The 72,089-nt window shown below is 44.4% G+C and overlaps 1 protein-coding gene across 1 annotated transcript; it reads right to left on the minus strand.

Annotated features, from left to right (window-relative positions):
- Nucleotides 1-1,147: 1,147 nt before the first annotated feature.
- Nucleotides 1,148-34,043, minus strand: FBXO32 (F-box protein 32). Its single transcript, XM_058564896.1, has 9 exons — nucleotides 33,288-34,043; nucleotides 27,377-27,489; nucleotides 26,498-26,547; nucleotides 25,213-25,305; nucleotides 13,521-13,614; nucleotides 12,532-12,716; nucleotides 6,434-6,616; nucleotides 5,309-5,452; nucleotides 1,148-4,925 (listed from the first exon to the last, which is right to left on the minus strand). The coding sequence occupies exons 1-9, from the start codon at nucleotides 33,401-33,403 to the stop codon at nucleotides 4,836-4,838; spliced, it is 1,068 nt and encodes a 355-aa protein (XP_058420879.1). The 5' UTR covers nucleotides 33,404-34,043; the 3' UTR covers nucleotides 1,148-4,835.
- Between the last annotated feature and the right edge of the window lie 38,046 nt (nucleotides 34,044-72,089).

Below are 72,089 nucleotides of genomic sequence, written 5' to 3' on the forward strand. Positions count from 1 at the left end.
ATCCAATTTTGGCCAAATAGAGCAGGGCCTAAGTTTTGAGAGATTTTTTCAGGAAGCTTTGTTTGCTGAGTGAGTTCAAGGACACTGTGAAAAATGTCCAGCAGACAAAGTCACAAATATCGTGGCCCCTTGCTCCTTGCTGCCTCAAGGAAACATCCCCCTTTGCTTAGTGAACATGAGGTTTAGCAGAGGGTGAACTTCCAATGAAACAGAAGCTCACGGGGTCTCACGGCAGGTACCAGAGGATGGGGAGATAGAGGGGATGGATTAAATGTATCTTAGTCTAAGGGGAGAGGAAATACCTGCTTGGATTACCATCAGAACCTCAGTTTCTAGAAAGCAAGCTGGCTGCTCAGCTGTTATCTGTCTTAAGGGCCACCTTTGTAATTAAAATGTAAGTCCTCAGGGAAAAATGAATTTGTAAAAACATGCTGCTTACTTTATGGTGAACAGTTTGTACTCACTAGAATGCTGTATTCAACAGAGTCAGAAGTCTATAAAAACATTAAGTGGCTCCTTGACTTTTCCAGGAAGAATCAGGGACTTAAAATGTTTGGAAAAGTTAACAGCCAAATGCCTAGCACTGGACCGTCATGCTTGCCTTCCACTGCAAAGGTCTTGAGAAGAATTGCGTCGGGGGTCACGTGCCTCCAGCCTCGTCAAAAGGTGCCAGGGTAGGGGACACGAAGTCAAGGCATCAGGAGGCCGCATTTACACTCAGGTCCACCACTGAGTACCAGGTGGGCTGAGGCACGTCTCCTGAATATTCTACACCTGCTTCCTTGTCCTCACAGGCAGAAGGAGTGCCAGACTCCACCATCTCTAACATCCCTTTCAGCTCTAAAATCTGGGGTAGCAGTTTCTTTCCCTTGGAAAACCACGAAGGGTTTACTGTCTTTAACAAAACATAGAAGAAAGCATCTACAGAAAATGTCGAGTTTAAAGGAATTATGATCTTGTTTGTTGAACACATCAGGGACCCAAGACATATCAAAGAGCCATTGTCTCTGCATTTGCCTAGAGGTTCGGAGTGTTTCTGAGGTCTGTTTAAACACTAATAGGATTTTAGGCCAGCATCCAGTCAGAAGGGATGGTTCACAGACTCAGATAGTTGGAAACAGATTAAAAAAAGAGAAAACAACAGATGTCAACATAGAAAATGATGATATAGTTTAGTTAAAAAAAATTCACACATAAAATTACAGTTAAAAAAAATTCACACATAAAATAGAGTGATTGCATAGCAAGACATTATTGCCCTACAGCCTGGCAGAAAAATATAAACTCAGGTGCATATTTTATGATAAACATGGTATTGAAAGCTAAGAATGATACACTGTTGAACATGTCTTGAAATGATCGACCTTCTTATAAATCACACCACTTGCTTAGACAAATAAAATTCCAAGCTCTTTCTCTTCTCCCACATAAAAACAACAGAAACAAGAAGCCTCTGTTAATTACAAGCTCCTCATGAAAAACAATTTTTGAATCCACAAAGATGAGAAATGGGGCAATAATGCAGTACATACCTGTTACCTGACTTCACCATCGCTAAGTAAAGCCCGCTCTTGCGTTGAGTTTCGCAGCGTAAATCCAGCGCATCTAAAATATCTCCTCCACTTCAATATAAAATTGATCATCACCAAACAAATGTCATCTCACAACTGACACCCTGGGGATGTTTCCACTTTGTGGTTTCTGCCACCTGCCCTCCCATACGACTGATCCATTTGCTCAAAGCAACAGCATTGATTAATAACGCAATCTAGTTTAAAATGTCATTGAACTTTTTTCTGGATCTTGCTATAACGTTAGCACTCCTAAACTTCACACATTCTCCTTTCCCCAAATGCTGTGCCTTTCTCACAGGAGACTCTAGGCTCATGGCCCATAAACCTTTGAGTTGGCCCAAATTGTAACATCCCTGTGGATTTGCTCACCCTGCCCTGGACAAAACTCTTTCCTTCTCTGGAAGTCCAAATTACTTCACATTTGATATCAATTTCAAATTCTACGGTGCAGGGTAGGTACAGCAAAGAGAGTAGAACATTCCGTCTCTTCTAGCAATTTCCATGTCATGTCTCTTCTGGCTTTTAGACCAGCCATTCTGAGACAAAGATTCTTTGTTTTTGTGTTTTAGATCAGGTTGTCCAAGGAGGGTTTGCCAATAAAATTCTATAGATAATTAGTGCCCAGGAAACAAGAATTTTCTTTTTTTAACTCACTTTACTCATATATGAGGCTCTAGCCATGCTTCACAGCTACCACATGGTGCCAACACAGATGCTCTGCACCCACTCTGCTCTTCTCCATTGCCCACACACAGACCACAGCATCGGAGACATGCTATTTCTATTCCTTTCCCTCTCCCTCTCCACCTGCCATTTCCCTCATTCTCCTTTTCCAATGAAAGAGACCCACAAATGTTGGTTTCTTCTTTTTTTTTCTTAAAAATCTTCCTCGACTCGGTCACACACCACCTCCAATAATGCCAAAGGAGATGGGGAGAGCCCAGAGACACTATCTAGGTAAACATTTCAGAAAACCGTAACCCTGTCCCTTGTGGTAGGGGTCATCTTACAAGATGCGCCTTGCTGCCTGGGGCATGATGTGCAAGATGAGCATTGTTGACAGTCCAAAGCGGGCAACATTTCTAGGACTGCAAACCTGAAGATGCAGAGGAGTTTCCACCTCCTTGATCAGCACGAAAAGGGTCATGAGTTAGTGGGAAGATGTGGAAGGCCACGAAAGCTTAACATAAAAATATCCGAGTCAAGGGTCCCAGAGCTCTCACAGCAACAACAAACCCAACTCCACCCCATATCCTCAGGGAAGCTAAGACATTTGAGAGAACCTGTCTGAATTATGGAAGAACTAGCTTTTCATTCCACAGTCTAGGCCCTGCATTCTCCATGCGACCTTGACTTGGGGGGAGGGAAATGTAAAAAAAACTCTTAGGTACAACAGTGGTTGGTGGCCCTCCAAAGCTCAAACGTACCCAACAAGATCTTATTCTTTAATATTTAACTTTTTTCATTAGGGAGAATTTAAATTCAATTTAATTTTTTCTTCTTAGGGAGGTGAGAATGAAAATAACCACTGAGGAACCCTGGAGTAGGCACAAACATTGCAAAGCAAGGTGTGTTGACTAGCAGTTGACTTCTCTTCCGAATGCTGGTACTTGGGTTGTGCACTGAGGGAAGGGTGTGAAGGGGTCCTGCTGGGCTGGCTGGTCCCTTGGCTCATTTCTGTCCATGCTTAACCATCTTTCCTCTCTTTACGTCACCCCAAGTTCAACCCTTAAGGATACACTGTTCCCCATGGTGAATATGAACCAAGTTCCTATTTCTGCTTCACTTATTTGCCAAGTGCATGCAGGGTGGCAACTTTATTTGCAAAAAGAAAAAAAACAGCAAAGCAAATACAACTGCTAACTGCAAAAATATGTACACTGTTGTTGAAAAGCAAAGTTCTATAAAAAGTAAAAAACAAAAACATCCCCTCCCCCTTCCCAGGAATATCTGATAATGAACTCATTAAGTCCTGAGATTTCCTTTCTTCCACACAGCTACCTGCTGGTATCTGCCTAGCAAGATGCCTGGGGGATGGCGCAAGTTTAGGATGAACTCACAGTACCTCTGTTCCCTATTTGGCTAGAACTCCAGGCTTTATTTTATCATCCTTGCAAGAAGCCCTAGCTCAGGTTGACTAAATTTTGATGTCGGACTTAAAGAAAAGAAAGCTCCTCAGCTCATCACTCGCCAAGAGGGAAAGCAGCTGGTAAAACGTTTAACTGACATGGAAAACCTGTCTCACAAGACTTTATCAGCACTCTGGCTCCGACCAGTCCACAGAGATATGCTTATCCATGAAGATACTCAGGGAAGCCCAGACAAGCCAAGAAGTTCAACAGGAATAAGAAAGTCTTCACAGCTACTGGGTGACTAATTCTATCTTTTCTGCGGCAGGACTTCCTCTGGGACTGTTTTTAATTGGCCTTACATTGCCCTGAATGAGCTACGACATGCAAGGAAAAAAGGGCATACATGCTTTGGGGTTGTTCTAGAACAGAGGCAACTCCAAAGAGTGCCCCATTCGCCTAAAAAGGAAGTCTGAAACATGATGAGGATTGCCTCCAATATCCCTTCCCATTTTAAATCACTTTTTCTATGATGAAGAAACAAGAACAGACACTGCCTACGGAACAATGCACTTTGTCAAAGAGAGCATTGCATGCTTTCCGAGGTAGACTATTGTGTGATGTGTGGTATCTTTGTCAGATAAGGCCTTATGCCCATGTGGGTTTAAGATGGGTGATGCTTCCTTAGCTTTTTCAAAACAAACCCAAAATCAAACCAAAAGCCCAGGGATTTCTCATATATAGTTTTCTTCTTCTTTTTTTTTTCTTTCTTTTTTTAGACAATTTTTCACATTGTAAACAAAGAAGGTTCTACCTTGTATTCGAGTTTTGCCTTTTTCTTCCACATCTCTAGGGTACTATAAAGGAGTGTCAGTGAACACCAAGAGAATTCTGTTTTCATTGACGAAGTAGAATTCCTGCCCTTATAGTCTTGCTGGCAAATCGTTAGGAAAAAAAGTTTATTTACAGTATCTCTGCTTTTCCATACCAATTCTAATGAGAAGTCCATATTCTTAAATTCCCAGCCAGCGACTGCAGCTTTCCCCTCCAAGGTCCTCTCAATGACTTATCTCAGAAGTTTCGAGCCAATGTTTAAAATGTACACTATTTACAAATGAAGTGTCCAAACTCTGTATTCCCAACCATCCAATCAGCAGGGGAACCCTTCTGAAGTGCTGTCATGTGCTGGGATTCAGAACTTGAACAAGTTGATAAAGTCCTGGGGTGAAAGTGAGACGGAGCAGCTCTCTGGGTTATTGGCTGTGCACGGGTGGTCAGTGCCCTGGAAAGGAACATCGTGGTGAGGTTTGAGTTCTCAGAAGATTCTTGTTGGCTTGTAGTGCTCTAAGGCATTGCCCAACTTCAAAACAACATTCCTCTGTCAAGAATGTCACAAGTTCTGGAAAAACTAAAGAGCTGTGTGTGCGTGTGTGTGTGCACCTGTGCACCAAGAGATGGGAGAATTTGGGGGTGGGTGGCTTGCAGAAAAAATATACATAAGGAGGTAAAGGAAATTAAGGTCTTGGATAGTTGTTCTCCCTGGGGGCTCCTTTACTTTCAGCATGGGGCTGCAATAGTAAAAAGGATTTAGTGCTGCAATGCCGGTGCTATTGGCTCTTAGGGGCTGGGCTGGGGGTCTGTGGCAGCCACCTCCGAGACACATACCTTCCAGGAAAGAATGTGACAGTGTCTGCAAAGCTGAAGGGTGTCTCCATACTGCTCCTTCCGTGGGTAACATCGCACGAGTTTAAAATACATCTTCTTCCAATCCAGTTGTCCTTTGTCTGACAAAATTAATCGCTTGCGGATCTAAACATCAAACAAATAAAAGTAATTGCAGGGCAGTTCATCAAGAAGATGGTTTGTGGTTTTCTGGAAAGTTCTGCTCTGGCCCCTTTGCCGCTCTTTTCATCTACACCCTGCAAAAGCCAGGGAAAAAATAGCCAAGATATAAAGAAGTAACTTCTGAGCTCTACCCAGTTAAGTAGCAGCTTTTAACGAGTCTTTAAAAGAAACAGGTGGCTGGTGACATCTCACCAGTGACCTCTACGAAATTGCATTTGGATAGTCCTTGAAGGTTTAGGTGATCTCGATAAACAACTTCAATCTTTCCTTTGCTATAGACTTGAGTGATTATTTCCAGGGAGAGGCAGTAACCGCCTGGCACAGTGACTCTATTTTATATCTAAATATTAGTGGCTTCATGAACAGAACTTGTTGAACTCACACTTCTATATAAAGAAGTTGGAAAAAAACATCTGAGGCAGTGTGAGGAGGGGAAACAGGCCTAGAGCTGGTGTCAGGAGGCCCAAATTCAAATTCAAGGCTAGTGTCCTCACCTAGAGGAAACCACTTCACTAGTTTGTATATGTCACTCAGCCATTTGTGGTCTTGGTTTCTTTACCTGTTTAAATGGGCATAATGATACCTACGCTTTCCTGGGTCATTAGAATAAAATGAAATAATATCTGTAAAAGTACTTCAGCTGTAATCATAGAAGTATGTTACTTTGTTACAGAAAAGGACTAGTGCCACTTCATGAAATTTTTTTGAGTTGTAAAATGTGAATAGGTTAGAAATGTAATTTTTTTCCCCCATCAAAACCACCTAAAAAAAAAAAACTTCACATGCGTTATTTAGAAACTCCTTGGACTGTTGTTTTCCAGTCAAACCAGGGAGCCCTGGAGGGTGGGCACCCACACCTCCAGCTCGAGAAGGATGCCAAGGAAGCTTGAGGGTGGGGGGCAGAGAGAGGAGAGAAGGAAGGACCGTCTGCTGGGCCCCACCGACCTGCCGCTCGGAGAAGTGGTACTGGCACAGCTTCTTCCACAGCAGCCGGTCCTCGCTGAGCGCGTGCAGGTTGAGGGCCGCCTGGCCCAGGCTGACCAGGTCACGCCCGTCACTCAGCCTCTGCATGATGTTCAGTTGTAAGCACAAAGGCAGGTCAGTGAAGGTGAGGCCTTTGAAGGCAGGCTGCAGGGAAAAGGATGACATTAAGTTGCGGGACAGAGAGCAGCGATTCACCAGATGACACTGTCCAAGGACGCAGCTGTCCCCTCATCCTCCACCCTCCAGCTGGTTTATTGACCAGAGATCTAAAGCAGCAATGCTCCCTGTCCTAAATGCAGAAACGGGACCCATGGCTTGACCCACAAAGAACAGCCTGGAGCGGCTTGAGCTGAATGATGCCAGCAGGATTTTCCTAAACCGCACAAAGCTTTACGCTTTTACTCTTAAAGATTCTCCAAATAGCACAGGCTGGATTCTTGTGCTTCACTCAGTTCACTCAATTACAAGATTTGCTACCTTCCTGAAGGCCTCTCTGCCCAAGACAGAGCAACCCGCCTACCACCCCAGCCTTGTATCTCACTGCCCACCTCGTGACCACTGATCCTGCCAAGCAGGTGCTTTCAAGGGCGCCCAAACACCCTGCCCACAAGGCCCTCATGCTCCCCAGTCCTCTCTGTCCATTATTCTGTCTCAGATCCAGTTCAAACCCACTTCCTCTGAAAGACCTTTTCTGCTTTTGTGACTATATCAGGCCCTACTCACTGCACCTTCTTAGAATTCCTATGATCTCTTTAGAAGCTTTTTGCAACAATCCCCTTTTTGTTATATAACACAACTCTTTTCCAAAAAAAGCTTGAATGGAACATTCCGGCTAGAAGGTATGCTCCCTCTGTGGAGGCAGGAATTTCTATCTGTTTTCATTGCTGGGTCCTCAGTGTCTGGAAGAGAGCCTAGCATATAGTAGGCACTCAATAAATATTTGTGGAATGATGAAACCCAAATAACTAAATAGGTAAAAAAAAAAAAAAAAAAAAAGACAACAACAAAAGGGGCCGGCCCAGGGGCGTAGCAGTTAAGTGCGCGCGCTCCGCTGCGGCAGCCCGGGGTTTGCCGGTTTGGATCCTGGCCGTGCACCAACACATCGCTTGTCAAGCCATGCCATGGCGGCGTCCCATATAAAGTAGAGGAAGATGGGCACAGATGTTAGCCCAGGGCCAATCTTCCTCAGCAAAAAGAGGAGGATTGGCATCGGATGTTAGCTCAGGGCTGATCTTCCTCACAAAAACAAAAACAAAAAAACGACAAAAAACCCTGCACTGGTGTGTGTGTGTGTGTGTGTGTGTGTGTGTGTGCACATGTGGATGTGTATGCATGCCTTGGAAATGGATGGTCCAGAATCTTTTGGCTTAAGCACCACCATCCATTGAGGCATCTCTATTCAAACCTAGGGCTCCATGGAACACCCTGAAATGTTCATCTGTGGCTAACACATTGACAATTCACCGTGAGCTTCTCGTACCGTGTCCCTGAATTTATATTTAAGCCCGTTATTGTTTAAATTTTGATGAGCTCATGTTACCCCACCCAGACCTAGATCCTTGAAGGCAGGGTCTAACTTGGTATCCCTTGAAGACTAGTCCAGCACAAAAAGCCTCTTCTGAGTGACTGTTATGGCCTGGCTCTGGAACTGCTGCAGTGGGCTCATTAGGCTGGCCAGAGACCCAGAAACATAAACAAATAACTACACAACAAGACGTTAAAGGAGACGTTAAGGAGGTCAACACACAGTGCTATGGGGACGACCTGTCCACAGCAGGTCCTCAATGCTATCTGTTGATATGTCTTGAACAGCCGCTGGAGGCTGCCACCTGGTAAGAAGTCAGCACAAATCACCTGAGACTGGGGTTCTTCGTCTTTCCCATGCTAGCCTGGGTGAGCTCTTGATTTTGAACTATAGACATTTTTAGCTCACTGTTCTGTCACCTCTAGGGGTCACAAGAAAAAAAAAATACAGGATGAAGAAATCCTTCCTTAGCTCAGGGGAAAATACCCTGGGAAGGGGTATTGAGTTCCCTCCTCAAACTTTTAGGCAACTAAACTCTGCAGGAGGGACATCAAAGCAAAGACACACAGGATTCCTGGGGGATGAGCAGCCTCAGCAATTCCTTCTTGTGCCTCCGCAAAGGAGGACAGGTAGCAGAGGGGAGGCGGGCCGTGGCAGGGCGCCTTGGGAAGTTGGACTGTGGGGAAGAACGGGAGGTGGCATGGGAGAAACACAGGACGGACAAGCAGCAGATCTGGATCCCAGGTGCCCTTGGGAAGTCTGGGTCTCATTTTCCCTTTGTCCAAAATGACTTGGTTTAGAAGACTCTGAAGATCCCTTCCAGTTCCAACAATCTCAGACTTGGAGTAGCTTCAGCCTCCTAACTCATCAGAAGTGTCTATGACTTGACAACTTATATTGCTCAGGCTGCTGGGCTGAACTTTCAATTGTTTGCAAAATTCAGGACTTCGCCGGACTGCAGAAGGCCCTGGACCTATTTGTCATTTATCATCTGCTGCTGATCATATGAGCCAATAAAACTGCCATGAGATTTTCTTTTTGTTTCCAGCACTTCAAAGCATCTACTTTTTTGGTTAAAACTCCCAGGCCAATTATTACATGAACTCCTATTAAAGTCTGCTTGGCAGTGTTCACTCCGAAATTTTCAAACCTGAACTTTTCCAAAATCCTTGCCCAGACCCCATGCCGAGCCCTTTCTCCTGATAAATGGTTAACTGCTTGCGTGCCTTCTCCTTTTTGAATATAAACATATAAAAGAAAAATAAGTCACTCTTGCACCTCCAGTCAACCATTTGGCTAAAATCCTTTTATAGCCAGTCCCCTGCCTCACAACATGTTTCAAAACACTGCCTTACTCACAGCACACTAATTCTATTTGATTGTTTCCCCACAAGCCGGTTCTCTCAGTTTTTTTTCTTTTTTATATTAATTATCTTTGCCAATAAAAATTGGCTCCATAGAATTAGATATTAAATTTTGAAGGAAAACAAGATTATGTGCTGGGAAGATACTGATAGAACTTTGGCAAATGGAAAGCAATTACTGTAAATGTCACCTTAACATTGTCGTGTAATAACATACTTCTCTTTGGTCCAAACTGTTAAAAAGTAGTTTTAAAATACAGACTGAAGTCATTAAGTCCCTTCTCTGTCTCTCTTGATCTATCTCTCCTCTGGAGAGTTGGGCATTTGTGTGAATGGCAATTCAGGGCTCCGCGGGGTCCCAGCTCTGTGGGGTCCCAGCAGTGCTCTCAGAATACGGGAGCTCAGAGTCAAGGAGGGTGGGGAAGGAGGGCAGGAAGGAGAAGAGTGCAAAGAGTAAAAATACAGCCTCTGCAGACAGACCTGGGTTCAATCCTCGTGCTATGCATCTTACTGGTGGTGAGGCCCTGGCCAGGTTATTCTTAACTATGCAATCTAATTTTTCTCCTTTATAAAATGAGTAAAAGCATATCTTATAGTTTTGCTGGGTGGAGTGCATAAGATAATGCACAGAAGTACTTCGCACAGTGCCCAATAAATATTAGCTATTATAATGACTCCTACCTACAATTATTCATTAGATGAGTTAATTAATACATGTAAAGTACTTAGAACAGCGTCTTCCACAGAAGGAGTCCTTAATAATAATAACAGCTGATGCGTTTACAAAACTTACTACAAGTCAGGCACTGTTCCAAGTGCTTTCTATATATTAACTTATTAAATCTCACCCCAGGGCTGCGAGATAGGCATTACTGCCCCTACTTTTCAAATGAGGAAAGCGAGGCACAGAGAGGTTGAATGACTTGCCCCAAATCCTGCAGTTGGTAAATTTTCATCATCATCCATAACAGTGCAATGTTTTCCAATTGTATTCCTCTGAACATCGAACAAGTACTTGAGGTAGGCGGTGGGAGGAGATTCCCCTTCAAGCATTCATTCATTCAACTAAAATTTACTGACTGTCTCTGTTCCACGTCAGTTACTGGGAATAGAGCAGGGAACAAGACGGTAATGTCCTTTCTTTGTGGAGAGTATAAGGCAGTGGATGGGGACAGAAAAGAGAATGCACATATGAGATAATGTCAGATCTTGATAACTGCCCTGAAGCAGGTGATATGATAGTGGCTTCAATAGATCGGATGGTTAGGGGAGGAGTAAGCTTAAAAGCCCGAGGCAGGACCACGCTTAGAGCGTGCAGAGAATACTTGGCCTGGCGGAGTGCCGCGAGCTGGGGGGGAGGGTGAGATGAACGCCAGTGTTTGATCTGTCCTGTATGGGATTTCATTAGATTTAAAAGGTTTGCACAAAGCTGGATCACTGAATAAATAGTTGGAAGAAAGCTGGAATGAAAAAAGATTTGGAAACCACTGATGTTAAGAAAGCTTCGCCATTTTAGGAATAAGGAATCCAGGGTTCTGGCTTCAGCTCTGGCCCTAATTGCTGTGTAACTCGGGGAAAGTCCCTGGGCTTCTCTGGTCCCCACTCCACCCTCACTCCATGAAGGGTAATAGCAACTACATTGGCTACCTCCCAAGAGGGTTTGTAGGTCAACTAAGGGGGGCTTTGGGGAGGTAAGCCCATGGAAGTGCAAGGAACGTGGGCGGATGTGGTCAAGGGGGGTTCCTGTGAGGCGGAGAGAGGGAACAGAGGCAAGCTCTGGGCAAGGGTGACCATCCAAATGGGTGTTCCAAAGCTGCCGGAGGGAAGATGCCCTTGGGACAAATGGGACTTGCTCAGTTATATCACTGGCTGGGTAATGCTCACCTGGACGTAGAAAAACCAGTAAGTATGAAGTCCAGGCTACAGGGAACACCAGAAATCAGGCAGGAGGTGTAAGTGGGTTTTCTGTGAAAGATAAGCTGGGAATTTGGGTCTCAAATTCACGTTATAAAACTATGCCTACACTTGCGAGATAGGAGTGGGGGTAAATTATTAGAATAAATTAGGTAAATGTTCACAATACAGTTTTAAAATAATCATATAATTGAGATAGCTTTTGAAAGATTATCTGGGCTTGTGCTCTGCTCCACGTGCGTGTGTGTGTGTGTGTGTGTGTGTGTGTTGTAGTGTAAGTGAATCTAAGAAAGGCACATAACTCTGAGGCTTCTAATTATTCCCTTTGTTTCAGAGTTGAAAACTCTAAGGCACAGAGAAGTTATTACGGGTGAAGTCAAGGACACTGTAGTTTGAAGACTTCATATAGTAAAATAATATTTAAAAGAGGTCAAACAAGTTTTTTCATGTTACTTTCTGGAGAGATGGGGCAGACCCAAACTTTATCAGTTTGGGTCCTAGAACCACTTAAAACAGCCGTGGACAGGGATGTGATAAGTAATCCAAGTGCGACGTGAGCTGCCTAAGTGTGTCTGTCCATTAGGGAGCCTTAAGAGATTACACCAGCGTCTTTCTGACATTTTTTGTGTGCCTTGTCCTCCTGCTCACTATTAAGAGGACAAGAGCTGAGGGCCAAGGTATGTTTTAAAAGCCAAAAGAAGCTACTGATCGTAGTTTAGCTGGTAATATAGGGCTTTTTTTTTTTTTTGCTCATGTCTTTTCCTACATGTATGTTCACAGTCTTTAATCAAAGGCTTCCTAAAAACTATTAATAACAAGAATTTTAAAAGGTTGGTACCAGTTCTCCAAGCCACTGCCATCACAGCTCTACTGTATTCAAGGCAGCATCCTAAAGCTGTAAACAACACATTCTTTAAGAGGAAATAGGCAAGAGAAGAGATCTCGAAATCTCAGTAAAGATTTCAGTGGTATAGCCAACATCTCCCGAAAAGCCAAGTTTCTAGTTTTTCCCACCATGTTTCAATTGGCTGTCATCTTTCAGATACTTTGATCCTTTGTCCAATTCTTCCCACCTTTGCTTTATCAAGAAGTTCCCCAGCCCACTCTCAGCACCCAGCATAAAGCATCAGACCAGAACAGTCCAGACTCTTCCATCACCAGAGTGGATTTAAAGTCCTGGCGAGACTGCCCAGCACTCAGCGGGGAAGTGACTGAAGCCTTTCCCGCTAGGAGGAAGCCGGGGCATTCCTGCTTACCCTGGTAATCTGGATGTTGTTCAGCTGCTGCTGCCAGTGGAGAATCGTCTCCATCCGATACACCCACATGTTAATGTTCCCGACCAGCACAGACTTGCCGACTCTTTGGACCAGTGTACATAAGGACGTGTAGAGGGTCTGGAGCAGTTCCCTTATTAGTCTAATGTTTTGCTGGTCTTCAAGGACTTGAGCGGGGAAGGAAAACATAATAACAGTTATGATCCTAGATCACTCTATATTTCATATGTAGGTCTTTCTTCTTTTCTGTTCTGCTCATGTTTATCCCCTTGAGGGATAAGGTTTCAAACTTCTGCACTCGAAGTTACTGGGTAGTTTCTATTATCTAGGTCCCTTTTTGTTCTCTTCTCCCTAGTTTTCTACAAAGATTCTTTCTCCTTTGATTGTTCCACCAGCACCAATGGCTCATTTGATCTGAAAGCAGCTTCTTTTGCCCAGCAGTGACATCCCTTTTAGGTGGTCAGTGGTAGGAGCATGGGTCCAGGGGTGAGGAGCTTGGGTTCTAACTGTCTGGCTGACTCTTTGTGTGATTATGGACAAATCACTCGTTCTCATGGGCCTCAGTTTGCCCGTATGTACAATGAGCCAGTTGAGCCAGAGACCTAACGCTCCCTCTAGCTCAAACAGTCAGTGAATTTATTCGGCCTTGTACACAGCTCAATTTCCTAGGAATTTGGAATCCAGAGGCTTGTTAGCCAAGGTCGGGACACGTATCTACACTGAGAAGCCTGAGGGGCTTATGGCAGAGCAAATGTCCCAATGAAAGGACAGGAGGGTGATGGTCTCACCCTTTGTCGTGAGCGTGAGTGGTACTTTTTGCTGAACTGGAATCTGGTACCTGTATAACGGGAGTTATCCATTTCCATCCATTCACATTCCCTTAAATTGAATGACATGTCCACTCTACTGGAAAATCCATCTGCCCAGCCCCACGCCCATAAAAAGGGGTGAGAGAGTGAGAGAGAGCTCACCTTTCAGTACCACTTTTTCCAAAATGTTCATGAAGTTCTTTTGGGCGATGCCACTCAGGGATGTGAGCTGTGACTTTGCTATCAGTTCCAACAGCTGTGGATAAAAATAGAAGTTGCCAGGCTTAGCATACAGAGATATTTTTCTCCTCTAATCTTCACTTTTGAGTCACATGACACGTAGATACAGACTGACGGGGGAGATAAATGGCAGGCAGGGCCACAATGCAATAAAAAGCAGATGCTCAAAGTGAAAGACAAATGTGGGTAATTCAAACCCCAGGAATCAGGTTGAATATACTTGCTGTTTTTCTTTTAAATATAAAGAGTTTGGCTTCAGCCAGGGCTAATTCATTCTACTTGTCCTACTTCAGCAAGTGAAGCTGATGTACTCTGAAGGGCACAAAACCTCCTGTGACCTGTGAATGTTGGACTTCTGCATAATCACTCCCAGGGGGAGTTCTCCTACCCCTACTTGAACTTCTTCCCCACTGGCACCAAACGCTCTCAAGGCACCTAAAAGCTCATGGTCAACAATGATGTGCACTTTCCCAGGAATTCTTATTCAGGTATCTCCTGCTTATGCAGTGTTCAATAAAAATGTCTATTAATTAGAATCTTTCATTGCACTTAACTTTCTGTAGAAACAGGTCCCTCACAGGAAGAGAACATCTACATCCTCAGGGATGTGGAGTATAGATACATATTTCCACTTAGAGGCTAGGATCCTTGCAGCTCTTAGCCTTACGTTCAAATCTTGATTTGATCGCTTATTAGCTCTGTGACTATGGGCAAGTTACTGAATTTCTTGGTGCCCCAGTTTCTTCATCTGTACTAATAATACTCAGAGGCCCCAAGACTGTTGAGAGCTTCAATGAGGGAACGCACATAAAGGCCTTAGCACAGTGCCCGGCACAAATTAGGTAGAAACTAAAGGTTGGTTGGTTTGTTGAAGGAGTATGTCCTATTCCCACCTCCCCCATTATGGCCAAACAAGAAGAAATAAAGATAACAACTTAAGTTGGTGCATCCTTACCCCAGTCTTTCTTCCCTTCAGAAGAAAAATTCTTTACAGATGTGGCAAGATTAAAAAAAAAAATCAAAGATTTTAGTGTTGAAAAATGAAATTTGGACTGGAACGGGGTCTTAGAGATCATGTAGTTCAACCCACTTAACAGGTGAGCAAAGTGAGGCTCAAGAGACTAAACTTTACCAATTACCCCACAAGCAGCGAGAGGGCTCAGCAGATCCTTCTCAACACACTTCAGGCTTTCACAGAGTTATCAAACAAAAAGGTTGATATAAAGTGAAAATAATTAATTTCAGCAGAACTCACCAGGCCCCCAAGTAAAACTAACTAGCCTTAGATCTAGTAATGTAAACTAGACTTGAGAACCAAGGCCGCTCTCTCATGTTAAAGCTTAAATCTCTGTTCCTAGGAAACTTTCCAAGGAAGTTTCATCTCCTGGCCAGGCCCCAGCCCAACTTCACTTCAGGTCAATAAACACTGAGGGTGACACTGTGCTGGGTGCTGGAATCAAGGCTGAAGGAACTAGCAAAGTGACATTCTAAAAACTGGGCTGCAGAGAACTGAAACTTTTGAATCAAAGCCACAGGCAATTCAAAGAACCTCTGCTTCCAAGGCATTTGTTGAAAAATTTTGTCCCCATGGAGCCCCTGAGGAGCCTGTCAAACCACGTACAGACTTTCAATTTCCTGAACATAATTTTACTTTAGGTTAAAACAAAACAAAACAAAACCCTTCTCCTGCCTGGCTTATGTATCTGTCTCACATGCATGGAGTGATGCTGTCATCTGACTGGGAGAAGGTGGCGAGAAAAGGCTGAGGCTGGTTTGTTAAGATTAGTACTGGTGACCCAAGGTTGCAAGTCAGCAGCTGACCAAGTGCCCATTAAGAGAGGCAAGAAGTCAAAACATCAGTTGAGGCCATGTCCATGGGCAGTGACCACACTGGATGCCCTCTGGCTGTCGATTCAGCTCTGTCACCAACCAGCATATGACAGTCAAGGGAGGAGTGAAAAATGGCACAAAGGGACTGGCCCAACCTTTCATTTCTCTCTCTGACCAACAACAAGACTCAGAAGGCCCAGCCAATGGTCTATTAATACCCTGAGCCTCACATGACCAGCCCAAACCAGGATGAAAGAAAACAAAAGCCTTGAGTCGCTCTCAGAAGGGCAGTCTGTGTACTGTGACTCATCATGGGGTGGGAGGTGGGTCAAGGGGGTGGGAGGAGGGCGGGCAGAGCTCTGTCTGAAATCCATCCAAAGCCCAGATTCCATGTGACTACCAGCTCATAAGTTTTAATCTTGTCTACTAAAAATGCACCAATCACAAGTGCAAGAAAACTCTCAAAGCTATGACTATGCATTTGAGGGAAAACAAAAAGTCCTTTGGTCTGACTGAGATGATCTTTGACTAAGGAGAAGAAATATAGCAGCAAAAATTTGTCAATTGACAGCAGAATGACATGTCAACTATCCTGTGTTTAATCCTATCTCAAGAGAAAAGTCCCTCTTTTCACTGCCAGGCAGCTGTGGGGACAGGGGAAAGAACCCTGGAAGTGGAGGAGACCTGGATTCTCTAGCTGGGTGACCATTACAACTGTCATTCATTTAGCAAGTATTTTCTGAGTGTCCACTCTGTCCTGGCATGGTGGTAGGTGACGCGAATATGACGATAAAGACACATGATCCCTAGACTCATGGAGTTTACTCTCTAGTCTATGGGGTAAGTCATTTAACCTCTCAGAACCCTAGTTTCTTCATTTCCAAAATGGAAATATAAAGACTACCTACTTGACAGGGACCTTATAAGAATTAAATGAGATAAATATGTAAAACCCTACTGTAAATACCAAATACAGGTATTATTATTATAGGGTATTATTTCTTCCCCTTCCAAACCCCAATCTTTTCATGAAGTTTAAAGTTGATATCAAGGATTAACCTTTCTGTAAAACGTTTTCTGTCAAGGACCAGATAGCAAATATTTTAGCTTTCGTGGGCCATACGGTCCCTGTCGCAACTACTCAACTCAGCAGTTGTAGCACAAGAGCAGCTGTAGACAATATGTAAACGGATGGGTGTGGTTGTTTTCCAATAAAACTTTATTTACAAAAACAGGTGGGGGGGGCCAGATTTGGCCTTTGGGCCATAGTTTGCCAACTTCTGATATATATATCACAGAGTTCAAGAGTGAGGGCTTCAGAACCAAACTGCCTGCCTCAGTTTCCCCATCTGTAAAATATGCCTAATAATAGTACCTACTTCAGAGTTGCTGTGAAGATTAAACGTGTTCATAAAGAACTCATAACAGTGCCTGATACCAGAATATACTCAATAAATTATCATCATTAGTTTTTATCATAATACAGAGAATACTACTAGGTAAAATTACTGCCAGGGAGGGCATAGTGAATTTGCAGGGTAATGGGTAAAATAGATAGGGTAAAATTAGCTGGTTTAAAGACCTTTAGAATCCCTGTATTTCAATTTTATGTATTGTCAACCAAATGCTTAAATGCTTTCAAATTTTTATATTCCTGTCATTTTTATTATGTTTATAACATATTTAATAGCTCCAGATCGGTTGATAAAAGTTAATGTTGATACATTTTATGAATTACATATAGTTGCACCTACATGAAATATTTTGTTAACAATAATGGGTGTTTACTACATGACAGTAACTCTGCTAAGCACTTTACGTGTATGATGTTGTTTAACTTTCAATGGCAACCCAGTGAGGTGGGTTCTCCATTTGACAAAAGAGGAGACTGTGGCTCAGAGAAGTTAAGTGACTCCCCTAAAGATATACCAGCAGTAGTAAGCGATGGAGCCAGGACTCGAGCCCAGATGTCTATGAGAGAACACGTATTTTGATAGCTTAAGGACTTCAGTTCACCAAGGCCAAGGAAATTTGCATCTAGGGCCAAACTTTACTCTAAATAGTAGCAGTATCATGTATTGTTACATTCTGGGAAATAGAGTCTGGAAATTTTATATCAATATTACACTGTGACATGTAATCAGCTTTTAACATTAAGGGAGAAATAATACCCAGAAAGTGTTAATAACACTTCTAGGATGAGGCAATTGCTTTGGGTAAACATTTAGGCTGACTTTTCACATCAGCCTAATTCTACAGGCCCAGACCCAGTAGGCAGTCTTGTGTGGAACTAGTGGTCAAGAGAACAGAATTTATTAATTTTATTTATGTGTTAAGAGAGCTGTATGCCTAGGGGAGTAGGACAGTATCTAGCAATTTATTTAGCAAGATGACTTAGCCAATTGGATTCTCTGCCCCTAGCCACAAGAGAAAAAGAAGAAAATGTCTTGTTTGGAAATGGCTGTTTGTTTTGTGCTGGGCAAATTTTAGCCCAGGTGCCAGTAATTTGTGGCTTAAGGAGAAGCAGGAGGGTGAAGGGGGAGGAGGAGGAGGGTTCTCGGCTCCCCCTGAATTCCATGGTATCATTACCGCGTGGGCAGGCTGGGTATCCGGCATGATGTGCAGTGACTCGTTGTGCAGTAACAGGAATGGTTCTGGGCTACTGGAGAAAGGGATGGTGGTCACCATCTGCCGAAACCACATCCTGCCCTTCAGCTTTGGCTCATGCTGGTTTTGGACACGATGAGTACGAGAAAAATCTAGTTGCAAGCAATATCGTATAGCCAGTCTCAGAGTGAATATCAACCACAGTTTGAAGCGGTGTGTGGAAGATGAATGGGCAGAAGGGAGATAATCCCCCCTCTCACTTTACCCAGAGAAAAAGCAGGATTCTTATCTTCTCTTCCCTTCAGTTCATCATAACATTCATAACTTTTAAAAATACCTCTGCTCACGTCACTTCTCTGCTTGAAACCCTCAAATGGTTTCTCTTTGCACTTAGGAAAACATCCAAACTCCTTACCACCACTGGTCCTTGCTTTTCCAGCCTCATTTTGCACAGCGCTTCCCCAACTCATTCTGCTCTAGCCACATGGCCTGCCTTTGGTTCCCTGAACAGGTTCAGCTCATCCCATCTCCTGCCCTTTGCCCTTGCCACATCTTCACATGCTGGCTCCATCCCATCCTTCAGGTCTCAGCTCAAATGTCACCTGCTCAGAGCTCAGAGAGACCTTCCCCGACTATCCTATATGAAAACCTCCCAGTCACCATCTTTATCTTACTATGGTTTCATTGTTCATCATTGTTCCATTTATACCAATCTGAAATGATCTTGTTTACTTACTTGCTGATTGTCTAATTGGGATACGAACCTCAGGATAGCAGGTGTTGTTTTGTTTACCACTCTACCCCAGCCTAGCACAGGGTAGGCGCTCAACAAATATTTGTTGTTTTTTTAATACATTTGTCTTTTAGAATCAAGGAGTGTTATAGCCGAAGGGACCTGGGAAATAGTATACCCAAATTCCTCCTGCTATAGATGAGGAGGCTCATGATGGTCAAATGACACAATCAAGGTCAATGTCGACGGTCTGGACAGTCAGGCTGGTATTCATACAGGGTCTGGTCCCAGACTGATGCCCCAGGACTAAATTACTTATAATGCACACATATCACAAACACTTCCCAAGAGGGCAGCATCTGGGATCTAGAGGGACACTACACAATTGGGGCTTCAGAATCATCAACAAAACAGCAGCTGCCCTGCCTGTTAGTTTGAGACAAAACCACACCGAGGTTAACCATGAGGCTGTTGCTCAAGCATACCGTATCTTGCATAGAATGTTAAGAACATAACTTATCCCTAAATTCCTCCATCTCCTATGACAGTGGGCTCTGCAGTTTCAATTATATATCAGATTGGAAAACATGCCACAGGATTATGAAAGGTAGGAAAGAAGCCTCGAGAAGCTTCAAGAAACCCCTGCCATTTCTCAAGAGCTCAATACCCACGCTGGGTGCCCATAGGAAGATTATGTCTTTTGCAATAAACTCTTGGTTATATCAGGCAGTGCCTCTGCCTGTACGGAGTGCCACGTACTTCCAAGACTCGTATTTATTCAATGGATAACACAGATTAAAAACCTGGAAAGTTTTGTCCTGACTTTGAGCTTGAACACTGACAGGTTGGAAGAGGGAAAGTTTCAGCTACATTAATAATCTTCAGGCACGTCAAGATTGGGTAAATATTATTTGCAAGTGAAACATCTCTCTAACTGAAGGCGTTAAAATCCTAAGAAGGAGGGCCAAGTTTATACAAATTAATTGTATTCTCAGCCGAGAGAAACTTGCCTCTCTGTCTTCCATCCATCCCCGATTTTTCTGAACTTGCAATGGCGTCTTACTCCCTGTTGCATCAGTCTGTTTGACTCAAGGATCCTGCTTAAATTGGGTTCCAGTACTCCTCATCTCTACCCTACGATTCTATGAGGTTAGATGTCACGTTGCCCTTGGCCCTTGCTTCCATTCTCTTCCCATCACTCCCCTTCGCTTTCATTCTTCCCCATCTCCAGGTTTCTGCTCACGCCCTTTGTCCCTGCAAAGCCTTCCATCTGCCTCTCCACCTCACCAAATCCTCACCTCTTTCAAGAAAGGAGAATCACAGGTTCTACCCTCTTCCAAGAAGCTGTCTCCAGCACTCCTTCCTCCATTCTCCCGGACACGACCAAACTCAATTTGCTGCTTCAGTAGTGGTACCTTGTCCCCCAGAATAGCTCAGAAGCTCCTAACAAGCAGGGACCAGGTCTTACACGATTCTCAAGTGGCTATGGCAATGCTAGGTATATGGTATGGACTGAATACAGAAGTACTGGTTTCGGGATTTGAAAGCATTCACCTGAAGCAATTAGTGATGTATGGAGACCTAGCAGAGGATGCTGTCAACTTCATGCCATTGGAGAGATCCTCCTTTGGTGGAATCGAAGAGTCTTCAGATCCTAGCTCACAAATATTTAAAATAAACCTCTGTCCCATCCTCAACCAGAGCAACTCAGGGCTTACCAGGTACCAGGCACTGTTCAAAAGCATTTCATCTGTTTAAATTCAGTTTAATTCTCACAGCAACAGGGTGGGGTAGATACCATTATTAGTACCTTTTATAGGTATATGATTTACAAATGAATTTATGAATATACATAAATCAAGAGTCTATGCTGCAATTATTTATTTACTGTTAGGAGTTCACGGTCAAAAACCCCCTGGTTCTGGCCTCTCAGCCATCCCCGTTTCCTCAGGTGCCCCCACTTCTGTGGGAAGCCTCCTCTTTCTGCAAGTGCCCCGTTACTTCTGTGGTTATGTGGGCAACCCCCACTTCTTCAGGTAGCTCCTCACGTCTGCCTGTGCTCCCCCACTTCTGTGGGCACCCTGCTTGGCAGGATCTGCTTGCCCGAATGCTTGTCATGACTGAGAAGGCAGGTATTCCAAGAGATGCAGACTTTCTCCTATAAAATCACTAGCAGCCTAATCAGCATTCTCAGAAGGACCCACGCTGTGCCCTCGCTGTTAATGCCCCCCAGTGGATTCTCACAGTTCCCAACCATTTCTGAGAGTCATTTTCAAACGGGCTCACGGCTGTTTTTTTTTTTTTTTTGGCTGAGGAAGATTAGCCCTGAGCTAACATCCATTGCCAATCCTCCTCTTTTTTGCTGAGGAAGAGTGGCCCTGGGCTAACATCTGTGCCCATCTTCCTCTACTTTATGTGTGGGATGCTGCCACAGCAGGTAGCATAGGTCCGCGCCTGGGATCTGAACCTGCGAACCCCAGGCCACCGAAGTTGAGCGCGCGCAGTTAACCGCTGTGCCACTGGGCCGGCCCCCACAGCTTTGCTTTTTTGACTCTGTTGCTGTTGAGGTGGCTGGCCTCCTTCCCTCCAACCCAGCTTCTCAGTCCCAATGGAAAAAGATACCGCCAGTTTTTAGACCCAGGTGGCAGAGGCTGCCGTCCAGCAGAGGAAGGCCACAGAGTGTGTGCAGCGCCAAATGAATCCAAGGTCACTGTGGCAGAGGGACCCAGTGAGGAGGCAAGGCTGCTCATACACACCACGACCCACCAGGGGCTTGGCAAGAGCACGCCCTTAATTTAAGGCACTGGGTTTGAATTTGAGTCATGGTGCCACATTTCAGCCTTTCTTTTGCCAAACCGCCAGTCAACTTAAACTAAAACACGTTTTTGGAAAAGACTTTTAGGGTGGTAGGAATGCATAACTTGCTGGAAACATTCAAATGGACTTAGGGTGGTGATGCAGGAAAAAAAAAAGAATGTACATTGGTTTAGGTTGTGACGTTCTTCTCTGCTGCAGGGGGACAGAGAGAGGGGGGTGGCAAGCTTTCATTTGTCCTTCCTGAACTGCTAGCACATACGGGTCAGTTCATTCCAGTCAGGAAACTGCTACTCAAAGTTCTCCAGGACCTTCCTGGTCTGAAGATGGCACCTACAGTTACCACATATTTGGCCACATTCTCATTCCATAGAGAAAGCTGGGAGGACCAGACCAAATGTCATCCTGGCATGAAAGCATTAGAGCCCTCTGCTGTGCATATGCCTCAGTGTGTCTTGTTCAAAACCTCAGGATGCAAAATATAACATTTGGGATCCCAAGTAGTTTCTGAGATGGTTCGCAAACGTGAAAACACACTGGGATGACCTGGTGGATAAGTTTAAGTAGAAATGCCTGGGCGCCACCTTCAGCTAATTAAATCAGACACTCTAGAGGTGGGCTTCTGTAGAAGAACAAGCTTTGCAGGTGATTCTAATGTGCAGCCAGGGTTGAGAACCACTGGGCCACCGAAGGCTCAATTCAGAGAGCTGCGAGTTGGCGTGTGGTTTCTGAAACCCTCTCCCGGTTCACTGGAGACCCACTTTCTCCACTGGCCTCTCTGTGCCCTGGGTGAGTTAGTCCGCACTCACCTCCTTGTGGTTACCAAGTTCCAACCCCATCACCAGCCCAGCCCCTGGAATCCTTGCCAGCTCCCCAGGGGAATTTCCAAAATGTGTTGGTCTTGAGGCATGGTGTAAACCAATTTTTTTAATGGCCTTTCCTAACTGGGTAAGTTGCTGCTTCTAAAGATTTTAAATCGTCTTTGAAACCACAGTTAAAATTGTATTTAAGCCATTGGGGGTGTGTAGAGAAGTGGGTAGAGACAATGAGTGTAGCCTGAAGCCAATTAAAATAAGGTACGAATGCTATATGAAAACCTCTCCAGTTTATATTTAAAATTTTTGTTCCAAAAATTCCACAAAATTTTCATACATATTGAGAAAAATTTTGAGATGACAGTATTGGCCATCTCTTTTATTCTCTCTGCATGTCTCTTTTTCTGAAGATGACAGCCAGCATGAAGACGAGACATTTTTTAAAAATGTACTTTGGCTTTAAAGAGATTAAAAAAAATTTTTTTAAAGGCCTTAGAAGTTGGTTGAGTTTCTTACTGGAGCTAAGGAATCACTGCAGTGTTAAGAAACGATTAGGTCGCAGTAGTAAGATGGGGCTAACATATTGGCAAGCTACACCTCAAAGTTGGTTTAAGGATAAGAAAACTATATGAGACGTGTATTGAGTTCCTTAGAAGAAAACCCTCAAAACGCAGTGCCTATCATTAAAATGTTTTAAGCTCTTTATAAAAATAACATATTATTTCTCAAATTACAGAGGACTCTAACAGTGAAGGGGAAAAAAAGATTGTTCTTTCCAAAATAGAAATATTTTTCCACTATTTCTGAACCTAACAACTTTGAAAGCATCCAGTAGTTTCTCTAACTCAAAGATTACTTAGAAGTGCTCACGATCTTTTTCACAATTAGATACTATCAGACAAGTTCGCTGTGCTGAGTCTGAATCAGGTGCAAGATTCCTCCGTTAATTATTTTTTTTAAAGTAGAAAAACATTTTTTATCAACTACATTGAAAAGGCATTTTAGAAAGAATCAACCATAATTTTGGTACATGGGTGATAATGTTACGAGTTTTGCGGCTACTCTATGAAGTCGAGGTTGTTCTAAGTTCTTCTTACAGAGGGGAAACTGAGTAGTGGAGCTGGGATCTGACCTCAGCCCATTTTCCTTTCAATCCTCTGCTTATATAGAACTTACTGTAGCAGTTGCGAGTGTGGACTCTTAAAACTGCCCAGCTTTCAAATCTTGATTTCGTTGCTTACATAGCTTTGTGACCTTGGACAAGTCATTTTCCCTTGCTGTACCTCCATTTGTTTAAACAGAGATAATAAAAGTACCTACACTTCAGAGGATTGTTAAAAGGATAAAAGGTGATAATGCACATAATTGCATGAAATAGATTTTCGCTATTATGATCTTTGTTCCTGTGCTTTAATTTATTTATTGTGAAAGGAAAAACAGGTAAGGAAGCAGAACCATCTAAAAACTGACCGTTTTGCTGATCACTTTGGAATCAAGACATTAGATCTGAGTGTCTTCCTTTAATATCCAGAAGATGGAAACTATTCATATTCTTAGCAACAGAGTTTCCAGACCTTCCTGGGCCTGTCTCCAACCAGCCTGGATTGGGTTGCAGGTCGCAGTGACCTCCCTGAAGTGGCAGAGTCACACTGAGTGACATGAGCATTTCATCAAGAAGGTCTCTTATTTTCCTCCCTTTTGCATTGGAATAAGGGTTCAGCTGAAGAGTGGACAGATCTGCTCATGTGGTCACGAGCTCAGCTCAGAGCTTCTAACCTACAAGGAGGCCTGGGTTTTTTTTCAGGTCACTTGGGACGGCAGCCCTGCATCTGCCCAGATGACAGGTGAACAATCCAGTCCTCAAGGGGGCTTGAATGTCATCGCTCTGGCTGAGCCTTTGCAATCATCTGACTCAATGACACGGCACCGACAAGCACAACAACCCAGGAAGAAGAAAATAAAAACCCAACCAACCCACACCCACGGGAGGTAAATTCCCTCCTACTTCTGAGCCTAAAACCCGAACAGCTGCCACCTCCCAGGTTGAATCACTGACAAAAAGCACAAGGGAGCTTAGCGGGAAGAGGAACAACAATAAACCAATTAAAAAGAATCACTGACTTGCAGGTCATGGTTTGACTTATTTGCTTTAGCACCTTCATCATTAATGTTTTGCTAAAGCTCATTAAAAAAAATTTTTTTTTCCAACATAGGGTTTAAAACGCAAGACAACTGACCCAAAGAGGTATTTTGAAGCTTTAGGTGAACACAGGACTGAATATTGTTATCACATGGGGGTGGGAGAAAGAAGCACTCAGGAGCTTTGAACTCATCCAGTTTTGTGGTCTAAACCAGGAATGCCTTGGGGTCACCTAGAGTCAACCAAAGCAGGACAACGAGGGACAGTGAGAACAATCAGAGCTGCAGAAGGCTTTAAAACAAGCCTTTTTTTACGAATTTAAAATTTGAAAACAAGTCTGCTTTAAAAATGGCTTACTGTTGGATTTTCTTTTGCTCATGTTGCTGCGAGAGCCTGCGCTGCCTGCAATGTGTTCCCATTGACCCACGAGGGCTAGGAGTGGCTCCCTTGAAGTATCCTGGCAGTCCCTGTCTGTTGGAGCCAATCTCAAGGACACCCTAATGGGATCCACATACGAACCTGAAGTACCTCAGGGGAGGGGGGACTGAGGAGTCCATTTTCTGCTTTCCTCAAAATTCCCAGAATCCCAAAAAGTTATCTTTTGAGGGAAACTACTTCAAGACAACCCCAGACGACAAATCAACGTGAGAGTCTGGACAATCTACAGAGACTCACCCGTACGACGTAGTTAAATCTTCTGGAATCCAGAATGGCAGTTGAGAAGTCTAGCCTGTTGAAAGCTTCCCCCAACGTACAATATCCATGGCGCTGAACATGAAAATAGGGGGTGCAGAGGTCATTCTCCAGAACAATCCGCCTGGACTCTACTGACAAGCTCGATGCCTGTCTTAGGTAACCTATAGGTATTTGCATCTTTCCTGTGTCATGATAAGCTCTTTCTGGGAACCCCCTGTGAGCCACAAAGATGGGTAGTGCAGCCGGCAGCAGCCTTAGTCAGTGACTCACACGTTCAACACCCTCTTCGTGACTTGTACCATTTGGGCCCTTGTTCTCCGCACGCACTAGAATGGGAAAATCATAAGTAGTTGCTTATCAGGGAAAGGTTGGGAGCTGGATATATGATGTGTGAGATGATGGTGACTGGCACTGTAACATACTCCTAGGAGGAGAATTAGAGCCACTGTGTCAACTCTGTCTGCCACCGTGCTTCACATCTCCAGTGCTTTTCTTATTGTGATAATCAGAAGCATTTTTAAGGCTTCATGAGGAAGAAAAGAAGTTTTGATCTTTTATCTATGACACACCAGAAACTGGGAGCAGAGGGCCCTGACTCCTAGCCCAGCTCTGCTCTGAGTATCAGGTGGTCTTGGGTGTATCACTCACCCTCTCAGGGCCTCAAATGACAGAAGGAACTAGATGTTTGCCAAGGTCCCTGACAGTGATAGAAATTCTATCATACTACCTTGCATCCTAGTTATCTGAGCACATGCCTGTGCAGAGAGAAAATGTACATGAAAGGGTGTTATAACGTGCCTTACAGATGCAGTTATTACAATGTCTTGTCCCCTTCTACATCGAGCTCGGTGCCTCACACTGAATGGGCATGAAAACTTCTGCTATATTGAGCAATCAGCTCTTCAAGGGCTAAAACTTAACTGAAGTCTGAAGAGATGTTAGAACACAAGGGAGGGGCTGTTCTGAGGGAAAGGCCACAGCCTTATAATAATACATTTGAGATGCGTATATTAATCTTTATGAAGCACTTTTACATACATTATCTCACTGAATGATTGGGGAGCCCACCTAGTGACTTTTGCTCCTCTCTCTCTCTCTCTGTTGCTCCAAATTCTGATGGTGGCTAGGCAGTGGGCTGCTACCCACCACCACACCCAAGAAGATGGTCATGATGTGAAGTAACATTGTTGCCCGATTTCCCCTCTCTCCTATCCCGGGAGGCATAAAGCTAAGCTTACTCTTTCATAAACAGAAGGATGCTCACCTCTTTAGTGCTTCCTTTGTGAACATAGATCCATTTTTCTTGGTGGAAATCTACAGGGACAAAAAAACACAGCTTTAAAATTTCTAACACGCCCAACATTTTAAACTTGTTTCTTTTTCATCTATTCCAAAGTGTAAAAAGTTTTGACAAAAAAATACAGAGACTCTATCGACAATCTAAGAGGATGTAAATGACTAATTTCTGCAGTGTATAAATACTGGAGAGATAATTTACTTTGTCTGAAGCACTCCAAATCTTTGATAGTGAGATTTAGAACACCAAAGCTTTAAAATGAAAAAAAATCTAATACTGAAGTACAAGTTTGTTTTAAATGCCAAGCCTACAACTTATACAAGGCCATAAAAAGTAGAAATGAAACAGATAACATGAGAAAACCATGTAGTAAAATGGATTAAACTAAAAATCTGTAATCCCTGCTTATTCATAGAACTTTATACTCTTACGTACAGCATCTAGAAATGTTAATAGTATTTATACAAGGAAAGAGGGAGAAACAAATCTATTTTCAAAGCTTCAAAACACAGTTCAAAATAAAAGCACACCCAGGAACTGATTCAGCTGACCATATCACTGTATAACAACTAAATTAACGATGTCAAATCTAAGTGACAAGCAGGGGAGAAAAAACAACCCAACTAGCAACTGGCTTATAAACAAGCCTATAAAGAACACATTAATCCCGCTCGTAAAATGCACAGCCAGGTTTCTGGGTGCAAAGATCCCAGTAACCTCTGTCAATGACACAGTAAACATTAAAGCAGATATCTAACATTCGAGGTGTGATTTTTTTTTCTTCAAAGAACCAATCATAATGATCTTCAAACCGTTTTTGTCTTAAGTTTAAAACAAACAGCTTACATTGAGTTTTGGTTTTGCTATTCAGCATGTCTTTCTTTCTCTTCTTGGCTGCAACATCATAATTCAGGCTGTTGAAAAGATTCTCCTTATTGTATACTTCCTTGTTACAGTAACTAGGAGCAACAGAAGACAAGAGGGATGAGCTGTAACAGCTATACTTTAATGTGAGCTGTTTCTATAAATAACTTCCTGGGTTATAAAACACAAACATACATGCTCCTCAAACAACACAATAAAATAATCACTCAAAAGGAGTCTCTACAGGCACAGACTTTCCTCTTGTAGGATGAAGCATTGTCACATCTGGGTGGAAGGCAGGGATGGGGGCTTCTACTTCTTTTGAATTCCCCAACAGTGCCTGCATTGTGTCGCACACACAGCCCTGCACTCTTTAAGCACAATGCAGGGTACTACAATATTACTCTAAGCAAAAATGATGAATGCAGGGGGAGGGAGAGGGACCAGTAATCGTAGTGGCATCATTGTAATACACAAGGCCTTCATTTTGCAAAAGCATCCAGCCCAAGCCACTTTTAAATCAACAGCTTTATGGAGATATAATTCACACACCATACGATTCACCGATTTAAAGTGTACTCAAGCTTATTTTAACCAGCACGCTCCTATCATATCTTTAAAACATTTACAAAAATCTGACTTACAAACTCCATTTCTAGGAGATGGTTAGTGTATGGTGTTAGTTGTTTAGATTTCACATAATTCTTGGACTAACACCAGGCATCATGGTGCGAGGTGAAGACCTTGGGTCCTAAATGAAACAAGCTGAATTCAAAATTAATAAATTTACAAGGGCTGAAAAGACAGAACTGCCCAATCCATAGGTGACTAAGGCACGTACAGGTTCAATTTGGGTCAGGGGCTTATTTCCCTCAGTAGGCTGAGCTATCATTTAGGGGGCCGACAGAGTTCTACTCTATTATACAATGTAACTTCAGAGTAAATCTCTGAAGAGTTTCTACAGAAGGTATGCAGGTGAAATACTGAGGTACGATGAGAAGCGAGGTTCCCTGCCCTCCCAACCCCCATGGGGCATGTATGCACAAGGCAGGATTTATAATGCCACCTAGTAAAACACAAACTAGGGGGCTTTTCTTATACCACCAATATATTAGAGTCTTTTCATTTTCTGAGTTTCTCTGCTGAATTTAAAATGTGATTTGATTTATATCTTTTTTGGACATACATCTGTTGGGTAAAATGAGCTACACCTGCACGTCTCCATTCCATGGACATTAGGTAAATGGTAAAAGAGAAAAGAAGGTTTGAAATAATTTCCAGCATCCCATTGCAACAATAGTCTCTCAAGTAGCACTTCAATAAGTACAAGTATCTTGCTAAAATGCTTACACGTGACATCACCAGTCTACTCAGTGTTTCTGGACCTACAAGAATAAGCTTGATGGATAATCAATCATTTGTTAATCTTCCCTTGTAAGGCCCTGCTTAATATCATTTATTGAGTTTCCTAATATCTTTAGCCTTCTTTTCACTCAGGGAAACAGGATATTTTTAGGTTTCAGAGAGATTACTGCAGAAATGCCCTCTCTTGGAGGTCCTCTCTTAAGCAAGCCAAAGGTGAACGTTTGGGGCCAGCTTTGCTTCATGCATGAGTGTGTGTGTGCTTACACGACTATAGGGGTATAACACCACCATCCAGTCAGTCATCTGCTCCCAAGTCAGCAGGGAATGAGGGGCCGAGCAAAAGGAGAACAGAACTCTGAGTCCTTAAAGCTAATTTAAGAAATTTCAAAGTTGAGGAGAAGGAAAAGGATGGAAGGTCACTTGACTGGTCCACAATGTACCAAGCCGAGAACAGCTTTAGAAAGCAAAGTTAGGACATTTTGTGTGTAAAAATACCACACGGAGGCTTATTTTTAAAGAAAACACACACACGCACCATGAATAAAAACCTAAGCCTCAATTCCACGTATAAAGAACCATAAAATGAAGCTGTCTTATTCTCAATCACACATTTAAGGTTTAGCAGAAAACTGTCAGAGGCTGGGCCACAGATTGTGACCATTTCTCAGAAATTTTAAATATTTATATTTCACCTTATTCTTTTCTAATTGAAAACATGCCTCAAAGGAATTTGAGCACTTGCTTTCTTCACAGAAAGGACAACAAAGTGCTTTAAGCCCAAGTGACTCATTTCCAAAGCTAGTTTAAGAAGAATTTGACATAATTGATGATGCTCTCCCACTGCAGAAAGTAGGCAAGCTTTACCCAAAGAGAAGCCCTGCACTTCTCGCCTGGTGATTAGGCTGTGGACTCCAGAGGCAGGGCCTGGGAGGAAGGGCTATGGGGTTTATTTGTGTTGCCCGCTTATGTGCTTTTTCTTAAGCAATAATATATTCAGTTACAGGCTGTTTTAAGAGTTCAATTATGCCCATTTCAAGGAAATACAAAGCCAATGGAAAATTTCAACTGAAACTTTCAACAACAGAAGCCACCACCATTTAGGAATCGTGACATCTAATTTTTTTTTTTTTAAATAAGTAAAACCATTTGAAGAGGCTACTTTCTTCAGTAAATTCAACAGCCAGTTAGTTACTATATTGTAGTCAGTTCTTACTAATCTTGATTTTTATAGGCATAGGCCTAGAATAAGAAAAAAGACCTCTCCCAGCCCTATGATACATACTATCAGCACACACATACCAAGATATTTAAAGACAACATTAGAAAAGGTGGAAAGATTTCAAAATAAGGTCATTTGGGTAGCAGAGATAAAGGGAGGGAAGGGAAAAACAGTAAAGCCCTATTTCTCATTGCATTTGCAATAACAGGCCATTTAAGAAAGCTGTGGCCTGCCCCAAAGGGCTTAGTTGTACATTAAGGCCAATGAGATTTCTATACTAATTTGCTCCAGTACCCATATTGCCAGACTCACATGGCTAGGACCCGAATTGTTCTGGTAAAACAAACCGCCTAGTGTACAAAGCTCTTAGAACAGTGCCTGGCAGACAGTAAGCATTCGTAAAAATCTTAACTATTATTTTTATTTTCTTATGCACTACTCATCCAGGGCACCAAAGTAAACTTCCTGGTTCAGCCTTAGCTATACTGGAAAGCAAGACTGGGGATTTCAACTGCAGGACTGTAGGCTTGGAGAAGAACGGCTAATTACTCATCCTGGGGGCGGGGTGGGGCAGGGAGGGGGGTTGTTAGTGAGGAGGGCTGTGTGAGGTGCCTCAACCACACTTCCTTGAAGCATTCTTGGATCACCCCAATTCATGCCAAACTCTTTCCCTGCATTTTTAATCTGCTCCCCCAAATTTAACACTTGCCATTCCTCTTCTATCTTATGTAGTTTCGACTTTTTAACAAGGGGCCCTGCTTTAAGCTTATCTGAAATCCTCTCATGATCTCAGTTTGGGACACTTAGCTGTGATGGGCTTTGTAACATTCTGCTGCTGGAGGAGGACAGGGCCCCGAGCCATAGAGAGAACAGCCAGCAGGGTCCAGAGAAGGGGTGCTGTGTAGACAAGCTGTGGTCAACACTCAACACTACACCCCCAGGTTAGAACACACATGTCCCCTTCATCCCCCACTCTTGTTCAGCCAGCTCACAGAACGGTACATGGAGCTAGAGATGTGTACCACGCCTCTCAGTTGTGTCTTACATCCCACCCCTTTTGAAAGGCCTGCCTTTTGTTTTCTCCTAACAGGAGAGGTAATCAACTTCACCTGTGTAGGCAGGCACTCAGCCCAAATCTGACATCACAGAGAAACATCACCAGACTGAAAACAGTAGGGATATTTGAGACTACAAACCCAGGTCTCAGCAGGCCAACTGCTTTTAAAAAGTTGGCAGACTTCTCATGTGAAGTAGGGAAGGGATTGTTTACAATCGCTGGAGAAAAAAAAAACAACACTCTTCAAACAAACAGCCAGCTGCTTTGCCAGGAGCTCCCAAAGGATTCCCAAACTCTGACTCAAAGAGCCACAGGTGGTCCCTATGTTGATCACCACTTGTGATAATGAGGGTAGCGCCACAGCTCTAGCTCAGAAGGTATGAAATTCGAGGAAAGAAAGAAGGCTCAAGAAGAGGACAAAGGGGCGGGAAGCTACCCGATCCCAGCCTCGTTAAACTTTTGTGGTAAGTTAAACCATCTTTGGTTCTCCTACACTGGAGCAGGTACACTGTGAATATTTACACAAACCAGAGACTGTATTTTGAATCCTCTCCTGCTGAACCCAATGGTCTGCTTGCCGCTGAGGAGCATCCTACAATTATACCTGGGTGAGCCACTGGGTCACAGCTCAGCAGATCATTTGCTGCACCTCCCTAGAAAGGAGCTGAACTGTTAGAAATAAAATACCAACATATTAGATCATCATTTCTTAGGAACGAGGAAGAACCTTCCAGTCTAGGGAGAATAATTCAGGCATAATTGGTAACTTGAGTCCCTAAAAGATAAGAGTCTAGTGACAGCAGTTGGTCTTTTTACTTTTCTGTAAGTAAATTATCTGATTTTCCATAAATCAGATGTCTTTATAGTGCTTCCCCAAAGCACTACGAAGTCCAAAACTCCCCAGGGACTGCCTCCAAGTAACTTGAACAGAAAGGTCAATAAGCTCTTGTCTCTCCTGACAGACCCCCAAGATTAAATACTTTGCCTTCGCCCCCCCCCATTGGGAGATAAAAGGAGTTTGATGCTTTACAAATCACAAACAGATGGGGGGCTCTGGAAGTTGAGCTGTCAAAATAATCACATTTTCTTGCTAGTTTTCTTAAAATTGAGTGCCAAGGGCTCAGCCAAACAACCACTGGTAGATTTCAGTGAGCGGGAACCTGGTCCAGTTACAGAATTCTCCTTTAAAGTCAATTTAAGGGCTCAGGGCCCAGTGGTTTTAACCAAAGGCCAGAGGCAAAAGCACCCAGGGTGACCAGGCTGCACCCACTTCCATTGCTCTCCCCATCTGGGCCAAAGGGCAGGGATCTGGAAGTCAACTGGCGAGATCCAGGACTGACAGATTCCAGACCATCTAACGTATTAGTTGGCGCTTCTGCGTTCGCAGAGCACCAGGCTCAGCGCGCCTGGCATTTTCCATCAGACTGACCGAGCTCACGTGGGGCCTCGAGTCCAGAGGCTCACCGAGCCAGGTGGGCTTTCTGCAGTGGATAGGCATCACTTGAAATAGGGGTGCACTCAGTATACAAAGACAACTGACCGAAAGGGCCACTGAGGAAACAGGTGCAAATGCTTCATCCTCCCCCGAAGCAGAAGGCTTGTGGGTTGCATCCCCCGCCTCCTTTCCCTCCTCCGCGGCTCTGCAGCCCCCAGTCTTCACCATCGCTCCGCAAGCGCTGGTGCCCCAGGGACCATCTGGCCGCGCCTTCCTGGTTACTCATCCTCCCTGCCCACACTGTGGTCGCCTGTGCGTGGGAAGCGTCTGGAGGTGCTCCGGGCGGGACCCGTGTCCAATCGCGTCACCCGACTTGTGCCCACGGCGCTTGGGCGCTCCGAGCGCCGCCACCCCAGCGGCGAAAGGCGCGCAGCCCACTCTCCCGCGCCCCCACATATGCAAACCGCGCGACTCCAGTGTCCTTAAGGCAGGGGCCCCCTGAAACTGTGTGCTTAAGTTTGAGCGTTTGGGGACAAGATTCGCGTTTGTCGTCAGATTCTCTGAGGGACCCGGGGTTCTGTAAGGAGTCGTGCCCACTTGGAGACGATGACGTTGAACAATAAGAGAAACTAAATTCCCCGGATCCCGTGCTCTGGAGACCTCTGCAGAAACCCGGGCAGCTCACTCCCATCCCCCCAGGCAGGGGCTCCCTCCTCACCCTGTTTCAGCCCTGCCTGGCCCCATTCATCCGCCCCGCGCCCCGAAACCAGCCCGGGTCTGTTTTGCGTAGCTGGAAGTTGGTGGCGGATCCCCTCACCTGCTGAGGTCGCTCACGAAGCTGCCGCTCTTCTCATCCAGGAAGCGCTTCCAGCCATCGGCCGTCTTCACCCAGCTCTGCCCGGGCGACCGCCAGTCCTGCCCGAGGAATGGCATGGCACCGCGAGCGGACGCGACCGGCTGATGGACTGGACCGGCCCGGCGGCCTCGGGGACGCGCCGCCCTGGGCGGATGCTCCGGATGCTGGGGTCGGCGAGGGGGGCGGCTGCAGGGAGCTGGCGCGGAGGGCTGCGGGTTGGCGGGGGGGGTGCGGCACGGGGTACCTGCGCTCGCAGAGGGCGCTGAGGAGGGTCGCCGGGCGCGCGGGGCTCGCTGGAGCGCTGCGCCGCGGTCCGGGCGGCAGTATTTATCCCGGGCCGCTGGCCGCGGCTCTTTGTTGCCGGAAGAGCCTCCTGCTCTCAGCCCGCCCCCCCGGCCCGGAGGCCACGTGGCTTTGTTTATGGGCTCGGCCTGTTTTCCGCGGCGCCCGCGGCTCCGGCTCCTCTCGCTGTTGCACAACCGCGCGCCGGTGGAAACTTGAAGCCGCGCTGCGAGGCCGGGGCGCCCACTGCCCCTTCGCCCGGTCCCTCTGCGCTCCCTCCCCGCCCCCAGGGCGCAGCTGCCGCCGCCGGGAGAACCAGGCCCGGCGCTCGGGAAGCCGCGCCCCGTCCTCCTGCGACTCCCGGGCTGGCGAGGGGCAGGGAGGAGGAGGCCCGAGCGGCGCCTGGGTCACTGCGGGGCGGGGGTGGGGAGGAGGGACAGGCCCCCTCCCTCCCTCCCTCCCTCGAGCCCCGCAGTCAGAGCAGCCCTCCGGGAGTGGGAGCGGGGGCCGGGCACAGCGCGGCCCCCAGGGTAGGGGGCGCAGCCTCGTGACCTCTCTCACTGCCTACGCCCGGCTCTTGGGCGGAGCAAGGAACCACCGCGAGGCGGGGATGGGGAGGAGGGACAGACTCCCACCCCTTTGCCCCCAAATTGTTAACGTGTCCGCTGTCAGACCTGTCTCCCTGCGTGGCAAAGGAAAGAGAAGGAGGAGGCCCGGCGGCATCTGGTCCCCGCGCGGAACGTGAGGGCTGGGGGAGGAGAAGGGGGGTGGAGAGCAAGGACAGTCTCCCACCCCGCTCTGAGCACCCTAAGCGAGCAGCGCGGTGGTCCTCGGTCCTGGCCCGGCACAGCGCCGCCAGGAGCCGGTTAGGGGTGTCCTAGCCCCTCTCACTGTCTCACCGTCCGCACCTCGCTCTGGGGCGCCGGGCTCTCGGCTTTGGTTTTGAGGAACCTCTGTACCCTCCTCCCCTTCCCGCTGTTCAGCATCCTCTGAGCTATTAAGTCCGCTCCGGGAAATGTCAGGCCAGGAGTTTAGTTTTAGTTTTGCTGGGTATTAAGGGAGAGGAGCCCAGAATGCCCCTCCGCCCGACTGATGGGGACTAAAGGAGGTGAGGTAGATGCCCACAGTGCGCAGGCGTGCCCCAGCGCCCGAGCTTGAGGCCGTCACAGACTTGAGCTTGTTAACCTAATCCTCATCACCGCGGGCAGGCGGCCGGGGGCGAGCTATATATGGCTTTCCGGATGAGGGCGTTGAGGGCCCCAAAGAAGGGTTAAGCCAGTGACTTACCCAGGGTCACAAGGCTAGTTTCTTCACAACCTTTAGTACATTCTGAAATTACCCTGTTTGCTTTTACTTTTTTTTTTTTTTTTGTAACAATCTGTCCCTCTCTGCAAAATGTGAACTCCATGAGAGCTGGTCCGTCCTGTTCCTGGGGCATCCCAGCCCCTTGCCCCTTGCCAGGCCCAGAGTAGCCCTTCAATAACAACTGGTTGTATGAAGAGGTGAACGGATGTGGGAGGCTGCTGGCATCAGGGTAGCTTCTTGCCCTTCGTGACTTCTAGTTATGATGCTTCACAGTCTAATCCATTTGGCAGTTAGATTCCACAGAGCAGTCGCAGCAGAGTAAAAATTCCATGCTCAAGAATTAGCTTCAAACTTGATTCCTCCATATTTCTTCCTCTGCAGCCATCAATATCTTCTGTTCCACCGACTCTGTGCAATCTTTGAGTCTCAGAGTAGGCAAGTTGTGTGTGCCCTGGGAGGTACATGTTGGAGGGGGAAGGAGATGTTTTTAGTAAATTCTGTTTTCAAGTAGCCAGAGTTTCGTGATTCGGGTTTCCCACCATTCATAATTTATTAGTGTAGTAATAGTAAAAATCGCTTGTAAAAACACTGCGGAAGGTCCTAAACAAATGATAAACAATATGATCACGCTGACAGATGAGACAATGTTGGGTCTGGCCTTTGTGGGAGAGAATTGGTATCTGCAAGGGAGCATAATTAAGGGATGTGATTATTAAAGATGCATGCTAGTTATGTGTCAGCAAGTTACATCTCTCTAGAAACCACAGAAGGCAGAAGATTTGAATTCTAATTCTGCTAGAGCAACATACTGCCTGTCTGACCTGGATGAATGACTTAAATTCTGGAGGCTCAATTTTCTATGCTGTCAAGAAAGAATAGAGCCTCTAATGCCTACCTTTCAGGATTGTTTAGAAAGCACGGTGAGTGAGATTGTTGGTACCAGTTCTTTCCTCCTCTTCAGTGGTGTTATGCACCCTCGTGGCCCATGGCCTCTTCATGATGTGTACTTCCCTGATCTTGACATTGGACTTGGCTGTGTGACTTGCCTTGGCCAGTGGGATGCTAGGGGATGTGATGTGAGCAGACTATATGATGTGTGTTCTTGTTGGGCTTATCCCCTAGTGTTTCTACCAAGGCCCTGGCAAGAGCATACTTTGGGTTGCCACTGCTCCTCAAGCCTTAGTCCCAGGATGAGACACATGGAGCAGACACCCCAGTTGCCCTACAGATATGTTAGCAAGAAATAAATGTTCATTATTGAATGCCATCCAGATTATTGTGGTCTTTTATTACATAGCATTATTGTGTCAATAGCTGACTATTACAAAAAGGATTGAGTGGCTGAAAGTTTATAAAGTCTTTTTAACTTCTAAAATTCAAGCACAAGGAGGAAACCACTTTTTTTTTTTTTTTTTTGTCCTTTTTGGCTAAGAACTAATGTCAGGAAGCCTCAGTGTTTATCTTTGGTCCTTTAGCTCTATCCTCCTTCTCAAAAGAAAACCAAAAAAAAAAAAACAACTTGTGGCTATCATATCTTAACCCAGGCTTCTTCTGAAGTGTGAGTGACTGCTTTAGATTTTTCACACAATTAAAAATCTAATTTGACACTTCTTCAAACACATGATTTCTGCTAGGAAGGCTTGTAATGTTGAGCCCCTTAAGATAAAGAATGTGCTAGGCCATGTCTAGAACAGTCACTTTCACATCAGATGTTGGCTTGACTTTGCGAAGTCTCTGTGATTGGAAGTCTTATCATGGCTGAGCATTCGAGAATCACAAAGGCAAAGTATCAGTGTCACAGCTTCAGACTGAAGATGTAGAGGCAGAGGGATACTTCTAGAATTTCACACGGCACAGACTAGGGAGGACCAGCGTGGCCTGATGGTTTGAGCAGTGTACACGATGTGAGTCCGTGGCTTTGAGTTCTATTGCATGGACACGGAGCTGCTGCCTCTCCTGAACAGCTTTGTGCAACACATTGCCCAGATTGCATGCTGGGTATTTGATCTTTTTAATGTGTGCTTCTCCCATATGGGGCTGTGAGCTCCTTGTTAGTTGGGCTGTGTCTCAGTGGGTTAGTCACTACAGTGCCTATCATGGTGCTTGGTACATGACAGGCAGTGAATAAATAACTCAGTAAATGTCGTTAAACTACCCTGGGATGCTGTTATTCCCATGTCTTCATCTACTGACATCTTGTTACTTCTAAGGACGTAGCAGGGTAGGGAGGAGGGGAGGTTGGCAGCCCCCAGTCCTACCTGTGTAGCTAAATTCTCCAAGAGTGGTGCCTTACCAGTTGATGAGAAAGTAGTCAAAATGTGGCATCTTAGAAAAATGTGTCTTAATGTGCTCGTTCTCCTTATGGCGGATGCTAGGCGTGCTGAAGATACTGTGCCAAGCACTTTGTAAACATAATCCTGTTTAATACTCCTCACAAAGTCTGTGAGCTAGTATTATTATTCCTTATTTTACAGATGAGGAAACTGAGGCTCAGAAAAGTTAAGTAGCCTAAGATCATCCAGCTAGTAAGTGGTGGAACCCAAGGTGGTACCCAGGTCTATCTTCAACCCCCATTGGAGCCAGATTGACTGGGTTCAAGTCATAGTTCCCCACTTAAATAGCTGTGGACCTCAGCAAGTTACTTAATCTCTCTGTGCCTCTTCATTTGTGAAATAGGAATAATGACAGTACCTACCTCAAAGAGTGTTGTGAGGATTTATTGAGATAATGTGTATAGAGTACCTATAATGATGCCAACGCCAATGGTAGTTATTATTATCATCATTATGCAAAGTTTGCACCACCATATTTTACTTGCTTAAGTCCATATCTATCTTTCCCACCAAATCTTAAGTTTTGAGGGTGTGGAGCATAGCTCACTCAGCTAATTTCCAGATATGGAAAAACATGTCTATGGGAGCAAATTGTACAATGAAATGATAGCTTGCATATTACCAGTTACTATTTATTGACCTTGAACTATGGAAATGGGCCTTACTCTGTACAGAAGACTACATTTTCAAAGGTAAATCCAGCATAATTTTAGCTTGCCCAGTGCCTCATAAGGCTGTTTGGAGCAATTGTTTTTAGAAAGAACTGATAAATTTGATAAATATGAAGGGCTGTGTTGCTTCTAACCCAAAATGACATTCGTTTATAGCTTTGGCCGAGGGACTGACAACTTCTCGCTGAAATGCAATGGTATTTTGTTTTTTCATAGTTTCTCTTTCGGAAAGGGTATTTTTTAAAAAATACTTATCAGCAGTAGTTGTAAGTTAAAAATAACTTGAGCTTATTGGGTGGGGCAGGGGCTGGAATCAACCAAATCTGTTGGCTCACCCTGTCCAAGTTAGAGTGAATTTTATGAAGACAGAAAGGAAGTCAGGATATTAAATTCAACCTGTCAGTGTTGTCACAAGGAATGTATGTTTAATGCCACAACAATTTGCATATGACCTTACACCCTGTCTGTCTAGGGTGAGGCATCCTTAAAACAGTGTGAAATACGTCTGTTAGGTGTGTTTGAGCAGGAACTGCTGGCTGTGTGTTATTTTTGGGTCTCTGGCTGCCATGAGTCCTGCCAACTAAATTAAAGTCGGTCAGACACATGTCATTGAAAATAGTCTCATTACTTTAATGAGAATCATTTGGTATTCCTCAAATGTGGGCCTGGTTCTGTTTTTGAGAGAAGGTCAAGGGCATTTTGCTGTAATATTCCTTCTTTCATAGCCCAGTTGTTCAACTTTAATGAAAATTCTTTTTTTTCTTTTAAGTATAAAAAGGATTTGGAGACGAGACTGCTAACTTTTGTATAATATAGGGAAATGAATGAAACCACAATTTATACCAATAGCCCAGACTTCTGGTATCTTTGAAAAAACACAAATTTTAAAATGAGGATGTTAAATTTGTTATGGTAAATTTGTATGTTAAGTTTATTATGGAGGTAAAGCTTTAAGTACAATGTTAGTGCCTGAAATTGGTTAAAACCAGCCTATCTATAATCTTTCGAATGCTATCTTAAGTGGTTAAGTAGCAAATTTAATTTTGAGACTTCTCATATGTAAAAATAGCTTGGACTGAAAGTCATCTAGACATTGTGTCTTTCTCACTAGTGTTCAAATAACTTTGCAAGGTAGGTATTTTTATCCCCATTTTAGAGATGAAGAGACTGAGGCTTCAGTATGTGAACCACTTATTCAAAAGTCTGTTTAAAAATGAGAATAAACTTTTAGGGGCTACTTAATCCAGTTCCCTCCTTTTACCCACGAGAAGGCTAAGGGCCCATGCAGAGAGACTGACTCAAACACAGAGCTGGGTAGTAGCAGTCTTGGGAATTGGGCACCATGAGGCCAAACCAATGGGGTTAGAATATCCTATTAATCTTGCTGCACTGATTGATGTCCCTGAGAAATGTAAATTTCGAAGTAAAATTCAAATCCTGTGATTTACACATCCAGTGATCAGATTTTGTCAGGATTTCTCAACAATGAGTTTGGTCCGAAAGGTACAAGAAAAACAATTTGAGCCCCTAAAGAGGCTACTCTTCAAAGTCAACCAGGATCCTAGAGAAACAGCAGATCTGAAAAATCAGCTGCCTTGTAAGTCCTTACCTGACCATCAGGTTGAATGCGGATCTGCTGCTTGTTATATTTTGACAAATTGTTGTGATGGCTGCATGTTTTGACTCGTCGACCCTAGCGATTGGAGAAGTGGTTTGTGAGTCATGTTAAGTGCAGTTCCTCATATGAGTCAGTTACTGATTTGTCAAATCCTGGAGAAGTCACTTAACCTGTTCCGCGTGCAGTTTTCATGTTTATATACACACGTGTTATAGAGATGGTTGTGTGATTCTATGACATCATTGGTTGAATGGTAATCATTAGCAACAATTACAAATTTACATCAGGAAATAGGAAAACATAATTCTCTCCTGTCGTTTTTCTTGGGTGGTATGTATATCTCTGCCTGTCTTACCCATCATTTTTCCACAGACAGCAAAAGTCTATAGATGTATTCTGCTCACTACTGTATGCCTGGTGCTTGGCACATATGAAGTCTCAGTGTATGTGCAGGTGAATTTCTAAGTTGTAGCCTAGAAATTGTGGTCCATGAACTGAAAACCATTTTACTGTTTGTCTCAGATGATTCAATAAAAATAAAAATAAAAGAACCCATAATTTCTCTTAAACAACAGTACATTCATGTCGGGAAGAAGAAGGTAATTTGGAAAGAAGTACAGAATGTTCGTCTGCTTTCCCATTCTGACTACAGCCTGAGAAATTTAGTCCCTTAAGGGACATACTATTTTCAACCAGGGTTTACTGTTGATAGTGACTTAAGAAATAATTTAGTCTTTTAAACATCTGCTTTGCTAAAAATGGTATTCTATAAAAGCCTTTGCTCAATATGTTCAAATTGTGTATTTACTGAAGAGATGGTGCATAAATTAGATTTTTCTTTCCTCAATCAACTAAGCAAAAGGAGTGGTTATCTTTAGTTCTGTTTTCGATCATTTTGTAGGCTGTAAAATTTATTATAGAATATCATTCGTTCATTGTCTCAACAGGGATACATCATGCCCTCTCTATGCTCCTGGTATTCTTATAAAGCAGCGTAGGGAACACGAAGAGGGACGTTTACCCTTAGGGTGTGTATAGGCCATAGGGAGAGAGAGACACATAAATACGGATTCTTAAAACTATGTGGCATATGCAGTGACAGACATTTGCACACGGTTTGTCGGGACACCCACGAGGATAGAGCACCTCACCCAACCTGGAATAGTCAGGAGAGGCTTCCTGGAGTTGCTCTTGGGCTGACTCTTAAAGGATGAAGAGGAACTGATGAAACAAATGGAGATAAAGATGGGAGTGGGGTGGGCATCCAGGTGGAGGAGACAGCAGGAACAGTGACGAGAGGCGGGGGAGCAGTGTGGGGTGCTGTGAAGGACAGAATGTGAGGCAGAGAGTGAGGAGAGCTGGGGCTGGAGAGGGGCAGCGGAAGATGGCAGAGGGTTCTGTGAGGATTGGTAGAAAGCTTGGGCTTTATCTGAAGTGGTGGGAGGCGTGGAAGGGCTGTGGGCAGGGGAATGATGTGGGTAGATTGTACTGTAGGTAGATATCTCTTGCGGGGTGGAGGGATGGATGGAAGTACACTACATGGACAGGAGACAGGAGACAAGTGAGGAGCATGTCGCTGTTTCCAGGCAGCAGCTGATGAGCCAGAAGCCAGAGCCAGAAGAGCAATAGCTGGGCTGGTGAGGAGGGGGAGGACTTGAGACGTGCAGGAGGCAAACGCTGCAGGCCTTGGTGATTGACCGGATACAAGGGATGAAGGTAGGGAATTGCCAAGGAGGGCTTTCAAGATTCTGGTTTAGTTGAAAGAAGAAATGAATGTTTGGATGAGAGGCTAAGGACTAGAGTCTCATTGTTCTGAATGAGATCTCGCTTTCACTGGTTTTAGGGCCAAGAACAGAACAAACTCTGTTTCCTCTGCCCTGGGGGAGGTTGCCTGGAAGGACTTCTTCCTAATTGCCCAGGCCTGCCCAGAGAGGAGGCAGGAACTCCATTTGGAACACGAGATCTTCTCTTTTTGCCCTCACCTATTTGATCCACCTTGAATAAGATGGTTTTTCTCTGCCAGTGGTTACAGCACACAGTCCTGTACTATGAAATGAATTGTTCCATTTTCACAAGCCTTAAAAAATGTTATAAATATATGTAGTGCTATTTCTCACTACAAATAAGTGATAACGAACTTTCTTTTAAATAAACAAGCAAAGAATGAAATTGCCTAAAACCAACAAGTGAATGGGTGTGCTGAACATTTGTTATATGTATATATTTTTTACCATCCAGTTAGTAAAACTGCTGACCCCTGATTTAGGGCGATGCATCACTGTGTCTTGGTGGGAGGTAGTTCTTACTTCCAAATACAGGGCCTAAAGGGGCTCGATCTTCTCACCCTCTGCTGTGGTCCAGCTGGGGGCAGGCAGGTGACTTAGGCTTGACTGAGCCCACACTGTCCTGGGAGACCGATGGAAGGAGGTTGGTGGTTCCTTGTTGGAGAGCATTCCTGGCTAGCGTGGTTGGAGGGATGCTGACTCCGGGTAGTCTCTGCTGCAGAAGCTTTGCCGCTGTCCTTGCTGCCTGGTCCTCTCGGGATCTCTCGGTTCCTGCCTCAGTTTTCCACACCAGTTTCTTCAGCCTCTTGCTGGTGCTATGGACCCTGACAGTCTTCCAATAAAATCTTTGTGCTTAGGAGAGCCAGGGTTGATTGTTGCTTGCAAACAGTAATTGTGGCAATATGGAACTTCCATGTGGGAAAAGTATTCAGAGACTGGGGCACTCACAAACACACTCTCCCTTCCATCCATCACTCCCCTGAGCCCCTGCATCTCATGTGCTTATGTGTCTTCTCGGGCCAAGGGTTGAATTAGACCAGAGAGGATGATTTGTGAGTATTAGGACTTACCAAAAGAAATAATCTGCTGAGAAAACTGGACTCAAGCCCAGACAGGGGATTTTTGACTTGCACAAAACTGGCAGATTTAGAAATATTGAGACAGAGAAGAATGTTGAGCTGTCCATGCAGGGAAGGAAAAGATGAGGAACTTAAAAGCTTAGAGCTGTAGATTTTTCTTATAAATCCATGGCATGTGCATCATCAGGGCAGCAAGGCGGAGCCCAGAGAAAGTTCAACTGGTGATATTTTATAGATTTCCCTAAGGTACACATTTTGTTATGAACAGTTTCTAAAATTGATGCTTCAGATGTGGATTTTAGCTTGAAGGCAGGAGGAAGGGAGGAACATTTATTGAATGCCTATTGTGTGCCTGACTTTTATCTACATGGTTTATTTAATTCACCCTAAAACCCTACTAGGTAGCTATGATATCCCTGTTTTATTCACAAAGAAACTGCATAGTTAGAATCACACGGCTCACAGTGGCAAAGCTGGGATTTGAATCCAGGACTTTTGACTCCAAAGCTTGCGCTTTTCCTATGATGCCATTTTGCCTCCTGAAGGTTACACGAAGCCAGCAGGGAGAATATGGACAGAGAGAGTGGGCTGCCCGACCTTAGGAAGAGAATTCTTCCATGTAAATGAGAATCGGCACCGGGGACAGAGCTGACTGGTTTTTAACATAGCTGCCATTGTGTAGTCTGGAGGGACCTTGAGAGTCTTGTATCCCACACCATCTCACCTCTAAATGACCAAAGAAGTCACTTGACAACAGAGGAAGTATAGCACTGGGCTCTTGCTGACAAAATTAGCTGATGTTATGGTGTAACCCATCACTCGAACTTGACAGAACTGTAGAATAACCTTCTAAAGACTGCTGGGAAATAACGTCCTAACAGTGTGGGGCTCCTGTCCTATAGACTGTGGTAAAGATAGTGTTTCCCCCATATCCAGGATATGTGGTTTCAGAGCCAAGAGGAGAGGTGGGGGTAGACCTGTGTCATTTTTAGACTATTAGGTGTTATTTAGACTGTTACACCTAACAACCCACTTAGTGCATTTTGGCTTCCCATCCCTGAAATCTTGGGTTGGTGGGATTCGGAGGCCCTGGTTTCCACCAGGGAGCACAGACATGGTTCTGTCAGAGCTGAAGCTGCAACTGTCCCTGTGGCCATTGGAGGCTCATCGTGCACCGAACCAACAAGCAGACAGAAATTTACTGTGTTGATGGGAGTGACTGATCCTCCTTGTCAAGAGAAATTAGATTACTGCTACTCGATGAAGGCAAGAGAAACCATATCCAGAGCCCAGAAGACTCACTGGCTCACTTCTTGGCACTCTCATATACAGTAATAATGGTGAGTGGAAAACTGTGACAACCCAGTAAGTACAGGTTCACTAAGGGCTCTGATTCTATGCATGAAAGGTTGACTCATCCTACCAGGTAAACAAAACTCCAGCAATCTGAGGTGCTGAGGGTAGGGAGAAGGTGGCATGGGTGGTGGATGAAAGAAGCTATGACTGTTGATTTCGGTCCCGTGACCAGCAACTGAGGTGTGGACTGGAGTTGTTATGCACATCTTATCTAATTGACTAGAATTCTCTTTTTCCATTTGCCTTTCTGCTACCTCGTGTGAAGGGTGTGTTATAATTTAGGTTCCAAGAGAGAGTGTGACTGTATTGACATCTCCTTACCATACATGGCAGTTTATGGGACTTTGTGTCTCAATGATGTTGGGGATGAGAGTTTCTTCATCTGAATGACGGACAAGATGGATGCTGAGTGGATGCAAAAGGGATGGACCATGTGGGTTACTCTCAGCATCCCTCACCTTCCCTTCCCCTCAATCCATTCGCTGTCCTTCTCTAGGCCTAGGGAGGCTGAGCCCTGGAGACCACCTCCCCTGGGCTCCCTTACCCTTTGGTTTTTGGTTGGGTTTGGTCAATTGAAGTTACTGGCAAAAGATTAGAGAGTGAGAGGAGCAAAGTCAGAGATTTCTTCCTCTCGCCCTCTTTGCTTCAGCACCATTGGCTTAGCCCTGATTTCAGCTCTCATTGGATTCAGCAAAATCACTTTCTTCCTCTTGCTCCTTAAGACCCGGATATAGCAACAGGTCCCTGCTGCCTTCTCTTGTAGGCTCCCTTAACTCTGTTCACACCTCGGTAACTGATCCCTTCATTAAAACTTCTTCGGTTAAACCATTTGAGCAGAGTTTTATAACCTGCTGGGCCCTGTGTGATACAAATTGGGAGCTGATTTCATTTTATTGAAGCATAAAATTATGATTTTTTTCATTTTATTGAAGCAGTCTTCACTTTCCCAAAGGATATGTTGTAGTGTTTCTTGAAAAAGCAATGTTTTTACAGTGTTTAAATCAATTTGATCTACAAATGTCTGATTTACATGCAGTCTTCTAGGACGAAGTCAGGCCAGGAATAATACAAAATAAGAGGAGGGGGATATTTTAAAAGTCTGTTTTACCCAAAAAAGTTAGGCAAACATACTTTCTTCCCAGAATGACTTATGGTGAGTTACATCATTTCTATGTCATAAATGAGAAAGTTGATTTCTGCAGACAGGTGGTAGAATTTAGCTGTTAACGTTACCTTTTTCAACTGACTGTCATCAAGTTATAATCCTTTGGGATATGCAGTAACCAAATATCCATTTATTCTTTTTCCAAGCTTTTATTTGGTACTTACTGAATGCCATACGTTGTCCTGCCATTGGTGAAACAAAGACGCTTGAGGTGTGGCCCTTGCTCACCAGGCACAAGCTGGACACAGTGAGACAGCCATGGGCAAGTTCATTCAAGTCTCTGCTTTTGAATGTCCCCATAAGTAAAAGTAATACTTTCATTCATTCAACAAGTATTTGTTGCCATGTGCCAATGCTAGGCACTGGAGGAATAAGAATGAAGAAAAATGCATAAAAAAGAAAAGAAAACAGAAAAAACTCTCCAAAACACAAAACAAAAGCAAAAGCAAAGTGAAACAGAAACAAAACCCAACAAACAAACGAGCCAAAAAAAAAAAAAAAAAAAAGAAAAGAAAAGAAAAAACAACTCAGCACCCAAAACCACATACTCAGACTCAGACGGTCTCTACAGTCATTACATTTAGAGTCTAGGGACATACTGCAGCGTCGTTGTGAGAATTAAGTGAGACGTTTATGAAGCAGCAGGCACATAGTAGATGCTCAATAAATGCTGGAGATTATGATCATCTATTGGAGAGACAGACCCATTGAAATAAGATGTATGGTATATGTGAGCAAAACAGTAGAGGAGCATAGAGGAGGAAGGAACTTACTCTGTTATACGGAAATCATGGAGGTTTGCATAGATGAGGTGACATTTGAAGGACAAACCTCACTTCACTGGACAAAGGACAAGGGAGGATGACATTCAGTCAGAGCAAAGCCGTGCAGGAGAGAGAGTGCCATGGTGTTTGGGAAAAAGCATTGATTCGGTTTTCCTGGAGCAGAGGTTGCATGGAAGGAGACAGGAAATGAGACCAGAAGGCAGGTTAGATCCTGATTGTGAAGGCCCTCCTTTGCCATATAGAGGGCAAAGAGCCCTTTGGAGGTGAGGTGAACATCTTCCATAGTGTTTGACCCTAGAAACATGGAGACGTGTTGAAACCAGTATGTGTCTATCCTTGTGCTCAGGGGGCACCATATTCTTGTGCTTTAAACAGTTTTAAAGGCTGAAGCAGCATCAAGAGCCCCTAATGCTGGGGAAACCAATGAATCCAGAGTGCTGTTTCAGAGGAGAAAGTCTGCGATATTAGTGCAGGACCACCATTTTTAAATGACACCCCTCCTTAGTGGGGTTCTTCCTAGAGAAAGCACATGGATTGCGTGTGACAAAATCAGTTTCCTTTTGCAGCCTAGCAAAAATATAAGATACAATGTGCAGACCAGCACTATAAGCTCCTGGGATTGGTAGATGTCAGAAGATCGATGTCAAGGACTGCCTTATTTTTCTTGTCTATTTTCCAGAACCAAAGGGAAGGAGAGGTCAACAACAGATTGACAATCCATAAAATAACAGTTATTGAGCACACAGAGCGTACCATGTACAATGCTGAGTGCTGCTGATTCAAAGATGAATAAAATGAGGTCAGTTGTCTGGGAGGAGCTCACAGCCTAGTGGAGGAGACAGTTTCTACAGACTGAGTGTCTGCCAAGTATCAGGCAAGGTGTTGGGCTCCATACGTTATCCCATGATGACGGTGAGAGGCAAGTATAATTATCCTCATTCTCAGTTGTGAGAACCAAGGTTCCCAGAAGTTGAATTACTTGCTTGAAGTCTCACCGCTGGGGTATCAGTCAGGGTCTCTGCAGGGAACAGATGGCATGCTCAGATGGGATAATTGAGAACAGTTTAGTAAAGGGAGAGTTTACCATGGTTTGGGCAGGGTAAGGATGGTGAGGCACCCTGGGGACAGCAGTGGGAGGAGAATTCCCACCCCTAGGCCTACAGGGTCAAGTGGAGGGAGCCGTTGCAGGAACCCCGAGACAGGAGCTATGATTGTAGGAGAGGGCTACCAGGTAAGAGCTGTGGACACAGCCAAGGTACAGCCAAGTCCCAGTGACTTGGGAGAAAGGAGCCAAGGGGGAATAAATACCCTGACCTCACTCTCTTCCTGACCTTCAGTCTCCAGCTGGTGCTTCCTGTTGATAAACCCACCCAGGAGTTAGGGGGCAAAAGAGCCCACTGATGCAGCCTCCGGGGGGCACAGAACAAGGTAGGCAAGGGCAGAGTGTTGGGTCTGGAAAGGCAAATGGAAAATACCCAGCACAGCCGGTAAGGGATAAAGAGGAGGTTTACCCCCACACTGTCTTCTGACTTCATGCCCCCTGCCTTTCCCTCTCTGCTGTGTTAAAGCAGCAGCTCTCGGACATTTACTTGGCTCACCTTTGCAATTACCGGGAGGATAATACGAAAAGTCAGCCAGATTGAATAGCATGGAATGGTGGGGTGGAGTTGTTGTCTTTGATTACTCTGACATCCATTGCCCCTTTCTTTGGGCAACAGCACTCCTCCTTGATACTTCACACATGTGCGTTGGGTGGGGCTGCCCCACCTGCAGATGACAGGGTGACACATGGCCCAGGTGGAGCATTTCTCCACAGGACAGGGTTGGAGGCTTGGTGAAGCCGACCCTGAATCTTATAGATGTCACCACTTCCTGTGACAAGCACAGAGTGTACTCTCAGCAAAGGGGACCAGGAGGTTTCAGGCTGGAGGGTGTGCTGGGGGACCTGCCTCTTTAGGGCTCCCCATTTCCTCTTAGGAGATACATTTGGGTTTGTGGTGATGGGATTCTGCCTGTCCAAGTGAGGTCCTGTTGAAACTCCTGCAGTGTCATTTTATATCTTTGCAAAACGTGCCTTTGTCGAGATACTTCATCAAGATCCAACATCTAGGTTCTGGGAGCAACTTCTTACCAGGCCACTAGCACCATCTTGTTATATAGTTCCTGTGTTATATATCTTGCTATACACTGATCTATCTATCTTCTATCTGTCTATCTATCATCAATCTATCTATATCATCTATCTGTCATCCATCTATCATCAATCTATCTATATCATCTATCTATCTATCATCCATCTATCTATCATCAGTCTATCTATATCACCTATCTTCTATCTATCTATCTATCTATCATCAATCTATCTATATCGTCTATCTATCATCTATCTATCATCATCATCAATCATCCATCTATTTATCTTACATATATCTTATATAAATATATCTTGTTATGTGGTTCCAGACATCACACATGGTCATCTAATTATAGCAATGAAATGGTGACAGTGTGTGGGCTTGCATAGTCATTTCTCTAGAAGGTCTAGTATGGGCTGAGCACAAGCCTGGCCATTCATCTTCTTGGATAGAGTGAGACATTCAGGGCATGTGACCCAAATCAGGCCAATCTGGGCAAACTGCAGGACTCCTGTTGGTGACACTGAGAAAGCTCTTTGCAGGAGTTGCTGAGAGGGTGGGACATAACCCTGCAGCTGTTGGCAGCCATCTTGCCTCCGTGAGAGAAGATGGAGAGAATGCAGCTAACACAGAGCATGGCACAGCTGCAGATATAGATTCGAGTGACCAACTCGTCCCAGACTGTCCTGATTTTAAAACTTAAAGTCCCACCTCCTAGGCATCCCTCAGTCCTGGGCAGACTGGGATAGTCTCTATCTCAAGTACAGGGTGAGAGTGTGTCCTGATGACATCATTTGAGCCCCTAGATCTGACCCTGCCTGTGGACTTTTCACTGGCTTCTGTCCTTTGCAGCCAAATGGGTCCTGACTAAGCTAGAAATGGGCGGCTTAGGGGACAGGAGCATCCGTGTGGCTTTGACCAAGTCACTAAAGTCTTCAGTATCCTTGATTTCGCCGTCTTTAAGACAAGCGGGTGGATGACTTTTATGTTCTCTTCCAGCCCCATAAAGTCTATGCACCTGTATCAGTCCAGTCTTGCAACCCCACCTCTCCTTTTATAACATTAAAACAAAACAAAACAAGCCTGCCGTGCAGAGTGTTCCAAAATGCAAGCAGTGTTCTCGAGCTGATCTTATCGCCCCTTAGCACAGCTTTACCTAGATGAAAGTGAGGGCTATTAAAATATCTGCTTGCAACTTTTAAGTGGGAAGATCTGGAACCCTAGGCATGAAACGCTATTTGTTTTGTTTGTGATACTAAACACCCAGAAAGTCTTCGCGAATCAGGTAAGTTGCTTACTGGCAGTGATGGCTTTCAGAGTGGAGGGCTCGCAGGCAGCCTGAGGCGGGGTGTGTTCTAAGCCACAGCTCTCCAGAGCAGAAAGAGACCTAGTCTGGGAGGCAGGATTCCTGGGTCCTAGAGTAATAACTTAATGACTTAGTAGTTTAGAGTTGATGATGGATTTTAATGTATATTGTCTCCTGTGAGGTATTCCCTCCACCTGTAGGATTCTCCCTCAGATACTGAGTTTTATTCCACTAGTTTCCTTTCATTCTGTAGGTCTTCTTTTAAATGTTCTTGGGGAGGTTTTTCTGGCACCCCTGGAATAGCTTGTTTTCTGTAGTGATCATGGTGAAGCAGGCTAGATACTGGTTCTCAAGCACACCATCTCATCCCCCCCTTTTTTCATAACAGCCCCTCCTTTCCTTGGGGGGAAATTTCCCCCTTTCTGTGTGGTTCTGGTGGAGCTGCTAATTACAGTGCCCACCTCCCTCCCCACAGGGGTTCCCAGGTAACCAAGCTGAACCAATCACAGTCCCTGCTCCCTGGCACAGTGATTAGTCCATAGATAGGCATGTGATCTAAGTGCGGCCAATGAGGGTCTTCTCTGGAATTGAGCTACAGAGAACTTGAGAGAGGGAGGGTCTTTCTGGTGGGGCTGCTAAGCCGGAAGCATGTGCATCTAGGGATACCAGAGGCTATCTTTCTTAGCAGCACTGAGGAAAATGATCACCATTAGGAGAGAAAGAAGGGAAGCAGTGAGGAGGAATAGAATAAGAATGAGAGTCCTCTCTGGTGATATACTCCACATATCGTAAAATGGACACTTTTAAAGTGTACAGTTCAGTGGGTCTTCGTACATTCACAGATTTGTGCAACCATCACTACTATCTAATTCCAGAACATTTTCATCACCCCAAAAAGAAATTCTGTAAACTTTAGCAGTCACTTCCAATTCCCCCCTCCTCCTAGCACTTGGAAACTACTAGTCTACTTTCTGTCTCTATATATTTGCCTATGTTGGACATTTCATATAAATAGAATCATACAATATGTGGCCTTTTGTGCCTGCCTTAGTATAATGTTTTCAAGGTTCATCAACGTTGTAGCATGTATCAGTACTTCATTCCTTTTATGGCTGAATAATATTCCATTCTATGGATATACCACATTTTGTTTCTCCCTTCACCAGTTGATAGACATTTGGCTTGTTTTTGGACATTATGAATAATGCTGCTATGAATTTTTCATAGAATTCTACACAATTGTAACAAATTATTTCCATGATAATTTGTTAATGTCTGTCTTTTCCATCAGACTTTAAATCCATGAGTGCAGGAGAGCTTAGACAGTGCCTAGCAGCTAGTAGGTGTTCAGTGATTCCATATTTGCTGAATGAATAAATGAAAGATATAGGAGTGTGATCCCCATTTTACAGACAGGGAAGCTGAAGGTCAGGGAGATTAAGTAACTTGCCCAAGTCCTACAACTGGTGCAGCCATCAGAGTTCCTAATTATAAACAACAGAAACCAACTCTGGCTGATGTAAGGAGACAAAGAATTTATGGAAAGGCTACTGGGGAGCTCACAGAATCACCAGGAAGTCCCAGGCTTACAAAATGAGCTGGAACAAGGAAGGCAAGATGGCAGCCAGGACCAAGGCCAAAATTGTGCCTAAGAAGCAGCCTAGTAAGGACACCGATGATATCTCCTCTGACCAGAGGACATTGCCAAGGTACCATTGCCGCCATCACTGTCCCTGGATATCAGTCATTGCTGCTACTGCTGCTGGCCTCACCACAATGCCTTTTCCATTGGCCCCATTGCTTTGCATCACCAGCTTCTGACTGAAAGCCAGTGAGCGCGTCTGATTGGCTGTGACTTAGCTGCAAGAGAAGCTGGGAAGGTGAGTATCTGACCTTCAGAGTTCTATAGTGGAGGTGGGCTCTGCCTTACCATGGCACTCTTAGTGGGGAATTCTCTAGAACAGGAAGATTTAGTGTTGGGTAGAAAAAATAATTTTCACTCCAGTGATAGGTGGCAAGCCAGATCTCTCCAAATTGAATACCTTATAGTTGTTTGACAGCTTCTGACAAAGTGCATGGTTCTCTGAACCTTTTGAGTCAGTGAAAGTCTTACTGTGTTATTTTTCATCTACTCCCCATTCTTCAAATGTCAGGTGTCAAAGCTATGACAGGTCATCATGTACTCCAGAGGCCTATTAATTTCTTATCTATCCCCTACTTTTTATTTTAAAAGCAAATCCTGCCAGAATACAGTGCCCGTTTAATGCTACACAGAATTGAGTGCCTTAAAAAAATAAAAAACAAAACAAAAATACCCAGAAAAATACGAGGGCTTCAGCTTCTGATCTTGCTGTGCACTTGTGACCAGGGAGTTTCCCTGCTGCTCTAGGCCTTGAGAGGAGTGGCCTGATCTGCCACCCTCTGTGCTAACGGGAATATATTGAGAAACACGTGGCTTTTTCCTTGGTTGATGTCCTTAGGACTTTCCAAGAGTGAACTCCATGTGTCATTTCCTCAACATCACCTGAAGGGAAGCCAGCCCCAGACCATCCATCTGGTGCTCATGGAAACAGAGATGTTGCACCATCCGAGAAGCTTCATCCCAAATTAAGCAGTCTTTGATTATATCGGTGTAAAAATTCACCCACTCTCCTCCTCCCTTGGGCACATGGATAATTAAGCCACATGATTATTTGCAACCACTAAGGAGATGCCAACCTCCCCGTATTCAAGCCAAGAGAACTCAGGCTTGCCAGAACATAGGGGAAGGACATTCCAGAGAACAAGGCCATCTCTTTTTATGATCTTGGTTATTCCAACTGGGGGGATCTTAGAGAGAATCTGGTTCCACCCCCACCATTTTATAGGAATTGGGGCTGGAGAGGGAAAGTACCTGCTCAGACTTACATAGCTCAAAAGTGGCAGGGCCAAGGCAAAACTTTGGTCCTCCATCTCTAAAATGGAGGTGATAAAATCATAAAATATTGATCTGTCAATCACAAGCTTGTTATGAAAGCAGATAAAAAAATATATGTAGAAGCAGTATTATAAAATATTCAGTAAATTTAGCAGACCCTGAGCAAGTGCTTAATCTCTCTGTGCCTCAATTTCATCATCTGTGAAATGGGAATAATATTAGCAGTCCCGCATCATCAAGTTGTATGAGGATTAACTAAGTTAAAACATGTCAATTACTCTGGCTAGAGCTGGCACGTTGTATGCTCAATGAATGCTACCTAGTATGTTGGTTTATTGAATCTAACCCCCCAAGGAACCTTCAGTTAGGTCCTGCTTCTTGATTGATAAATTAAAAAGTTAAGTGACTAACTTAACTCCAAGTTTTCTTGCTGGAAATCTGTCCAAAAGCTCGAGTCCCACTGTCCTGTTTTAATGAGCCCCAGGAACAGTAGAGAGGTCTGTTATGAACATTGAGGAACTTGGCTGTGTCATCTTTTTGAACATGCAGCCTCTGGGTACTGTCCTGTGGGGTGAACTTGTTTCAAATCCTGGCTCTGTCAGTTGCTGGCTGGGTGCCCACAGGCCAACCTCTTCCTTTCTTTGGGCATCCATTTCTTCGACTGTAAAAACAGAGGGTGTATAGGCTCTTCTTGGTTCTGGATGTTTTTGTAAAAGGCATAGGCATTGGGGGGCTGGCCCCGTGGTGTAGCGGTTAAGTTCGCAGTCTCTGCTTTTGCGGCCCGGTGTTCGCCGGTTTGGATCCCGGGCACGGACCGAAGCACAACTTATCAAGCCATGCTGTGGCAGCGTCCCATATAAAGTAGAGGAAGATGGGCACGGATATTAGCCCAGGGCCAATCTTCCTCAGCAAAAAGAGGAGGATTGGTGACGATGTTAGCTCAGGGCTAATCTTTCTCACATACACACACAAAAAAAGGTGTAGGCATTGGACCCAAATTTATTGATTTCCTAGGACAGGGTGGTATAAGTTAAGCTTGTAGATTATAGAGTCAGAGTCCTGGGTTCAAGGGCAGTCTTGTGTGACTGGGCAAGTTATTTAACTACTCTAAGCCTCAGTTTTCTGATCTGTAAAATGGGGATGATAATACTTCATTCAAGGTTGGTTGTGAGGATTAAATTATATAATACATGCGAGCTACTTAGCAGTGTGTGGCACCCCATGAGCTCCTGGCAAGTATTGGCTATAATAATAACAGCCCCTGGAAGGTGTTTGTTTCTAAAGCTAACACCCAGTATTAGCTTCTTTCCTCCATGTTCTTAGTCTCTTCCTTTGAAGTCAAGTACAAGGTTTTGTTTAACTGAGAGTTCTGGTTGGTTGAAGGCTGGTTAATCAAGAGTTGGTTCCCTTCCCATTTTGTAGTTCGTGTACATTTATGGATAGAATTTGCAAGGGGCCTGCTGGGCATCAGATGGTGCTTGTCTTGAGCACTTTCATTCTGAGGAAAGGAAATCAATGTAGGTTCCCACGCAATGGCCACCACCCTGAAGCCATTAAGGCAAGCCGGCCTCTGGGAGATCCAGGTTAGGCAATATCTTACCAGAAGTAGAAGCAACTTCTTCAGAAAAAGAAAAATATATCTAATATTACATTTTGTCTGATTGTATCAGGGAATATATTTTTCTTGGAGATAAATAAAAAAGGAGTAACTGTCCCATCCACAGAAAAGTAATAAATAGTTATAAAATCTCCTGTGAACAGCCATTTCTTAGTAACCCGGACCCAGAAGACGTGGGTTCAAAGTCAGGGGTAGAACGATATTAGATGCATCACATAAAAACACAAAGAACATGAACTGGTTATGGATTTATGACATGTTTATGAGGCTGAATATTTGCTTTTTTAAGAGCCTCCTTCCCATGGCTTTGCAAGGAGAGCCAGCTCTGGGGAATGTTTCTACTTGGCCTCCTGGAGAGTGAAGAGGGAATGGGAGCAGGGAGGAGGCAGAGGGGCTGTTTGTCTGGTGATGGAAGGGCAAGTGAGCAAGTGAACTTGCTCAAGTCTCAGCCCCTCTGCCTAGGAAGTCAACTCAAGGGTCAGCAGCTGGGCAAGTGGTCCTTCAAGAAGAGAGGTCTTGCAGGGGATTCTGCCTCCAGCCAGCTCTTGGGTTCCAGGCCATGGAGTCCTTGGCACATGGGTAATGGAACCATTTGTCTTCCGTGGCTCTCAGTTCTCCTTCCGTAGCCCCTGGTCCACTCTGTAACTTCCTTGCCCTTCGCACCTTGCTGGCCATCCAGTACCCTATCAGGCCCCTCTCCCAGGCCTTCTTTCAGTGGGTTCTCTTCCCTCGCCATCTTCCTCTTCATTGAGCCCATCACTCTGTTCTAGATCAACCAATTATACTACCTAACTATTAATAATACCGTGCATTGCACACTTACTGTGTACTCACTGCTGGGTGATTTACAAATATTATCTAAAATCCTTACAAAACCTCAGAGAGATGGGTATTCCTAGCTCCATTTTTCATAAGAGAAAAATGAACATCACCTTGGTTTCTTGACTTATCCAAGTTCTCATAGAGACTTAGCAGCAGAGCCAGAATTTAATCCCAGACCCTCTCCCTCTGCAAGATCTAGGCTCTTTCTACAACCCCAGTGGTCTTTTAACTATGTGTCACTGTGGGACTTTTCTCATGACAAAGTTGAATAGAAGATAAACAAAGGTGGAGCTCTTCCCTGGGGAGCAGGGATGGGCATCCTTATCATGTGTTTACAGCTGTTCATTTCGAGTTAACTGCTAGGTAAATTTTATTTATTAATCAATTCAGTGGGATTGAGTTATTTTTGAGCACATACCTTCTTGCCGTAAGCGAGTCCCTGGGCAACTAACTTATCCTCCCTGGGTTTGTAAAATGGAGAAAATAAGGCCTCCCGGTTGCGTTGTAGTCAGGTTTACAGGACGTAATGGTGTAAAGTGTCTGGTACATGGGAGGCACTCCGCAAATGGCAGTTATTACTATGATTTCACACTTGATTTTAGTCAAAATACCAAGATTACGAGGATTAATTTCTCATTTAATGAATTACCTAAGAGGGTGTTGGTTTCTTTAAAGACACTGGAATCCAGATGGATATTATAGGCTCTCCAGCCCTGCATAGCAGAGAAGGTTCTATCCACCTAGGAAAACGTTAAGGGTGCTGGTAAATGTTAAGTCTGGGCACAGCTGCTCTCCTGAGCCAGCCAGCCTTACCACCGGCAGGGAATTTTGAAATGGGACACTTATAGTCCGACTTCCCAGGTGCTTTGTGAAATTCTTTAGTTCTATTGCCCCTTATGGCAACTCAGAAGGGCTCTGATCCTGGTATCACCCTGGATAGTGGATGGCTAGGGAGTGGGTATTTCTCCTACATTTCTTTCTCGATCGCTAGATTCCCTGAAGATAGTACTCCTGCTGCAGGTTACATTTCAAGGAGTGACTTTCACTTGGAGCAGAGCCAAGAGCTGGACTGAGGGGAGGGACTCAGGCCGGGAAAAGCTGTGCTAGGGCAGAGCTGGGCAGAGAGGAAATAACGACAGGCTCTTGGCAACCGCCACTCAGAGAAAGAAAGCTGTTCTTTCTCTACCTCTCAGATCCTGTCTTCCTCCTGCTGCCACCAGCTTCCATATGGATGTCCTACAAGAGCCATGGTGGTCTCCAGTTACTCCCAGAGTATTCGTTAATGCTCCTAGTAGATGCATAAGGACAAGAGGAGTCGAGTTGCCAGGAAGAGCCTCTGTTATAGGAGGTGTTTCCTGTGCAGAGTAAGTGACCTGGGGAAATTGTGTGTGCCTTTGGGCTGAGCTGGGCCACATGAGGCCAGGACGTTTGAATGTCTGTGAGGGCGTGTAAAAGCTGGAAGGGTCTTATGGGTCTTGATCACTGACTTAGAATCAGATCATTTGAGGGCTGGGATTTAGGAGACACTCCAGGGCTCTGAGAAGTGGTGACTTGCCCCAACAGGTATTTCTTGAGTATATTAGTCAAGGCACTTGGCTGCAAGTGAAAGAAACTCAAATTAGTTTAAGGGAAAATAAAGAGCAGAGGGAATTTATTGGCCCATATGGGTGAACAGCCCAGGGGTGGCTCTTGGGCTGGAGGTTCCCTGGACCTCTGCCTCTTCTCCATTTCACATCCTTCCTCATCTCTGTGCTGGCTTCAACATCAGGCATGCTTCTCTCAGTGGTGACAGAGGTGGCCAGTGGCACCTCCCGGCTTCAACTGTCCTCAGAGCTAGTGATCCTAGAAATAAGGGAGAGGATCATTCCCCAAATTCCAGCCCAAGTACTGGGAATGGCATGATTGACCTGCTTGGTTCCCATGCCCATTTCCTGAAGCAATTGCTCCAGCCAGGAGAATTCTGATTAGTACCATCCGAAGCTGAGAGGATGGGGGCTGTCCCACCTATGTGCCTGGACTGCACATAGGGAGGGGATCCCTCAGAGATGCTGGGCAGACAGGAAGGTTTACCTCCTCCACAATGAGCACTTCCTATGGCATCAGCATGGCAGAACTGGGGGGCCGTGACACCCAGTCTCTGAGATCTAAGATAGCCTTATTGGGGAGTGTGGCATGTCCCTCTGCCTTTCTCCTTTAGTGATAGAATTTTTGCCATGGTTGCCTACAGTAAGCAGAATAATGCTCCTCCAAAGACGTCTACATCCTAATCCTGAAAACCTACGAATATGTTATGTTACATGGCCAGGGGGGATTAAGGTTACATATTAAATTAAAGATGTTAATCCCATGGCCTTAAAAAATTGAGATTATCCTGGATGATCCGGGTGGGCCTAATGTAATCACAAGAGTCTTTAAATGGGGAAGAAGGTGGCAGAAGAGTCAGAATCAGAGATGGCATTGGGAGAAAGACTCACCCAGCCATGCTGGCCCTGAAGGTGGAAGGGGGCCATGACCTAAGGAATGTGGGTGGTCTCTAGAAGCTGGAAAAGGCCAGACATGGATTCTCCCCTAGAGCCTCCAGAAGGAAACCCAGTCCTGCCGATACTTCGATTTTAGCCCAATGAGACCCGTTTCAGACTTCTGACCTCCAGAGCTGTAAGATAATCTATTTGTGTGGTTTTAAACCATGAAGTTGGTGGTAATTTGTTACAGCAGCCCAAGGAAACTAATACACTGTTCAGAATAAAAAGGACTTTTCTCAACCGTCTTTCGTCCAAGAGTGGCTATGACTGAGTTTTGGGTGTAGGTGGAGCGGTTGTATGGCAAATCCTGGGACTCTCAGGTGGCAGGCAGCACCTCCCTTCCCTTCTTCATCTTTTCCATCCTGCTATCTAGACATGGATGCCAACTGGACCAGGAGGATGAGGCCACACCCTGCAGAAGGTGGAGGAATGAGATGGAAGGAACAGAACCACAGATTAGCCTTGGAATTTCTCCCTTCACACTTTGATTCGAGTAAGAAATAAATTTTTATCTTGTTCAAGCCACTGTTATTATGGGTATTTTCAAAACTCATAGCTGGAGCCAATCCTCATTATTGCAGAAAGAAAAGGCGTTCACACTGACCTCTGAGGATCTCCCACAGATCCAGTCTCTACAAGGTGAGAGCATCCCAAGGGTGATCCAGGAGCTCCTCCCCGATCCCTGACTCTTCCCCATCCCCGCCTCATCCCCATGCCTCCAGCATTTTTTCCATCAGATGCTGCAGTCTTGGCTTCTCAGCCTCATTTTCATCCCGCCTTTGCTGTTGGTGTCTATTCTTAGGCAGCAACCCTAACCAACTCTGATTCAGCTTGACCCTCTGGCTCTCTGAGCCCTATGCTGCCTTGGGGAGCACCCATGACCCACTTCTGGCCTCCTGGAACTCACCCCTACCCTGGCTGGCCTCCCCCCACATCCCACCCAGATAAAGCTAAATAAGAATACAAGATTTAATTGGCATTGAAGACCTTGTCTCTAGGTCTCTGTGTGTGACTTCAGAGGAAATCATAGTTCTAATAGTTAATGTTTATTGAGCACTTACCAGGAGACAGAAAATTGATTGCGTGCTTTCTATTTTAACTGCATTTAATCCTCAGAAAAACACTAGGGAGTAGGTACTAATCTCACTTTACAGGTAAAGAAACTGAAGCCATATTAACAGAGAAGTTAAATAATTTGTGTGAGGCCACTCAATTGCTAAGTATAAACCAGGCAGTGTGATTTTGGAGCCCATGCTGTGATACATTAGGTATACTGCCTCCCAAGCCCAGCTGCTGTCATCTTCTGAGCATTTCACTCAGCGAAATGTTTAGATGATCATGATAATGGCTCAGAGTATCCGGCAGGGCTGCCATGTATGGTTGTGTGGATTGTGCACTGCACAACACAGGAGGTGCCATTCACACTGTCATCTCTGTTAATTGTAACCCCTGGAATTGTGCAGTGGATAACCTGCGCAAATATATGTGGCTGCTCCGAGGCCTTGGGGCCTGCATAAACCGATAGTGGGAGGTCACATGGAAATGCCAGGAACTCAGCTGGGGAGCTATTAAAAACTGTGCTTGGGAGTTAGTGTTGAAGATTAGGAATCAGGGAAACAAGCCAAGGTAATGGGAGACAGGAACGCAGAGGACTCTTGCTGGGGCAGTCTGACAAAATCTGCTGGGTGGTTTCTTTCACGTCCAGACCTGCACTATGTGACTCTTTAAAAAAGGAGGAGGAGTTAGTTTTGTTGTTGTATCATAAAAACAATACATGCTTATTGAAGGATATTTGGAAAATATAGAAACGTTTAAATAAGAAAATAGTTGTCATCCATTGTCCACATCCAGAGAAAACCACTGGTAATATTTTACTGTATTTTCTCCAGGCTCTCCTCTCTCTGTTTCTTGATGGATGATAGATAGATTAATAGAGCGATAGATATAGATATAGGTTTCTCTCTCTCTCTACATATGTATATGCATGTCTATGTATACATCACTCCTCATTGGGCTAAAATCTATATATATATAAAGAGAGAGATTTGTACATGGTTGATCATGTTAAAAAATTACCTCATACTATTTGTATAATTTTCACCAAGTCCTCTAGAAATGGTTCAGGTGGGATTGGGCTGACTCTTCCTTATCCTGTAGCATCTTTAAGGCCCTACCTGGCTGCTAACACAAGCTACTAGGCAATTCTTTCAAGAACTCGTATATCTCAACAACAAAAAAATAACAACCCAATTAACAAATGGGCAAAAGACCTGAACAGACATTTCTCCAAAGAAGATATACAGATGGCCAACAGACACATGAAAAGATGTTCAACATCATTAACTATCAGGGAAATGCAAATCAAAACTGCAATGAGATATCACCTCACGCCCGTCAGAATGGCTATAATTAACAAGACAGGAAACAACACGTGTTGGAGAGGATGTGGAGAGAAGGGAACTCTCATACACTGCTGGCGAGAGTGCAAACTGGTGCAGCCGCTATGGAAAACAGTATGGAGATTCCTCAAAAAATCAAGGATAGAACTACCACATGATCCAGCTATTCCACTGCTGGGTATTTACCCAAAGAACATGAAAACACCAATGCGTAAAGATACATGCACCCCTGTGTTCATTGCAGCATTATTCACAATAGCCAAGACTTGGAAGCAACCTAAGTGCCCATCAAGGGACGAATGGATAAAGAAGATGTGGTATATATACACAATGGAATACTACTCAGCCATAAGAAATGATGAAATCCAGCCATTTGTGACAACATGGATGGACATTGAGGGTATTATGCAAAGTGAAATAAGTCAGAGGGAGAAGGTCAAATACCGTATGATCTCACTCATAAGTAGAAGATAAAAACAACAACAAACAAACACATAGAGACAGAGATTGGATTGGTGGTTACCAGAAGGGAAGAGGGGAGGGAGGAGGGTGAAAGGGATGATTAGACACATGTGTGTGGGGATGGATTGTAATTAGTATGTGGGTGGTGAACATGATGTTCTCTATGCAGAAATAGAAGTATAATGATGTAAACCTGAAATTTATACACTGTTATAAACCAATGGGACCGCACAAAAAAAAAAAAAAAAAAAAAAGAACTAGTCGGCCATAGAATGGAGAGGTTGTTAATAGGATTGAAGGGGAGAAGTGGGAATGATCCTCAGGATGATGGAGAATGCATCACAGTCAAATCCAGGGGTCCTGAGTGTTGAGGGGCCACTGGAACACATGTGCCAGCACACAGAGTCGTGAGCCTGCTTGTACACCAGGGAGCTTGGTGACCTTCAAATGGTAAACTGGTCCTCCTGAAAGAGACCTTTGAGATGACGTGGCCCAGCATCCTCCCTCCTCTTCATCACCCTCCTGCCCCACCTTGATAGCACAGACACATTTTCTAGATGAGGAAACTAAGACCTAGGGAGATAACTTGACCTGCTTGAGGTCATAGAACAAGTCAGTGTCATACTGGGACTAGAACTTGAACTCCTGACTTCTTTCCAAGAATCCAGCATGTCTGAAAATGTGTGCTGTGGAAGACCAGCACACATATACTCTGGTATAAAGACGTGTTCCTTGGTCAGAGGCTGCACACTGTAATCCTCTCTGAGAATCACAATTGCGTTAGCTTTCTAAGGCCCTGAGAAGGCCTACAGCAAAGAAACCTACTGAACTTGGTTCCATCCATTGTTTCTTGAACTTGTGCGGACATGGAACTCTTTTCTCATTGATCATCTAGTCATGTCTTTAGGAACATATTCAGGGAAAGAGAGGCTGTGTTACGCTATCCTTCCTGTACACTTAGGCTGGAAAGGATACCTGAGGACATAAGAAATGTCACACTGGGTCAGAGCCACAGTCCTTCTAGCCCGGGAATGTGTTCTCTGATAGGGCCACCAAGAAGTGTCACAAGAGCATGCGGCTGCCCTCCACAGAGGCCAAGCTTAGAGGCTTGAGGCTGGGTTTTCCTTAATGGCCTAATAGCTTAATATGACACCGTTGTCCCCAAATGGATTTAAACTTTTGAAAATTTCAAATAGCTTACACTAAATAAATTCCATGGGAGCAAGTTCTTGTGTGTCTTGTTCATCTCTGTATCCTCAGCGCCTAGAACAGTGTCTGGTACATAGTAGGCACTCAGTAAAGACTTGCAGAGTAAGTGGAGTTAAATTTCTAATTACTTTTGAGGGTTGCAGAATTCCAAAGTCATTTCCTCTGAGTGACATAAAATCTTTACCTTTCTTCTTCCAGGCTCTGAGACTTACAACTTACGATTCAGATTGAACAAATGTTTATTGAGTGACTTAATGTATCTGAATCCTGTGCTAGATATGTTCCCATATAAATAATCTCTGATGTAATGTTGTCAACGACCTTGTAAAGTACTATAATCTCGATTTTCCAGGTGAGGAGGCTTCGAGGTGTGAGGCGACTTAACTGAGGCGATGCTTGTAATAAGTGGTCAAGTCGAGCTTTCAGCCCAGGTGTTCTTAATACGTTGCAAAGCTGACATTTATGAGCCCATGGCTGGAGCCAGGTGTAGCTTGTTTATGGTGCTGGCCTGGGATGATCAAAGCAGACTCGAGATGAAGCGACGAGACGCAGGCCCCAGATGAAGACTCCTCCGGATTATAAAGAAAGGCTCTTCCTCTTCTGAAAAGTTGTCTGCAGCAAGGACTGGTTATGACGGCTGTTCTGGGTGCTAAGTGGGGACCCCAGGCCACCTGTCATGTGTCTTTGTGGAAAATAATTCTGCCTAAGGCTGAGTAACTCTGAGAGTTGAGACACATGAATAGTTCCCAGCTGATAGAACAGCTGAAGCAGTAAAGCCTCCCAGGCCTTGGTTACAGCAACACAGCGCCATAACACTCCAGCGTGACGCCACTTGACCTGTAGACTCAGCACGTTGATATTTCTTTTTCCGCCCAACACTTTGATTGCCTAGCCATTGATCTTATTAGCACTAGAGTAACTTTTTCGGTGTAATTTAAGAATTAAAGAAAGACACCCATTATAACACCTCGTTGCCCTCTGCAAACAGAGTCTGTTCCTTTGAGCTAGAGCACAGAGTAGGTAATTAAACTGCATTCAAGCGAAGGTGTCTGGTTGGATGGGAGGACTGGTGGATGGAAGATTATGTCTCAGATTCATAGGATGTCAGAGCTGGGAGGAGCCCTGGAGATCATCTGGTTTCTCATCTTACAGAGGAGGAAACTGAGGCTCTGAGGTCACGCAAGGTCACATAGCTATTGACTGGGAACGCTGGACTGCAAACTCCCGTCTCTTGTTCTTGGTGCAGTTTTCTTTAACTTACAACATCCTGCTGCCTTGAATCCAGTCTTGGCTCCATCATTCATGCTGTGTGACCTTACACAAATATTTAACCTCTCTGATCTTTGCTCCTCTGCAAAATACAGGCAATCATGGTTACCTACCTCATGGAGTTATAATAAGGAAGAAAGAGATTTTACCTGGAAAGTGCTTTCCCAAGTGCCTGGTACACATCATTCCTGAGTGAATTGGAGATTTAAAAGATGCCTAAACAATAATGTCATTATCCTTCTATATTCTAGAACAGCAGAATCTCCCTAGGTGGAGAAATTGGCTTATGAGAAGGAAGGGGCACCTCTGTCTGTCTGCCCCCTGCAGCCTGGGAATGTGGGAGCATCAGTGATGTGTGATTTGGGGCTTTCCTGGATGTTAGTCTCCATGCTTTCCCAGACATACAATGTTCTTGTGAAACTTTGGGCTTTTCCTGCCAATGAGAAAATAATCTGATAAACCCACTCAGATTAAAGTGCCAATGATAATGTTTTGCTCCTCTCAGAATGCCTGGGAGATGACACTCAATGCAAAGTAGTTCAATTCCAACAGGGGAATCTCAGGTAAGAGTTCCAGTGGATGGGAGAGAATTTGGACCATGGGGCTTGGTTTTCCTGGAGCCCCTACAGTCAAACTAGAGGAAGTGGTCATTTGCTTGGCCCGTATCCAGGGCTCCCCTCACCCCCATCTCCCCGCCATCCTGATGTATGATATGCACTCACATGGAGCTTCCTGTTGGGGAAGCTGGTTCTTGGTGGTGGGAGGGGAAGGACTGACCTCTCAGCCGAGGCGAGGTGCCTGGGACGGGGGCTGCACTGCAGAAGCTTGTTGTGCAGCTGGAATACTATGATGCGTGTTGCCTCCAGACTCTGCCTGGGCTCGGGGTTCAAAACTGGAAATTTTCCACAAGTGAGATTAGCTAAGTGAAAACCCGATGCACTTTCTCTCAAGCAGAGCTGTTAAGAAACCAAAGCCGAGAAAGGATCACCATAAGCACTATTAGTATGAACAATCCATTTAAATAGCATGAATAGATTTCAATTTTATGTCATTGTGCTAATTTAATTCAACATTTGAATAAATACACTTTCTTTGTATAAGGCACAACTCTGTGCGAGACAGAAACCCAGGAATGCTCTTGGGTCCTTCTCCTTCATTCCCCATATTCCCTCCAGCATTGAGTCTGTGTTGTACTCTCGACGTCTCTCGAATCCATCCACTTCTCTCCATCACCACTGTTGGCGCCCCCATCGTCCCTCCATTCTGTACTGCAGTGGCCTCCTGTATGTCCTCACTGGGTCCCTCCTGTCCAGTTTTTTTATTGCAGTGTCTCTAAAACTTTGCACACAATACAATCCATTGGGGTGCCGGCAGAAAATATTAGAATTTTGATTTTTATTTATTTTTAATAAAATTAGAAATAAAGCTTTACTGATATTCAAAGAATGAATTGACCCTGGCACCCCACCGAATCCTGTGTCAGACAGTCATATGTCATGTTTGGTTCAAGGGGTATCCTGGAGGCTCCGGAACACGGTATGGCGTGTCCTCATGGTTTTTGCCCTTTTTTCACTCCGGCTTTATTGAAGTATAGTTGATAATTAAAAATTGTATATATTTAAGAAGTACAATTCAATGATTTGATATACATATATGTTGTGAAATATTCATCACAATCAACCTAATTAACATATTCATCACCTCAGAGAGTTACCTTTTTTTTTTTGTGGTGAGAACACTTAAGATCTACCTTCTTAGCAAATTTCAAGCATAAAATACAATATTGTTAACTACAGTCACATTGCCGTACATTAGATTTCCAGAAATTACTCACCTTGCATAACTAAAACTTTATACCTCTTGACAAACATCTCCCCATTTCCCTCACCACTAGCCCCTCGTAACCACCATTCTACTCTCTGTTTCTATGAGTTTGACTATTTTAGATTCCACATATAAGTGAGATCATGCAATATTTTTTTTCGGCATCTGGCTTATTTCACTTAGCATAATGTCCTCCAGGTCCATCCATGTTGTTGCAAATGGCAGGAGTTCCTTCTTTTTCAAGGCTGAATAATATCCATCATATATATATATGTCACATATATATATTTAGATAGATAGAGATATAAATATAGATATAGATCTAGATATATAATTTGGACATTGGGGCTTTATCCATTCATCCATTGATGAGCATTTAGGTTGTTTCCATATCTTGTCTATTGTGAATAATGCTGCAATGAACATGGGAGTGCAGATGTCTCTTTGAGATCTTGATTTCATTTCATTTGGGTTTGTACTCAGATGTGGGATTGCTGGATCATATGGTAGTTCTATTTTTAATTTTTTGAGGAACCTCCATAGAGTTTCCCATAGCGGCTGCACCAGTTTACATTTCCACAAACAGTGTACGAAGGCTCCCTTTTCTCCACATCCTTGCCAACGCTTGTTATCTTTCGTCTTTCTGATAATAGCCATCCTAACAGGTGTTAGGTGATATTTCATTTTGGTTTTAAGTTGCGTTTCCCTGATGAACAGTGAAGTTGAGCACCTTTTTACATACCTGTTGGCCTTCTGTATGTCTTCTTTGGAGAAAGGTCTGTTCAGGTCCTCTGCCCATTTGATTTCAGCGCATTGCACTGTGCTGCCGTTTATATCTTCTCCAGGAGAAGCCTGTTTATGGATCACATTAAGTAGTTTTAATTAAATGAACTTTCAAAAAATGGACGCGCAACTTAAAAGGATTTCTGCAACGTATTTGTAGATTGAAGATGGTACTAAATGCAAGCAAGAGGGAACAATAAGCTAAGGGCTGAGCCGTTACACCTCCTAGAATGAGTAAAGACCATGACGACAGACATTACGTTGACCGTCCAAATGGAGTGATCAAAAATATCAGATGAAATATGGACAAACATCTACTATTGTTGGTAACAAACCTCACCCTAAGTGTGTATTGTGCTTTGAGATATTAACTAATGATAATATGTAGCCATCATAATAATTTTTAAGAATTAAAGAAAATCTTTTCTTTGTGGATATTTTTAAACATACACAAAATAGAAACTATAAAAACGAAGCCCCATGTGCCTGTTGCTCAACTTCAGCAATTATCAGCATTGTATCAAGACGACTTTAAAAACTGTCTTTTATCGCTAGCTCCCTTTTTGAAAATTTCTGTTTGTATGTTTTATAATGTACATGAACTATACAGTATATATGAATATACAATATATATTGTATGTATGAATTCATACAATACATACAATATGTATTGTATGAATATACAATACATAAATTTACATAAATCGATGGTGCGTACTCAAAATCTTTTCACTCATAAAGACGTGTAGTCAAATGTTTAGGGAAGCTGCTCCGCGCTGCAGTCAGGAGGCCTTTCTCACGTAAATCTGGTCATGTTGCTCCATGCTGCATACCCCTCAATGGCTTCCCATTGCTTTGAAGGAAAGTTCTGCAAGGATCCACCTGTCTCTTGCCTCACTCGCCTTCATCTCCCTGTGCTCCCTCTGCTCTGGCCCCAGTGCCAGTTTACAAGAAAACATTTGCACGGCACACATGTTGACCCTGGTTTCCTCCTGCCCCAGGGCCTTTGCACATTCTTCTTCCTCTGTTTCCCATCTCAGCTCTGGTTCCACTTTCCTGGGGAATCTTTTCCTTCCCTCCAGTCCAGGTCACATTTCCTGAATGTGATCCATTCTCATGCAATTGAATTCTTTTCCTTCACTGCACTTGTCTCAATCTGTAATTTATAACTATTGACTCACATGAGTGATGGCTAATGTCTATCTCTCCCTGTAGACTGAAATCTTCAAGAAGGCTACCTCCCTGACGTCTGATGCAGTGCCCAGCGCATAGTAGGCGTTCAACAAATTGTGGACTAGGTGAAGGCTGTAGTATAGGGCAAGGTTAAAAGAGCACACGGTGAGAGGTGATCCCTGTAAACTAGTTGGTAGATGAGTCATCATTGCGTGAGAAGTTCCACATTGGAAGAGATAAGGAGCAAAGCAAGACAGCAATTCGAGTTCACGGGTAGTGCGTGGTTAATTGCCAAACAAGCACAGTAGATGTCAAATGCATCAAGTTCAAAGACAGAACACTCTCTGTAGGGTGGGCTGGGCTAGCTTCAGACAGTATTATCTTTTGAAATATAAAAGCCATATGTGAACAAACACATGTTGACATCCTGGAAGCTAAGATCCTTGCTTGTGATACTCAAAGTGTAATTTAATTGTGATTTACAAGAGTCTCCAATTCGACCCTGAAGTCATAATGATAATGTCGTCTTCCCAGATCATTCCAACATGAATGAATCTGCCCTTTTCTCAGGCTCTGCATCCATTACCACCTTGAAAGTGGAGCTGTGGTTTGTGAGCAATAACATCTTTCCTTAGGACTTGCAACAGTCCCTCCCAGTTTGACTTTTGACTGGGCTCTCACGTGGTGTTTTCTGTGGTTTTGTAATAGGGGGACTTGTTTTTATATGATCTGGTAAATAGAAAATGAACTCGGTGTTAATTTAGAAGGTTATAGGCTGATTTGTGAAGCTCAGTCTGACGTTCATATGATCTGAGCTTGTATTTGCCCAAGAGAAGCTCTGTTTGTGTTTCTTTCAATTTCAACACATACGCTTGTTTATTTATTTTCCTGGTTTCTGACATGTCTCCTGCCATTAGAATGGAAGCTTCATGAGAGCAGGGCCTTAACTGTCCTGTTTGCATTGTAACCTCAGCACCCAAGACAGGGCCTGACACAGAGCAGGTACTCAATAAACATTTGGTCAGTGAATGACCATAGGGTGAAATTCTGAAGGTGAGTGAAGTTCGTGGTTGTGTTGGAAAGCACATAGGCCAGAAGGCTCTGTATCATTATTTCAAAATCTCTCAAGCTTGTGAGTAACTTGAGAGGAGAGGATCAGTTTTTTCCCATTTGTTTATTTCCTATGACATTGCCTAATACCAGATACTTGTTCATAGTAGATGCTGAGAGGATATCAGCTAAATGGAATCAAATAGAATTCTGGGTAGTCATTTGACCATGGTAGTGGAGAAGAAAGAGACCAGGTGGGAGATGATTGGCTTTAAAGTGAGTGGACCTCAAGTGAAGTCCCAGTTTCCCTTCTCACTCATTTGGGCGCATTGCTGGATTTCTCAGCCTCAGTTTACAAATCTATGTAATGGGGATGTTAACAGCAGGAGTCCTTGACCCAGGGCCGTGGTGAGGCATTCTATCTGGGAAGGGCTCTGTAAACAGTGAAATGCCTAGAGATATGAGTTGTGGTGGACTCTGGCCAAAGCAATTAGGAAATGCTGGAGATTCCCATAGGGCTGTTGGCAGTGCCCTTGGCCTTCAGATGGACACTGCGCTCAGAAGCTGAACCTGCTGGGTCCAGGTTTCCACGTCTTTGCCTCCATAAGCTCCTCTTGTCATCACCTTCCTTTTCACCCTGCTCTCCCCAGTGGCTTTTTCTCCCTCCCCCACCTCCATCTCCCTTTATGCTGGCTCATCCAGCAGGTCTGGGTTGCCAGATGAAATGTAACTTGATAGCCTGAGTTATCTAGAATTACATTCCAAAAACGTCTCTGCATTTCCTCAGGGAGGAAGGAAAACAGGGACCAGGGCACAAGAGGGCACAGAGGACACTCTAACCATGTTCTGCCTTTTCCTTTATGAAATCAAACCTATGGTTTCTGAAAGAAATTTCTCCAACCCATGCCAGCACTGTAGGTGGAATGAGGGGTCTCCTGTTGGGTGTGATTTGAGGGAAATTGGAAGACTCCACCCCAATCTCTCATATTGGCCTTAAATTCTCCCGTTACCTGCACTTTTGTTTTCAAAGCCAATATATTCCCATTGAAGATTGTAATTAACCATTAACACCTGAGCTCCAATTAGGCTTCTCTCAGACTCCAAGAGCCTGGAACACAGAGGGGCCAATTTCTGATAGAAAAGATCCCATCAGGAAAGTAAAACATTGAAAGGACAACATGGAAGGGGGAGCCCAGAGCAGCTGAGGGCATACGGAGCCCCAAGAACTAAGCCAGGGGGAGGATGGAAAAATGGAGATGGGGGAGTGGGAGGAAGGGGTGGAGGCGCTTACTGACAAAAACTGATTGTGTCACAGATCTGCGCAGAGTAACTCTACTCTGCTTTTTAAATTTTGACTCAAAAAAGTGGTTCATTATTAATTAATTATTATAAATTAAGGTTAATGGAAGTATGGTTGTTTTTACTTAAATTTTAAGGTGCTGTTTATTTTGTCAACATGAAAATAGTCCTGTTGACTTTTCAGATTTTCGTAATAACTTCAGTGTATTTTATATCATAGTCTCATTGTTATAAAACAATCTGGAGGGGACTGTGAGCTCCCCGAGAATGGCATCTGATTTCTGGGCCTTATGCTCCCTGCTTGTGCCCATGGTCCCACTCCTTGCCCTGGTCTGTGCCACCTCTGCCCCTTTGCTGAGGCTTTTCCCTCTCTCCAGAGCGCCCTCCACCTGTGCCTGTTGGAATCCCTCGAAGTCAAGCCCAGCCTTTATCGGTCCATGAAGTGATTTCTGTGCCACGCTCTGAGCTGCACTTATTTACATGTCTCTCGTGCCCTCACTTCACTCTCTCCTGTCACAGAGTTAAAGGTGTCCCTGCTTTTCCACTCCACTCCCTGTCCCATCTCTACGGCTGGGTGAGACGCATGGGAGACTGTCATCCTCATCATTGTAGCGCGCAAAGGATGCTTAATGTCTGTTAAATTGGATTGTATGCAGCTGGCGCACAAGACATTTCTGTAGTGATTTCAGGAGCCCCAGAAAGAAAACATCCAACTCCCTAACTGATGCCCCCAGCCTCCCTTAACAGTCCATGTAAGGCTTTCATTTCACTTCAAAGCAATGCTAACCAAAAGGGCTAGGAGGTTTCCAGCTCTCCTGGGAGCGTCCGAATTATAGATCAAGCTTCTAACCACAAAGATCTAAGGTGTTCTATATTGAAACATATACTGTTTACCTAAAAAGATACACTGTATCCATACACTTCACTGAGAGGTCCTGTTGTGAATCAGCCAAGTCAGGCTCTGGAAGCAGCCTGTCTGGGTTCAAATCAGTTGCTAATCTGTCTAGTTCCTACCGCACAGGAAGGTTGTGAAATCAAATGGGTTAATATTTATAAAGTGAGTACAGCAGTGCCCGGCTCGTGGTTGGTGCTCAGCAAGTGCAGTTGTTACTGTTGTTGTGGTAGTATTTTTATTTTCCATCTAGTCCGAACGCGGCTGTGCCCCTTCGGGCTGCTCCTTCTCTCGCTCTGTACTCACCTTGAGACCACACTCAGCGCTTTACCAGATCCCTCCTTCAAATCAAATTGAACTCCAAAAGTTTTGGTGAGAAAAGGAGACTTTACTGAAGATTTCTTAGGGAAATCTGGATGATAATAGTGCATACCACACGGCAAAACTTAAAAAAGATTCTCTTTTTAAGCATCTCTGTTCTCTCCCCAAAGTTCCTCTCTCAACACAAGAAACCTCATCTCTCCTCCCTGCCCAAATATTCTCTCATGACCTTTGGTAGCTTCTCCAGCCATCCAGACACATCCTTTTTGGGATTCACCCTCTTGGAAGGTGTGGAGAGTAGAGTACAAATAATCTTTCCCCTTTTATTTAGAATGTTAACTAACAGAAACTGCTGTTTATTACATATTTGGAAAATTAAGTGTGAATGCTAGATACCCAGAATTCCTGGATGACCCCAGCCTACAAAACTCATTCAGGTTGCCTGCTGCGGCCAGGGCTGTGCCGGAGTCAGTTCACACCAGCTCACAGGTGCCGATTGTGAGCATCTCTTCCCAGCTCTGCTTTCAGCGATGTCACATTGGTAACTCGAAATTGGCCATGGTGGGAGTGTTTACACCACAGAAATGGGCAAATGCTACAAACCAGGGCTTTTCCCCACGAGTGGGTTGTTAAACATTTACTAGCACACCACTGCTGCCACCCTTGGCACTATGCCATTCTCTGGCTCTCATGCAAGACCTCAGGAATGCTCTTGCTTGGCTTTCTGCCTCCCAAGTTCCTGGTATTCTGTGGTAGGCACCGAGTCTGGGAAGCTAAGGAGAATTTTTCTCAGTTCTGTAAGCTCTACCAGAGTCCAGCTGTCTCCCCTCCTTCTCTTTCTCGGCCTTACCTCTATTTGTTTTCCTTGGAATCTGAGCTCTTCTTCTTTCCTAATTAATGAGCATAAATCACACCAGGATGGTTCGGGGTCACTCTCCATTTTTTTTGTCTAAGTTCTCAGCATGCCACACTGCAGGGGCCTCATCAGTTGTGACACAGGGTGTGCAAGATTTGATCACAGGAACGGGTCAGATGATGATGCTGGAGGATCTACACAATTACGAGGATTGGGACTGCTACCAAGTCATGGTTTCTCTGCCCGCTAGACTCGCATTGTGGTCCAGAAGCCGGTGGTTCTCTTCTGTAGCAACACATGAGAATCATCTGATGAGTTTAAAACTCCTAATGCTCAAGTACAACCCAGCCCAGCCCAGATGGACCCAGTTATCATCTTGCCTTTTAAGATCTAGATGAGATTGGCTTGACTTACCCTTCCTCAGTCTGTGGAGGGCCCAGTATCCTCCCTGTTGACTGTTACGTTTACACCGTCATGGTCACCTCTGTTCTGAAACCCTGCCTCTACTGCATTGGATTGGTCTAGGAATCATCTCACCATTCCACGGGAGAATCTCTGTTTCATGAATTCATTCAAATGTCACTCCCTCAGTGAAGCCTTCCTTGATTCTCTAGACTAGCTCAGGTCTTCCTGTTATATATATTTTTAAATCTCCTGTATTTTTTTTTCATAGCAGTTAAATCAGTTTGCGATTACATATTTTGTTTTGTACTATTTAATTAATTAGATTGTATGCTCTATGAGGGCAGGGATTATGTCTATTTTTTTTCCACCACTTAGAGCCAGCACTTGGAGCCTCATGCTTGGCACGTAGGAGGTGCTCAGTAGATAATTGTTGAGTGTTGAAGAGATGTGTATGGGCGGGAATGAGACTGGGCCTCAGAAATGGGCTGCAACCAGGAACAAAAAAACTAATCCAGACGTCTTAACCCAGTGTCTCTGGTTCCATTTTTCTCTGCAGACCTTCTATGCTTCTACTTAGTAAATAAGGGAAGGCCACCATACACCTCCTTAGTTTATACCATCTCCCTGTAAGAGACAAACTCAGACTGAACTAGACTCTCTTAATCCCGATTCCTGGGTGGGAGAACATGATCGATTCCAATTGGTTCAGGCGTCCAGTCATGGTCCAGCAAACACTGGTGACGGGACAGGGTATGAGATATGCCGGTGAGTGGTATGCCTAAGGAGTCATGTGAACTGGGCAGATACCCCGAAAGATGTTCACTATAGCTTATACATAGAACTGCTGTCAAAAACAAAAAGAAACCTACAAATGGTGATAAAGAACTGGGAGAATGAGAGGGAAGAGGCCGGCGGGCCCAGGTAGCTAAATGAGAGTAAGGCATCCCCACCAATCAATAGGGGAACAGGTTGTTAACTGGTCTCCCTGGATCAGATTTTTAGACTCTAATCCCAAGGGCTTGGAAAGGCCAAACATTCCCAAGACTGGTTTCCTGGCTGCCTTTGGGCCTCTCATGCCAGCAAAGGGGAGAAAATCAGATGGACTGGTGCCCGGTCTGCAGAG

The sequence above is a fragment of the Diceros bicornis genome, chromosome 21 (genome assembly GCF_020826845.1).
Source record: "Diceros bicornis minor isolate mBicDic1 chromosome 21, mDicBic1.mat.cur, whole genome shotgun sequence".
In the NCBI taxonomy this organism is placed as follows: Eukaryota; Metazoa; Chordata; class Mammalia; order Perissodactyla; family Rhinocerotidae; genus Diceros; species Diceros bicornis.

Coding starts and splice junctions, on each gene's coding strand:
- FBXO32 (XM_058564896.1), bottom strand. CDS start 33,403: ATGCCATTCCTCGGGCAGGACTGGCGGTCGCCCGGGCAGAGCTGGGTG. Junction 26,548..27,376: donor TAGCAAAACCAAAACTCAAT/GTAAGCTGTTTG, acceptor TTGTCCCTGTAG/ATTTCCACCAAGAAAAATGG. Junction 6,617..12,531: donor ACAACATCCAGATTACCAGG/GTAAGCAGGAAT, acceptor TTTTCCCTGCAG/CCTGCCTTCAAAGGCCTCAC.